This window comes from Aegilops tauschii, chromosome 1, assembly GCF_002575655.3.
Source record: "Aegilops tauschii subsp. strangulata cultivar AL8/78 chromosome 1, Aet v6.0, whole genome shotgun sequence".
NCBI classification, from domain to species: Eukaryota; Viridiplantae; Streptophyta; class Magnoliopsida; order Poales; family Poaceae; genus Aegilops; species Aegilops tauschii.
This window is the reverse complement of record NC_053035.3, coordinates 7,337,941-7,409,764: the sequence shown is the minus strand read 5'-3', so window position 1 is coordinate 7,409,764 and position 71,824 is coordinate 7,337,941. Positions and strand designations below refer to the sequence as shown.

General features: G+C 45.4%; 3 protein-coding genes across 3 annotated transcripts; all 3 read left to right on the top strand.

Annotated features, from left to right (window-relative positions):
• The first annotated feature begins 30,360 nt into the window (after positions 1-30,360).
• Positions 30,361-31,088, top strand: LOC109757811 (defensin Tk-AMP-D2). The gene is made up of 2 exons (XM_020316646.4): positions 30,361-30,605; positions 30,703-31,088. The coding sequence occupies exons 1-2, from the start codon at positions 30,530-30,532 to the stop codon at positions 30,879-30,881; spliced, it is 255 nt and encodes an 84-aa protein (XP_020172235.1). The 5' UTR covers positions 30,361-30,529; the 3' UTR covers positions 30,882-31,088.
• A 10,418-nt stretch (positions 31,089-41,506) lies between these two features.
• On the top strand, positions 41,507-42,371 carry LOC109757806 (defensin Tm-AMP-D1.2). Its single transcript, XM_020316639.4, has 2 exons — positions 41,507-41,787; positions 41,892-42,371. The coding sequence occupies exons 1-2, from the start codon at positions 41,718-41,720 to the stop codon at positions 42,068-42,070; spliced, it is 249 nt and encodes an 82-aa protein (XP_020172228.1). The 5' UTR covers positions 41,507-41,717; the 3' UTR covers positions 42,071-42,371.
• A 546-nt stretch (positions 42,372-42,917) lies between these two features.
• LOC123497113 (uncharacterized) lies at positions 42,918-61,693 on the top strand. The gene is made up of 4 exons (XM_045233119.2): positions 42,918-43,376; positions 59,742-59,893; positions 60,794-60,907; positions 61,471-61,693. Exons 1-3 carry the CDS (start codon positions 43,100-43,102, stop codon positions 60,860-60,862), a joined length of 498 nt encoding a protein of 165 aa, XP_045089054.1. The 5' UTR covers positions 42,918-43,099; the 3' UTR covers positions 60,863-60,907; positions 61,471-61,693.
• Positions 61,694-71,824: the final 10,131 nt, after the last annotated feature.

The window sequence follows — 71,824 nt, the reverse complement described above, 5'->3', positions numbered from 1 at the left end:
TGAGGAGAAGATGGGCGAGCAGCCAACCATCTCGTCTTGTCTCAAGCGTGTCGTGGCCCGAGTAGAACCACAGAGCTCCATGCTAACGTTGTTGTCAAGCTTCTCGACTATATATATAATCTGGACCATACACAATGAAAGAATAAGCCGAGCACAACAGCTACAGCTAGAGAGGAAGCAGCACATAGAGATGTACAACAAGAATGAATTGTTTTCCAACATTAGGCATTCAATCATCATGATCCTGCTGTAAAGATAACATCCAGTGCAAAGTTAATATAATAGGTGCATAATAACAGGAGACGAAAGAGTTGGTACTTGACAAGAGATATATTTTTGTTACAGCACAAACAAAAGAAAAAAGATGGCATATGCTTCCTATGTTCCAGCTGTATTTGTCTCATTGAAGTAAAACCACCTCCAAACTACATGGCTCGGAGCACCCCCGAAGCAAACTACGTGGCTCTCGGAGAAGGGAGGAAGGAAGGGTCGTCTTACCACTGCAGCAGGGGCCTAAGCTCGCCTTAGATGGCCATGGCAGGGACCCCAGGAACTTGACCTCCTCCTCCTCGTCAAGCTTGCCGGGCTAGCTATTTGGAGGCGCTGGCGCGCTACTGCTCCAGGTCGGACCTGAGGAGAAGATGGGCGAGAGAATAACGTCTTGGCCGAACCTGAGCGCGTGGTGGCCCGAGCAGAAGCGGACGCCCCCTCCTTCTCCTCATGGTAGGCCGCGAGGAGAAGGAAGTATGCTTTAGACGCATCTAAGATCACCGGTTAGCTACAAAGGAACGAACTTCCAATTAACCACCAGTCAGACTGCTGCTACGTGCTACACCTACCAAGTCTTATGCTGAAATCATGGCATAAAGGTGACGATCTTAGTAAAATACGTAGCCTGGATCAGAATGCACAGAGAGGATTCACAAATGCCAAACCTTATCGAATTCCTTCATGGCGAGTGGGAACTCCTCCTTCTCGAGCAGCGTGCATCCTAGCAAATAGTGTCCCTGCATCACACAAGTAAGAACAGAGAATGGAACATAAAAAAAACTAAACATTAAAGGAACAACCTCCTATTGCAAATCGTTGAAATTCAACTCAGCCACTGCAGTCCGGACATGCTAACCACTCCCTATTATTCCAAAACAAACAAGCGCAAGAGGCGTTCCATCGCTCAATGAACTCTTGTTGTATAAGAGAAAATATACAACGAACCTGTCCAATTCGTACACAAATGAAATCGTTGGTGCTAACAAATAGGAGTTGGGACAGAAAAATGTCGTTTTATTTGCTCTCATGTGACAAGCATGCCCGGAGTCTTGCGAGTTATACCCGTGTTGAGATATGCTATGGTTTATTATGTCTTTATTTCATGTTTATTTCAGACTTGTTTTGTGGCCTCAAATCTATTGTATCCTTGATTCTGTATTTATTGAATAAATGTCTGCATTCTGCGTTTAGTTCTATAACATAGAAGTTTGGCGTGCTCCTTTTCATATCCAGCCAACTGGTCCACTATTTCTCCGGTTTAATAAAAAGGAAAATATTGTTCTTTTGTAGCTCAGTGGCACTTATTGCCTTATAGGAGGCTGATTCATAAATTGCCTAATTAACAAGCAACACTTAAAGGTAGATGGTTATCCTTTGCCACTCTTTAGTAATATATCTGATTTTCCCATATCATGTTCATGACAAAGATGTGTATGTGTGTGGACGTGTGTGCGCGCGTGTGTGTGTGTGCGCGCGCGCGTGTGCGTGTGCCATTGAATTAGGATTTAAAGTTTGGGTCTGCTCTGATTTAGTTACATGCATGTCTTCCACTACCTGATCTTTCCCTATCCTACAAACCATATAAATGTGTGCTCAACCTCTATCTGAAAAATCAAACATTTACTTCCTCCTCCTATTCTAATGCTGATAATTTGCGTTTGTGATTGCAGATCGACTTGCAATGTTGAGCAGATCACCATGTTAAAAGATGAGCATTGAGAGAAGTGTGTGCTCGCCAAGGACCCAATGGGTTTCTGAAGAGCTGGCTGCACATGAGGTCTGCTCCTGGTTTTACCTTGGTCTTGTAGTTAGCAAATAATTTTTTTTTGGAATGTTCGACTTTAATTACATTTAGTTTGTCTTTCATCCATCCATATCTTTGAGATTTGAGACCAGGGTGCACGCCACAAATATGTCAACCATGATGTCCGGAGCCCCTTAATTTCCTCTTCCTTTTGGGTGTGAGCATCGTCGATTGCTAATAGCAAAGAAATTTGAAAAAAATGAAGAATATAAAAGTAACTTCATTTTTTAACATGGCTTGATTTAAACTTTTGTATACATGTTCAGTGATGAGATAGTCTCCTATGTCTGCTAGGTCCAGTACTAGATTTTTTTGACTCAGAATCAACAACCCCAATTTAAATGAAATATAGATACGCACAATATTTTTAAGCTACTACGGGAATTTAGAGGTGGTCATAGATATCTTGGTCAAACCAAATAGATAAAGAACACACATGAATCGAGGCTTGTGCTCTGTACCAGCAGAGTCTGTGTGTATAGTGGCTAGCTGGGACACCTAATTCCGCCTTGTCCTCTTCTCCTTTTCCTTCTGAGGCATCCTCCACCTAATCCCCTCCCCTCTTAGGCGACGGCCCGGAGGTGAAATGCAGCGACAGCGTGAACTTGGCCGGCGACCGCAAGGACCCATCCACGGGGTCCCTTTCTCTCTCAAAACGGCCTAATTGCTGATATCTTGCCTCCCCTATCCTTCTCCCTCTCTTAATTTTCAAGTGATTTCGGTATGGTATTACTGTTAGGTAACCCTACGAACTTTGTTGGAACCTAAAAAATAGGTACTCCTGATAGATTAGAGTGGTTCTGCCTAAAACAACTTCCAATGAATTGTTGAATTAGCCAATGTCATAATTAGTAAATTTGTGCTTTTATATTCTGTAATGAGATCACATTATGCCCATGTTTAGATGACACTGACCCAAGTTTACTTTTGATTCCCTTAATTTCTCTACCTAATTCTTGTGGCATGCTTTCATCAGTTTCAATACGATGAAGATGACAAATCCAACATGGTATCCTTTACGGATGAACAGGAGTCAAGAGGCATGTGTGTAAGTTTTGCATATACTGTTCGAAGATCTTCCGTGTCATTCCAATATGTACCATGCCATGCTATAGAACAATCAAACATATATTCTTTAATGGTTTATTCCTTCGGTGATTAATTTCAGGCCAAACAAAGAAGGCCCAATGATTTTTTGGACAGGATAAGTGCACTTCAGGCCACCCAGGGTCGAGCATTCAGCAGCGACGCTAGAGGTAATATAATGGGAACCATGAGCAACAGTTGGAAACATTGGACTGCTGCATGGAGGAGATGGCACCGTGCACACACTGATGATGGAACCAGAGATGGCACCACGAACACATTGTATGTACATATGCATGGAGACAAAAGCGTTGGTACTTGACAAGAGATGTACATATTTGTTACAGCGGAAACAATAAAGATTCAACCTTGTGTGTCCGAGTGAACTGAAACCACCTCCAAACTATATCATGGATTAGAGAACCCCCCACCCCCCCCCCCCCCCCCCCCCAAAACAAAACTAGCTATTAGGGTAAAGATTAGAGAACTACCATGGAGGGGGTCTAGGAACTTACTCTCCTCCTCGTCGAGCTAATTGGGGATGAGATATTTGGATGTGATGCTGCTCCAGATCCGGCGTGAGGAGAAGATGGGCGAGGTGCCAACCATCTCGTCTTGTCTCAACCGTTTCGTGGCCCGAGTAGAACCACAGAGCTACATGCTAACGTCGTTGTCAAGCTTCTTGACTATATATATAATCTGGACCATACACAATGAAAGAATAAGCCGAGCACAACAGCTACAGCTAGAGAGGAAGCAGCACATAGAGATGTACAACAAGAATGAATTGTTTTCCAACATTAGGCATTCAATCATCATGATCCTGCTGTAAAGATAACATCCAGTGCAAAGTTAATATAATAGGTGTGTATGTGTGTGGACGTGCGTGCGCGCGCGTGTGTGCGCGCGCGCGCGCGTGTTCGTGTGCCATTGAATTAGGATTTAAAGTTTGGGTCTCCTCTGATTTAGTTACATGCATGTCTTCCACTACCTGATCTTTCCCTATCCTACAAACCATATAAATGTGTGCTCAACCTCTATCTGAAAAATCAAACATTTACTTCCTCCTCCTATTCTAATGCTGATAATTTGCGTTTGTGATTGCAGATCGACTTGCAATGTTGAGCAGATCACCATGTTAAAAGATGAGCATTTAGAGAAGTGTGTGCTCGCCAAGGACCCAATGGGTTTCTGAAGAGTTGGCTGCACATCGTTGGTGTCCGATGCACTAACAGGTATACATGAGGTCTGCTCCTGGTTTTACCTTGGTCTTGTAGTTAGCAAATAATTTTTTTTTTGGAATGTTTGACTTTAATTACATTTAGTTTGTCTTTCATCCATCCATATCTTTGAGATTTGAGACCAGGGTGCACGCCACAAATATGTCAACCATGATGTCCGGAGCCCCTTAATTTCCTCTTCCTTTTGGGTGTGAGCATCGTTGATTGCTAATAGCAAAGAAATTTGAAAAAAAGGAAGAATATAAAAGTAACTTCATTTTTTAACATGGCTTGATTTAAACTTTTGTATACATGTTCAGTGATGAGATAGTCTCCTATGTCTGCCAGGTCCAGTACTAGAATTTTTGACTCAGAATCAACAACCCCAATTTAAATGAAATATAGATACGCACAATATTTTTAAGCTACTACGGGAATTTAGAGGTGGTCATAGATATCTTGGTCAAACCAAATAGATAAAGAACACACATGAATCCAGGCTTGTGCTCTGTACCAGCAGAGTCTGTGTGTATAGTGGCTAGCTGGGACACCTAATTCCGCCTTGTCCTCTTCTCCTTTTCCTTCTGAGGCATCCTCCACCTAATCCCCTCCCCTCTTAGGCGACGGCCCAGATGTGAACTGCAGCGACAGCGTGAACTTGGCCGGCGACCGCAAGGACCCATCCACGGGGTCCCTTTCTCTCTCAAAACGGCCTAATTGCTGATATCTTGCCTCCCCTATCCTTCTCCCTCTCTTAATTTTCAAGTGATTTCGGTATGGTATTACTGTTAGGTAACCCTACGAACTTTGTTGGAACCTAAAAAATAGGTACTCCTGATGGATTAGAGTGGTTCTGCCTAAAACAACTTCCAATGAATTGTTGAATTAGCCAATGTCATAATTAGTAAATCTGTGCTTTTATATTCTGTAATGAGATCACATTATGCCCATGTTTAGATGACACTGACCCAAGTTTACTTTGTGATTCCCTTAATTTCTCTACCTAATTCTTGTGGCATGCTTTCATCAGTTTCAATACGATGAAGATGACAAATCCAACATGGTATCCTTTACGGATGAACAGGAGTCAAGAGGCATGTGTGTAAGTTTTGCATATACTGTTCGAAGATCTTCCGTGTCATTCCAATATGTACCATACCATGCTACAGAACAATCAAACATATATTCTTTATTGGTTTATTCCTTCGGTGATTAATTTCAGGCCACACAAAGAAGGCCCAATGATTTTTTGGACAGGATAAGTGCACTTCAGGCCACCCAGGGTCGAGCATTCAGCAGCGACGCTAGAGGTAATATAATGGGAACCATGAGCAACAGTTGGAAACATTGGACTGCTGCATGGAGGAGATGGCACCGTGCACACACTGATGATGGAACCAGAGATGGCACCACGAACACATTGTATGTACATATGCATGGAGACAAAAGCGTTGGTACTTGACAAGAGAACCCCCCACCCCACCCCCCAAACAAAACTAGCTATTAGGGTAAAGATTAGAGAACTACCATGGAGGGGGTCTAGGAACTTACTCTCCTCCTCGTCGAGCTAGTTGGGGCCGAGATATTTGGATGTGATGCTGCTCCAGATCCGGCGTGAGGAGAAGATGGGCGAGCAGCCAACCATCTCGTCTTGTCTCAAGCGTTTCGTGGCCTGAGTAGAACCACAGAGCTCCATGCTAACGTTGTTGTCAAGCTTCTCGACTATATATATAATCTGGACCATACACAATGAAAGAATAAGCCGAGCACAACAGCTACAGCTAGAGAGGAAGCAGCACATAGAGATGTACAACAAGAATGAATTGTTTTCCAATATTAGGCATTCAATCATCATGATCCTGCTGCAAAGATAACATCCAGTGCAAAGTTAATATAATAGGTGCATAATAACAGGAGACGAAAGAGTTGGTACTTGACAAGAGATATATTTTTGTTACAGCACAAACAAAAGAAAAAAGATGGCATATGCTTCCTATGTTCCAGCTGTAATTGTCTCATTGAAGTAAAACCACCTCCAAACTACATGGCTCGGAGCACCCCCGAAGCAAGCTACGTGGCTCTCAGAGAAGGGAGGAAGGAAGGGTCGTCTTACCACTGCAGCAGGGGCCTAAGCTCGCCTTAGATGGCCATGGCAGGGACCCCAGGAACTTGACCTCCTCCTCCTCGTCAAGCTAGCTGGGCTGGCTATTTGGAGGCGCTGGCGCGCTACTGCTCCAGGTCGGACGTGAGGAGAAGATGGGTGAGAGAATAACGTCTTGGCCGAACCTGAGCGCGTGGTGGCCCGAGCAGAAGCGGACGCCCCCTCCTTCTCCTCATGGTAGGCCGTGAGGAGAAGGAAGTATGCTTTAGACGCATCTAAGATCACCGGTTAGCTACAAAGGAACCAACTTCTAGTTAACCACCAGTCAGACTGCTGCTACGTGCTACACCTACCAAGTCTTATGCTGAAATCATGGGATAAAGGTGACGATCTTAGTAAAATACGTAGCCTGGTTCAGAATGCACAGAGAGGATTCACAAATGCCAAACATTCTCGAATTCCTTCATGGCGAATGGGAACTCCTCCTTCTCGAGCAGCGTGCATCCTAGCAAATACTGTCCCCGCATCACACAAGTAAGAAGAAAGGATGGAACATATAAACGAACTAAACAATAAAGGAATAACCTCCTATTGGAAATCGTTGAAATTCAACTCAGCCACTGTAGTCGGGACATGCTAACCACTCCCTATTATTCCAAAACAAACGAGCGCAAGAGGCGTTCCATCGCTCAATGAATTCTTGTTGTATAAGAGAAAATATACAACGAACCTGTCCAATTCGTGCACAAACGAAATCGTTGACCCTGCGGTGCTGTGCAGTCCCACTTTATCTCCTCCAATGAAACTGCATGAGGCGTTCCATCTTTTTCCTACGGACCTGCGTGAGGAAGGAAACAACATCAACGAAAGGGGAGAAGAGTAGATCAAAATGCCAATCAACCGAGCTTAATATGGACAGGCATAACACCAAAAGCGAAAGGTTTATCAGTCAATTAATAAGATTACTACTTAACACCATAAGCTTCATCTAACACATGTCAGGCAACCAGGCAACTTATAGTGATTAGGCATATAGTCTGTCAAGTGGTTTTAAATTAATGGAGACCTTAGAAAGCAAGGTTCTAACCCAGCTAACTAATAACTTAACCAACCAAGCCTCTCCTGTTGGCATATATCAATGTCTTCTAGAATTTGCAAACAAGCACAATGTAATATTCTTCAGCTGAGCAACTTAATAAAGCTCCCAAGTCAATTATAAGCATGTTGTGTGAAGTGGAGAAAACTAGATACCAGAAAATTATAACCAAACAAAAGGCGTTCATCTCCAGCTTTCAGAAGCTAAGCTAGTCGAAGGTGTGTGTACACAAACAAAACAAAACAAAACACATCATGTCTACCTGTATACTAGAGTTTAAGGCTATCTATAGTCTTGTTGCGTCAATGCTACTTTTTTTAAACCAACGTTCAAGCCCAGCTAACTACTTAACAAATGAAGCCTCTCTCCGGTTGCCATATATCAATGTCTTCTGGAATTTGTAAATAAACACATCGTCTGTAATGTTCTTCAGTTGAGAAATGTATTAAAGCATCCAAGTGAATTATAAACATGTTGTGTGAACCAGAGATAGCTAGACCAGAAAATTATAGCCAAACAAAAGGAGGGCATATCCTGAAACGATTTCGCCTGTATAATTGTATTTTTTTAGCACTACTATACGTATAACCGTATTTGATTGCTCGCCGGTCGCGCACAACCTCATTTTGCCGAGTGTGTGTGCCAGGAGGGCATATCCCCGACGGTTTCTGGGTCGTGTGGGATGGACCCCCCCTATCGCAGTCACTCACTAGGCAACGGTTCAGAACGCCGTCGCGGAAAGGGGTCAAAAACCGTTTGTATAGCACCTCGCTGTACCAGTGATATCTACTTGATGAAACACAAGTCTGAAATTAAAAAGTTCAAATAATTTCAGAGTGAAGTGGAGAATCATCGTAACAAGAAAATAAAGTTACTACGATCTGATCACGGAGGCGAATATTTGAGTTACGAGTTTGGCCTTCATTTAAAATAATGTGAAATTGTTTCACAACTCACGCCACCTGGAACACCACACCGCAATGGTGTGTCCGAACGTCGTAACCGTACTTTATTAGATATGTTGCGATCTATGATGTCTCTTACCGATTTACCACTATTGTTTTAGGGTTATGCATTAGAGACAGCCGCATTCACGTTAAATAGGGCACCGTCTAAATCCGTTGAGATGACACCGTATGAACTATGGTTTGGCAAGAAACCTAAGTTGTTGTTTCTTAAAGTTTGGGGTTGCGACACTTATGTCAAAAGGCTTCAGCTGATAATCTCAAACTCAAATCGGAGAAGTGCGTCTTCATAGGATACCCTAAGGAAACAATTGGGTACACCTTCTACCACATATCCGAAGGCAAGACCTTTGTTGCTAAGAATGGATCCTTTCTAGAGAAGGAGTTTCTCTCAAAAGAAGTGAGTGGGAGCAAAGTAGAACTTGATTAGGTAATTGTACCTTCTCTCAAATTGGAAAGTAGCTCATCACAGAAAACCGTTCCCGTGATGCCTACACCAACTAGAGAGGAAGCTAATGATGATGATCATGAAACTTCATATCAAGTTACTACTGAACTTCGTAGGTCGACCAGAGCACGATCCACACTATAGTGGTAAGGTAATCCTGTTCTGAAAGTCATGTTACTAGACCAAGGTGAACCTACGAACTATGAAGAAGCTATGATGAGCCCAGATTCGGACACTAGTAGAAAACAGGGCTTTCGTCCACTCTCAATGTACACATTAGTCCCGGTTGCATTACGAGGAAACGAGGGGGAATAGAACTCGAAAGTTAAGCGTGCTCAGGCTGGAGTAGTGAGAGGATGGGTGACCGGCCGGGAACTTAGACGATTTGGAATGATGAGGGGTGATTAGACATTAAAGATTAAAGTGAGCAGTGATGAGGGGTGATTAGAGATTAAATTGTCAAATAATTCAGAAATTTGAAAATTGGGAAAAAAATTGAAAAAATAATTCATTTTTTTTAAAAAAAATCCTTTAGTCTCAGTTCGTGTTACCAACCGGGACTAAAGGTGGAGCTCCAGAGAGCGGCCACGTGGAGCCCCCTTAGTCCCGGTTTATAACACAATCGGGACTAAATGGGGGGGGGGGGCCTTTAGTCCCGACCCTTTTGTCCTGGTTCCAGAACCGGGACTAAAGGCCCTATTGAACCGGGTCAAAAGGCATGTTTTCTACTAGTGCGACAGATGGCTTGAGGCCATGAAATCTAAGATAGGATCCATGTAGGAGAACAAAGTATGGACTTTGGTGGACTTGCCCGGTGATCGGCAAGCCATAGAAAATAAATGGATCTTCAAGAAGAAGACTGACGCTGATGGTAATGCTTCTGTCTACAAAGCTCGACTTGTCGCAAAAGTTTTTCGACAAGTTCAAGGAGTCGACTACGATGAGACTTTCTCACCCGTAGCGATGCTTAAGTCTGTCTGAATCATGTTTGCAATTGCCGCATTTTATGATTATGAAATCTGGCAAATGGATGCCAAAACTGCATTCCTTAATGGATATCTTAAAGAAGAGTTGTATATGATGCAACTAGAAGGTTTTGTCTATCCTAAAGGTTCTAACAAAGTGTGGAAGCTCCAGCAATCCATCTATGGACTGGTGCAAGCATCTCGGAGCTAGAATATACGCTTTGATGAGGTGATCAAAGCATATGGTTTTATACAGACTTTCGGTGAAGCATGTATTTACAAGAAAGTGAATGGGAGCTCTGTAGCACTTCTGATATTATATGTGGATGACATATTTTTTATTGGAAATGATATAGAATTTATGGATAGCATAAAAGGATACTTGAATAAGAATTTTCAATGAAATACCTCGGAGAAGCTGCTTATATATTGGGCATCAAGATCTATAGAGATAGATCAAGACGTCTAATAAGGACTTTCACAAGGCACATTCCTTGACAAAGTTTTGAAGAACTTAAAAATGGATCAATCAAGGAAAGGGTTCTTGCCTATGTTGCAAGGTATGAAGTTGAGTAAGACTCAAAGCCCGACCACGGCAGAAGATAGCGAGAGAATAAAAGTCATTCCCTATGCCTCAACAATAGGTTCTATAAAGTATGCCATGCTGTGTACCAGACCTATTGTGTGCCTTGCCATGAGTTTGGCAAGGGGATACAATAGTGATCCAGGAGTGGATCACTGGACAGCGGTCAATACTATCCTTAGGTACCTAAGAGGACTAAGGAAATGTTTCTCGGTTATGGAGGTGATAAAGAGTATGTCATGAAGGGTCACGTCGATGCAAGCTTTGACACCGATCCGGATGACTCTGAATCTCAATCTGGATACATATTGAAAGTGGGAGCAATTAGCTAGAGTAGCTCCATGCAGAGCATTGTAGATATAGAAATTTACAAAATACATACTGTAAGTGCATCTAGTGCCCCTTAGTGATTTTGGTGTATTGAAGACTTATAGGTTAAGGGACTAATGTGTTCGTGAGTGTACATAGGTCTATAAGTCTATGAGGAGTTTGATATTCACAGAGAAAGTCGACCCCTAAAAATGAATATCTTCGACTGAAGAGTTTGGATTTCTGAAGACTTTGAAAGTGAAGAAATTGGTGTGACCATGAAGACTTGGTATTCATGCGAGGAACATGAAGCGTGAAGACTTTTGTTTTCGTAGTTTCATTTTCTCTTATTTGAGTCATAGGAAACACCGTACTGTTAAAGGGGGTCAAGGAAATACTAAGGAAAAATTTCCAAGTGATGCTCATCTCAAAATCCTACATCTACCAATCCCTTCGAGTGAAGCCATTGAAAATCTCATGCAGCTCAGTCAATTTCTTCAGTGACAGAGATGAAGTTCTTCTGGTCTCTGAGGAATTTGTTATGACTGAGGAGTTAGGAATTCGCCAGTGCGGATTGCCTACAAGTGAGGAACATGATAGCCCTAAGGAATTTGATAGTCAAATTTCCGACCGTTAATGTGCTATGCGCCAGCTGTCCCAAAATATCTTACCCACCTAACGGTCATATCATTGATGGGCATTTATGTCTTATCATGTCGGGATGCTCTCTAGGCTATAAATAGCCGCCCCTTACAACCACTAGCTGGTTGGCTGCTCCAAGAGAACTTGACACTTGTCATTGAGAGCATCCCATCCTCCGAGGACTTTGAGTGAAAATCATCAAGTGAGGAAAACCCAAACCCAAACACTTACAAACCCAAAGTGATTGAGCATCACTGAAGAGATTGATCCTGTGTGGATCCGACGCTTGTTATCTTTGAAGACTGTGCATCTTCCAGACGGTTAGGCGTCATGGTCTAGAGCATCCAAGAGGAAATTGTGGATCGCCGAGTGACCGAGTTTGTGAAGGTTCGGAAGTCACCTGAAGACTTACCACGAGTGATTGGTCGAGATCTGTGTGACCTTAGCTCAAGGGGAATACGGTGAGGACTGAGTGTCCTGGACTGTGTGTTCAGGACTGGGTGTCCGGGACTGTGTGTCCTCAGGTTTGAATACCTAGCCGCCCTAACCAGACATACAACTATCACAACAGTTGGAAGTGGTCTACCAAATCATTGTCTTCACCGAGCTACTGGTTCTATTTCCTCAACCCTTCCATTTCCTCATTTCTATGTTGTGTGCTTGTTCATATCTGTTTGAAGACTTTGACTGAAGACTTTCACAATTTCCTCATCTCAATTTCTTCAGTCTGTTTGTCTTCATCCTACTTATCTTGTGTTTACGCTTCCTGTACTCTGTTCTTGTATTTATTTCATCATGATGACTATGCTTATGCTCTGTTATGTTTGCATCTGAGTACTTATTCCGCTGCTAAGTAGTTCTTCACTTAGGAATTTCCTCACCTTGAAATTCCTCATTGAATAATTCATAAAAATCGCCTATTCACCTCCCCCCTCTAGTCGACTTAACGCAGTTTCAATTGATATCAGAGCAACATACTCCCTTGTTCTGTGTGATTTTGGTTTAACCGCCTGGAGTTTTAGTTATGTCGACTGCAGGTATGATCAAAGTTTCTACTGGGTGTCCTACCTTCGATGGGACGGACTACCCCTACTGGAAGATTAAGATGCATATGCATCTTCAGGCAATTGACAACGATCTCTGGTACATTGTGGAGAATGGCGTTCCCACTGTCTCACCTTCCGTGAATGCTGCTGATGTGAAGAGATTCAAGCAACTCGATTCTCAAGCGAAGAACATCATATGTGGCCATCTGAGCAAAGGGCAGTATGGCAGAGTGAGTGCTTTGGAGACAGCTAAGCTCATCTGGGATAGACTATCCAAGGTCAATGAAGGAGTGTCAACACAGCGTGGCTCTCGAGTTGATGTTCTTCGCAATCTCTTCAACCGCTTCAAAAGACTCGGCAATGAAAGTGTTCAGCAAACCTTCGATCGTCTCACTGACATATCAAATGAGCTTCAAGCACTTGGTGCCACTGACATCACCGACCACGAGGTGGTGAAGAAATTGCTGAGATCGCTCGATTACTCATTTGATACTCTGGCACTAATGATACAAGAACGTGGAGACTACAAGTCACTTGATCCCGCAGATATCCTCGAAAGGCTCAACACTCACGAGTTCCAGCTTGCTGAGAAGAGAGATCTGTATGGACCGAGCTATGGCAGATCACGTGCACTGAAGGCCAAGGCAGTATCTGAATCTGAAAGTGAGGATTCTGGTAGCAGCCTTGGTGATCCTGAAGAACTGAGTGAGGAGCTAGCAATGCTCGTGAGGAAATTTCAGAAGTTCCCAAGACGTGGTCGCTTTGGAAAATCCTCAAGAAATGATGATTTCGCATCCCGTGACTACAAGAAGAGGCTATGCCACAAATGCAAGAAACCTGGTCACTACATTCAAGACTATCCTCAGTGGGAAAAGGAATCAAAGAAGAAGAAACACAAGGATTACAGTTCTGATGACTCAAAGAAGAAGAAGAAATCTTCAAAGTCCTCATCATCAAAATCCTTGAAGTCTTCATCTCACAAGAAGAGCAGCTCCAAAAAGGCTGGGGCATTCATTGGCAAGGAAATGGACTCTGAGGCTGAATCTGAAGAAAATGAGCAAGACGAGGCATCTGAGGAATCAGACTCTAGCGTGTCGAGCCTTGCCCTCGCTACTGCTTTCGTCAGTAAATCCATCTTCAACACTGAGCAGAATGACTTCCCCAACACTTTTGATGATGGAAATGATGACTACGCTCCCACCTATCGCTTAGTGGTGAAAAGTGCAAAGGTATTCAAATATTCCTCCTCAGAATCCAGTGAAGATGAATCTGATGAAAATCTCAAGCCCAGCTACTCTAAACTTGCTAAGATTGCTGTGAAACAACAAAGGGCTATTGAGAAAGTTCAAAATATGCTAGACAAAAGCGATGATATGTTGTGTGAAGAAATGGATCGCACTCAAACCTTGATTGAAAATCTTCAGAGACTTCAGTCCAAGTTCGACAATCTTCAAAGTCATCATAACTCTCTCTTATCTAATCATGAGAAGCTTTCTTATGAATTTCTTCAAAGAAAGCAAGATCTTGAGAAGCTAAGGGTGAGTTATGAGGATCTTCAGAAGGAGCGTGATTCATTACTTGCTCAACAAATCAGCGCTGCTCAGGAAGAATTTATTCCTCCATGTTTGAAGTGCATTGAACGTGAATCTGCTAATTCTTCACCTGAATGTTCAAATGCTTCTATTTCTGCAAATTCTTCAACTATCTCTGCTATCACTAATTCCTCACCTAAGGACATTGTTAGTATCACTGAAGATGCAGGGCTGAAGGAATTGTATGTGACAGGCATGTACAAAAGCCTCAAAGGGCATCAAGCTGATGGAACTCTAGGACAGATGGTATTGCCTTTGAGAGGAAACTCAATGCTGATGGAACATACTGGAAGTCTGAGCAGTACCCCAAAACCTAAAGGGTTGCTGCAAAGGGACCTCCAGTAGATCCATCTACCTTATCAGGCTTTACTTGTGAATCTCCTCATTCTTCTGATGAGTCATTTGACTCCAACTATAAACTGTTCAAAAATCAGAATGGTGAAGTATTTGCTAGATATGTTGGCACTAACTGCAGGAACGGTTCCCCTAAGAGGAAGATCTGGGTTCCCAAAAGGTGCCTTGAAAGTCTTCAGGTGAATGTCCTCATGACACCACCTGTGAAGAAAAGGAACCCCAGATCAAATTCCTCATATGGATCAAAATCCTCATATGAACATCATCGTGCTAACACTTCTGTTTCACAGGGAAGATCTAAGGGTTATGAATATGCACATTATTCTTCAAATCATTATGTTCATAAGTCCTCGAAGAATTTCTCTGCTTATTCATATGCTTACACTAACCCTTCTTCTGTGAAACGAAGTGGATTGGCATCTATGCCACCTTTCTCTTATGGTGCTCGTAGACTGATGAACTCTTTACCACCCCTTCAGATGTGAGTGGTGAAGAAAAAGAACTAATCTCTTATGAAGGGACAGGTCTCCAGACGAACCTTATCGTCTGAAGAATTTGCTAGAGACCTGAAAATGCTTGAAAGGACGCAAGCTCATCATGAAGAAATGAATTTTCATTTCTTACATCCTCATACTGTTTTATGTGTTCTACTGCTTGATGAAATTGATCTGATGAATTTGGCATCATATTCTTCACTGATGAAGTATATGAGTTTGTAAGTTGCACTAATTCACTGATGAAATTGATCTAATTCAACCCAAAGCCACTGAGTGGGTCCTTGATAGTGGATGTACAAATCACATGACTGGTGACAGAAATCTATTGATGAGCACTGCTTTATGTCCATCACCTCTGAAGCATATTACCTACGCTGACAAAGGCAAAAGCAAGGTATTGGGTCTAGGTAGGGTTGCAATTTCAAAGGATCGACACATGGACAAAGTCATGCTTGTCGAGTCCCTAGGATTCAACCTCATGTCTGTCTCAATGCTTTGTGATCTTGATATGGTTGTTGTCTTCGGAAAATATCGTTGCCTTGTACTCATGGAATCTGACAATTCCAAAGTCTTTGAATGCTTTAGGAGAGGAGACTTGTATATTGTTGATTTCTCTGTAGTACCACAGCCTGCCACATGTCTACTTGCAAAAGCTTAAGAAGGCTGGCTATGGCATCGACGAAGAAGAAGCATGTCATTGGCATTGAGAATGTCAAATTCCTCAAGGATCACCTGTGCGGGGATTGTGAAGCTGAAAAGATGACCAAAGCCAAGCATCCCGCGAAGACTATCATGACTACCACTCGTCCATTTGAATTGCTTCACATGGATCTCTTTGGCCCTACTCACTATGCCACATTCACTAATGTTGCATCATTATATGGCTTTGTTATTGTTGATGACAATTCTCGTTATACATGGGTACATATCATCACATACAAAACTGAAGTGCAGGAAGTCTTCAAACGTTTTTCCTCGAGGGCTTCAACCAACTTCGGTGTGAAGATCAAGCACATTAGGAGTGATAATGGGACCGAGTTCAAGAACACTGGTCTTGATGATTATCTTGATGAACTTGGTATTACTCATGAGTTATGTGCCCCTTATACTCCTCAGCAGAATGGCGTCGTGGAGCGCAAGAACGGGACTCTTGTTGAGATGGCTCGCACTATGCTTGACGAATACAAGACGCCTCTTCGCTTCTGGCCTGAGGCAATTGATATTGCGTGCCACATCATCAACAGGGTATATCTTCACAAATTCTTCAAAAAGACTGCATATGAACTCCTCACTGACAATAAACCCAATGTGAGTTATTTCAAAGTCTTCGGTGCCAAATGCTGGATTAGAGATCCTCTCACAGTTCTAAATTTGCATCGAAAGCACATGAAGGTTTTATGCTTGGTTACGGAAAGGACTCGCACACCTACAGAGTCTTCAACACCGTTCATCACAAGGTTGTTGAAACTGTAGATGTGCTGTTCGATGAAACTAATGGCTCGCAAAGAGAGCACCTACCTCTTGTGATAGATGAAATATCTCCTAAGGAAGCCATCAAACTTAAGGCTGCTGAGGATGTCATTCCTACCGAAGAATCTGCTGAAGAAATCATACCTGATCGTGAAGAACATCATGCTGGTGCAACTGAAGAAAATGACTCTGAAGAAAATGCTGATCAAATTCCTCATCGCCAACCCGCTCATCCTCGTGTTGCAAAAGAAGTGCAGATTGAGAAAATCATTAGCGACATCAATGCACCAGGTCCTCTCACACGCTCAAAAGCTTCACATTTGTCTAACTTTTGTGGGCACTTTGCTTTTGTCTCTATCACAGAGCCCACTAAGGTAGATGAAGCATTTCTGGATCCTGAGTGGATTCAAGCTATGCAACAGGAACTACATCAGTTCGAGCTCAACAATGTCTGGGAACTTGTGAAGCGACCAGACCCTCGCAAGCACAATATCATCGGCAGAAAGTGGATCTACCGCAACAAGCAAGATGAAAATAGCCTTGTGGTGAGGAATAAGGAACGGCTTGTAGCTCAAGGCTACACACATGTTGAAGGAATTGATTTCGATGAAACTTTTGCACCTGTTGCTAGACTTGAGGCTATTCGCATATTACTTGCTTATGCTAACCATCATGATATCACCTTATATCCAATGAATGTGAAAAGTGCATTCCTCAATGGTAAGCTTGAGGAAGAAGTATATGTTGCTCAACCCCCAGGTTTCGAAGATCCAAAGCATCCTGACAAAGTCTTCAGACTAAACAAGGCCCTCTATGGCCTCAAGCAGGCCCCTCGAGCATGGTATGATATGATAACCCACAAGTATAGGGGATCGCAACAGTTTTCGAGGGTAGAGTATTCAACCCAAATTTATTGATTCGACACAAGGGGAGCCAAAGAATATTCTCAAGTATTAGCAGTTGAGTTGTCAGTTCAACCACACCTGGATAACTTAATATCTGCAGCAATGTATTTAGTAGCAAAGTAGTATGGAAGTAACAGTAACGGTGGCAAAAGTAATAGTAGCAGTTTTCTAGCAATTGTAACAGTGGCAACGGTAAAGTAACTAAGCGGAGAACAATATGTGAAAAGCTCGTAGGCATTGGATCGGTGATGGATAATTATGTCAGATGCGATTCCTCATGCAAAAGTTATAACATAGGGTGACACAGAACTAGCTCTAATTCATCAATGTAATGTAGGCATGTATTCCAAATATAGTCATACGTGCTTGTGGAAAAGAACTTGCATGACATCTTTTGTCCTACCCTCCCGTGGCAGCGGGGTCCTATTGGAAACTAAGGGATATTAAGGCCTCCTTTTAATAGAGTACCGGACCAAAGCATTAACACATAGTGAATACATGAACTCCTCAAACTACGGTCATCACCGGGAGTGGTCCCGATTATTGTTACTTCGGGGTTGCCGGATCATAACACATAGTAGGTGACTATTGACTTGCAAGATAGGATCAAGAACTCACATATATTCATGAAAATATACTAGGTTCAGATATGAAATCATGGCACTCAGGCCCTAGTGACAAGCATTAAGCATAGCAAAGTCATAGCAACATCAATCTCAGAACATAATGGATACTAGGGATCAAACCCTAACAAAACTAACTCGATTACATGATAAATCTCATCCAACCCATCACCGTCCAGCAAGCCTATGATGGAATTACTCACGCACGGCGGTGAGCATCATGAAATTGGTGATTGAGGATGGTTGATGATGACGACGGCAACGGATTCCCCTCTCCGGAGCCCCGAACGGAGTCCAGATCAGCCCTCCCGAGAGAGTTTAGGGCTTGGCGGCGGCTCTGTATCGTAAATCGCGATGAATCCTTCTCTCTGATTTTTTTCTCCCCGAACATGAATATATGGAGTTGGAGTTGAGGTCGGTGGAGCACCAGGGGGCCCACGAGGCAGGGGGCGCGCCCAGGGGGTAGGCGCACCCCCACCCTCGTGGATAGGGTGTGGGCCCCTTGGCCTTGATTCTTTCGCCAGTATTTTTTATTAATTCCAAAAATAATCTCCGTGAAGTTTCAGGTCATTTCGAGAACTTTTATTTCTGCACAAAAATAACACCATGGCAATTCTGCTGAAAACAGCGTCAGTCCGGGTTAGTTCCATTCAAATCATGCAAGTTAGAGTCCAAAACAAGGGCAAAAGTGTTTGGAAAAGTAGATACAACGAAGACGTATCATGATACTTTGAAGGAATTCCTCATGAAGAAAGGCTTCAAACCCGGTTCACTTGACCCAACTCTTTTCACTAAATCTTATGATGGTGAATTATTTGTGTGCCAAATATATGTTGATGACATTATCTTTAGCTGTACTGACCAACGTTACAGTGATGAATTTGCCTCTATGATGAGTGAAGAATATCAAATGCCTATGATGCGAGAATTGAAATTCTTCTTAGGTCTTCCAATTCGTCAACAGCGCAATGGCATATTCATATCTCAGGAGAAATACCTCAAGAATGTACTGAGGAAATTCGGCATGCAAGATTGCAAAGGCGTCAAAATCCCTATGCCCACAAATGGCCATCTATGCACTGATGAAAATGGTATTGACTTCGATCAAAAGGTATACCACTCCATGATTGGTTCTTTATTGTATTTATGTGCATCTAGGCCAGATATTATGCTTAGTGTTTGCATGTGTGCCCACTTTGAAGCTACACCGAAGGAATCACACCATAAGGTTGTGAAGCATATTCTTCGATATCTAGCTCACACTCCAACACTTGGATTATGGTATCCCAAGGGCTCGGCTTTTGATCTCGTTGGATATTCAGACTCCGACTATGCTGGTGATCGTGTGGACCGCAAGTCAACATCTGGCACATGCCATTTCCTCGGACGATCTTTGGTGTGTTGGTCCTCGAAGAAACAGAACAGCATATCTCTGTCTACTACTGAAGCTGAGTACATTGCTGCTGGTTCGTGCTGTGCTGAGTTACTATGGATGAAGCAAACCCTCAAGGACTACGGCATCAACATGAAGAATGTGCCACTCTACTACGACAATGAGAGTGCCATCAAGATTGCTCATAACCCAGTTCAGCACTCGAAGACAAAGCATATTCAGATCCGTCATCATTGTCTTCGTGATCATGTATTGAAGGGCGACATCTCCATCGAGCATGTGAAGACTGAAGAACAGCTAACCGATATCTTCACAAAGCCCTTGGATGAGAAGAGATTTAGCAAGTTGCGGTGTGAGCTAAATATCTTAGAATCTTCGAATGTCCTTTGAAAAGGACACACATCCAAAAACTTATGCAAAATTTATGACTTAGTGTGCAACACACGAAGTAACATTTTTGTTCAATCAATGAAGACTAACCCTCTAAGTGTGAAGAAATTAACAAAGAATTTGATTCTCAGAGCCCTACGACAATTGTACGCGGCGTCTGAAATCATCATTCTTATACGGTGGGTTACGCCACCAATAAAAGTTGAAAATCTTAAATTTGAGTTTCTCTTCAGTCTTTTGAAATTTCTCAGTTGTTCAAATTCTTCAACTTTGCATTATCTTCACTATTTCCGTCGTTGTTCTTCATTGGCTATATATATATATATATATATATATATATATATATATATATATATATATATATATATATATATAGAGTTTATGTCCTCTACATCATTCACTTATTGCTATTTCTTTAAGTTGCTTTTTCTGCGAAGTGAATGTGATCGGACCCTTCCCCCTCTATGCTATACTCAACCCAGTATATTCACAAATTCTTCATGTGCGTTCTATTTGAAACCCGGTCAAAATCTTCACTGTGCCCTTGTCAGCTGAAGAATTTGCGAACGAAATGTTAAAATATTCTAATCTGAATTTTTGGCTTTTGCCGCTCAAACTGTTCCACATTCCATGATATGATCATCTTATTCACCCACGATCTTACACGATATCCACCTCTCTGTACGTGGGTGACACATGTCGCACGAATGAGAAGGGTCAGGGGCATGTTCGTCCACTTTCCTTGGAGGAGCGGTTTTTCACGTCGGCTATAAATACCCCTCCCCTCCTCACTTCGTTTTTACCCCGCTCGAGCTCTCAAGACCTAGCACCGCCACTACTTCCATCATCGCCGGTGAGGAAGAGCTTCGCTGCCTCGACCTCGTCGCCGCCGTACTCGCGCCGACCGCGGATTTTTTCACTCCGCCGTCGCCGTAGCTATCTTCCTCTACCAAGTTAGGGTGTGGAAGATCTGAACCGACGAGCTTCAAATCTACTATTCCCAGTTCATCGTGTTCTTTGTCTAGGGTAATTAAAAGTTACTTTTACCGCCCTTGTTGATTCTGATGATTTCTACAGATCTTCAAAAAGGTGTTTATTCTTCAATCTTCACACTCTAAACACCTAGCTCAAATCATCTGTTCTTGATCTGGTAAGTGGGCAGGTGATCGGCCTGGTAAGCGGGAGGGGGATCGACAGGATTGTATGGGTTGACCACTAGTTTTCCCTAAGCAACATTTTTCTTCAAGATTCCTCAATTGTGTGGATTTTCAATCTATACAACTCTGGAACCTAAGTCAAAGAACGCTTAGTGAAATTCCTCAAGGCTCATCTGGTCAAATTCCTCAAATTTGTTCTTTTTGCAAAAACTTCTGAGAACGCATATGACCTCTCCAAATTCTTCGCACCTATACTCTGTTCACAGGTACACATGTCTGCTGCTGAATCACTAGGTTCTCATCAACTTAACTCATTTGCAGCGTTCCTCGAAAAGTTGCATACCTCTTCAGAGAATTCAATCGTTCGGAATCCTCAGCTGAAGAAAATGGCTGGCGGCAAGAAACCTCAGAAGGGAGGGAAGAAATTGGATGTCAACACTGCATTTGAAATTCCTGACGACCTCTATGCAGGGTACTGCACGCCCCCTGAGGAATCGAGGAATGAGCGCAAAGTGCGCATTTAGAGGATCGAGAGGAGATGGATGAGAGAATGGAGGGAGCACAGATATGTAACTCCTAAATACATGAAGAAATTCACAGTACAACCTCCATGCTCAAGACCTCCACTGGCACCAGGCCAAGTTGCAGATCCCTCTATCATCAGAAGAGGTGGGGAATATCCCAAGGAGTGGGCCAAGCATCAAGCTGAACTAGCAAAAATGGCAAAAGAGGCAGTGAAGAAATTCAATGAAGATTCTGCTGCTGCCACTACTGAGGCCTCTGCTAGCAAGCCCAAGAAGGCTATGCCCAAGAAGCCCGCATACAAGCCCAAGGCTTCTGCACCAATGTCCTCACAGCCAAGCTCATACGCAATGCCCTCACGGCCAATTCCTCAAGCTGCACCAGCTCCTCCAAAGTCCTCAGCTCCTCCGCATTCTTCAACTGGCCCCACTCTGCTGAAGACTAAGGCCACTGCTGGACGAGGTTCTTGACCAAGTCCTCACAAGAAGCAGGTTGCCTTTCAAGTGCCGTCTGATGAAGACGAAGCTGATGATGAGGAACTTGCATAAATCATCAGAGATAGACAGCAACGGGCTGCTAGAGCCAAAGGCACAAATGTGGTTCTGCTTTTGGATCCAAAGTTGATCCTCGACTTTATTGATCTCTGGCACAAGGACCCCAGCACGCCTATGCCCGACTTCAAGCTAACTCCTGGCCAAAGTCACATGCTGACCGCCTTCGTAGGCGAAGAAAAATGGAAATTTGAGAAGGCCAGGCAGCTGAAGAAAGCTCAGTACAAGAAAGAGCGACTTCTGAAGAAGAACATTGTCACAATGACCACTGATCAACTCATTGTTGCTCAGACTGAGATAAAAAACCTAAGTGATGAATTTGACACCTACCGTGCAGACTGGCTAGGAGCAAAAGTTAGATTTTTCAGATTGGCGAAAGGATTTTCTTCAAATGTTGCTCCATCCCACATTGAAATTCCTCAGGCTGAAGCATCTACTCAGCCGACTGAAGAACATGCCAGCACTGCTGATGAAACTAAAAGTACCAGGGCTGATGACTCCATTCCAGCCGCTGATGAAAATACCAGGGCAGCCACTAGTGTTGCACCTGAAGAACAAGTCAGGCCAGCTGAAGCTTCAACCGCTGTGCCTGAAGAAACTGACCATGCATCAGTTGTACCTGAAGAAAATGAACCAATTTCCTCTACTCCTCCTGCACCTACACCATGTCCAACTCTTCCTTTTGCATCAGAAGCTAAGAAGACCAAGGCTGCGGAGCGTGCAGCAGTGAAGAAAAGGAAAGCATCAACTTCATCAGAATCTTCAACTCTGAAGAAGATGAAGAAATTGACAAGCTCGTTTGAGAATCCTATTGATGTTGTTCCAGTCTCAAGCATGCATCAAAGGAACTCGTTCCTTTTGGTGAATAATATGAGATCCCAAGCGGGACCGATGAAGATATTTCGTCTGCTGCTTCTTCAGAGCAGTTGGATGAAGAAATTGAAGTGGATACAATCCCTTCAACCCCAGTTGTCTCATCGCCCATGCCTCAGTTCACAGCTGAAGAGGCCGGCGTTGAAGAATTGAATGAAGAAGATGAGGATGTGGACATTGGGAGCACAACACCTGTGATGAATGATGACTTTTGGGAAAGTTAGCATCCCAATTCTCCTTTATTCACACCTCTGCAACAAATTCCTTAGTCCCCAGTGCATACTGAAGTTCAAATGGGCTCTGCTGAACATCAAGCCACTCCGTCCATTCATGAAGAAATTCCAGCCACTAGTGCTGATGAACAAGCTGCTGAAGAATTGAAGACCCAGGCTGCAACTGAAGAAGGAACTGAAATTCCTCAGCCTGTGGATCCTGAGATTGCGATTCCTGAGGTTGTGATGCAATTAACTGACACTCCTCAGCCAAGCCAAAGGATCCTTTCTCAAAGAAACAAAAATTTAAGGCTGATGACTTCTTTCACGAGCATGATTCTTCATGGATTACAACCCATATGACTCTGCTCGTTTTAGAAGGAAGCATTTCTGGACTGCCAGCCAAGCAAACTTCTATTCCTCACTGCTATTCAACAAAGAAAAGATTTTTTATCATGAGCATATTCCTCATGTGGACATGGAATCTCTGCCTTGCTTGACACCAGTCATCAGTGTTCTTCATGACGCTAAGTTACTTGGCTTCTGCTGAGACATATGCGATTGGATGAAGAGCTAATTCTTCAGTTCTACGCGACGCTGCACATCATAGGAAAAGCTGAAGATGCGAATTCTTGGGTGTTGGACTGGATGACCGAAAACACTCACTTCAAGGCACCGGCCTCTGAATTACTTCATGCCCTGCCTGTAGGTACTCCCCTTGACGGTGCGCGTCTCATCTACAATGAAGCCTTTGAAGCCTGGTCAAGCTCCAAGAACAAAATTCCTCGTGAAGGAATTGCTCTATGTGCCAAGGACCGTGTACCGCATTCTGGCCAAAACCCTCAGTCCTATCAAAGGACACTATTCTGATGATGATGAAGTCGTTGGCATCATGAAGAATCTGCTTTTCAACATTCTCCATGGAATTCCAATTAACTACCATGATTTCTTCATTAGTACTTTGGCAAATGCTGCACTCTCTCCGTTTGAATTGAAGCCTTATGCTCCCTAGATCTTGAGATTCCTCAGATCAAGGTCTTCAATCAACTACAAGGGTGATTTTCAAAATCATCTCAGCTACTTGCCTCCTATTGAAGTCCTCAAGCGGAAATTTTCCTCATCTGATGAAAAAGGCAAGGCAGCTGTTATTGATGAAGGCATTCGTCCATTGGATGGGCAGTTTTGCAAAGCAACTTCATACTCCACCAATGATGACTCTCCCACTCATGACTCTGACACACAAGCTCCTAAGCAAAATCCTCAAGCCACATCTCCAAGAGTGATGACTGATCGTGAGCTTCTCCTCAGTCTTCACCAGAAGGTCGATCGCAACCATAAATGGGTTAAAAGGCAGTTTGGTTCAATTCTTCACAACATGACTGCTACACATAATGTAGTGAAGAAGAATCATTATTACCTTCATGAAGTTTTGATCGCACCTGGGCTATATTATCTCATCTTTATGGTGAAGAAGATCTGAAGCAAATGGGTTTGAAGCAGGACTTTGACTGGTCTCATCCACCGGCAAAGAAATTCAAGAAAGTCAAAGTTCCTCCCTTGGTGGCCAGCTCCTATTCTTCATCGCGCGACACTGACGAGCATGAAGATTTGGACGACACTGTGGCAGGCCCTACTTCAACAACCGACCCCAACAACGCTGGCGCTCCTCCATCAACTTCGTGATTTTCTTCAGGGGCGGTAGTCCTCACTTTTCATCCCTTTTGGTCATTCGATGACAAAGGGGGAGAAATTTGAGTTAGTCTTCAAGCGGGTCTCTATATTTGGGTGTTTTTTTTGCTAAGTTACAACTCTCATTCTTCTGAAGACTTTGTTGGATCGAGTTGTAAACTTAAACCCGATGGTGGTCTGATACTTCCGTTATGTTCTTCTGCATGCTATTTCCTCATATATGTTAATGCACTCATGCTGAATTACATCAGTCACCATATTTCATCATGCATTTCAAACTCTTCATATCATATGTTAAATGCATGTATGAATTACAAGATATAGGGGCAGTTCTCCATGATTCTACTCTTCAAATGTGCATTGCTTCAAAAGCAAATTCCTCACTATGCACATCTTCAGGGGGAGTTCTTCTATATATTGCAATCAAATTCCTCAATATCAGTATTTACACTTCATATGTTTATCCTCGTTGAAAACTTAACCTATATAGTCATCAATCACCAAAAAGGGGGAGATTGTAAGTGCATCTAGTGCCCCTTAGCGATTTTGGTGTATTGAAGACTTATAGGTTAAGGGACTAATGTGTTTTTGAGTGTACACAGGTCTATAAGTTTATGAGGAGTTTGATATTTACAGAGAAAGTCGACCCCTAAAAATGAATATCTTCTACTGAAGACTTTGGATTTGTGAAGATTTTCTGAAGACTTTGAAAGTGAAGAAATTGGTGTGACCATGAAGACTTGGTATTCATGCGAGGAACATGAAGCGTGAAGACTTTTGTTTTCATAGTTCCATTTTCTCTTTCTTGAGTCATAGGAAACACCGTACTGTTAAAGGGGGTCGAGGAAATACTAAGGAAAAATTTCCAAGTGATGCTCATCTCAACAGTCTACACCTACCAATCCCTTCGAGTAAAGCCATTGGAAATCTCATGCAGCTCAGTCAATTTCTTCACCCTGAACTTCCTCATTGAAGAATTCATAAAAATCGCCTATTCACCCCCCCCTCTAGTCGACTTAACGCACTTTCACATACAGATCTGTATATGAGAAATCCGTTGACTAAGCCTCTCTCACAAGCAAAACATGATCACAACTTAGTACTCTTTGGGTATTAATCACATGGCGATCTGAACTAGATTGTTGACTCTAGTAAACTCTTTGGGTGTTAGTCACATGGCGATGTGAACTGTGGGTGTTAATCACATGTCGATGTGAACTAGATTATTGACTCTAGTGCAAGTGGGAGCCTGAAGTAAATATGCCCTAGAGGCAATAATAAAGTTATCATTTTATATTTTCTTATTCATGATAAAGGTTTATTATTCATGCCAGAATTGTATTGATCGGAAACTTAAATACATGTGTGAATACATAAACAAATACTGTGTCCCTAATAAGCCTCTACTAGACTAGCTCGTTGATCAAAGATGGTTAAGGTTTCCTAACCATGGACATGTGTTGTCATTTGATAACGAGGTCACATCATTAGGAGAATGATGTGATGGACAAGACCCATCCGTTAGCTTAGCATAATGATGATTCAGTTTATTGCTATTACTTTCTTCATGTCAAATACATAATCCTTCGACTATGAGATTATGCAACTCCAGATACCGGAGGAATACCTTATGTGCTATCAAACGTCACAACGTAACTGGGTGATCATAAAGATGCTCTACAGGTATCTCCGAAGGTGTTTGTTGAGTTGGCATAGATTGATATTAGGATTCGTCACTCCGAGTATCGGAGAGATATCTCTGGGCCCTCTCGGTAATACACATCATAAGCTTGCAAGCAAATGACTAAGGAGTTAGTTAAGAGGTGATGTATTATGGACCGAGTAAAGAGACTTGCCGGTAACGAGATTGAAGTAGGTATGAAGATACCGACGATGGACAAAGCGAATTGCGTATGTTGTCATTACGGTTCGACCGGTAAGATCTTCGTAGAATATGTAGGAGCCAATATGGGCATCCAGGTTCCGCTATTGGTTATTGACCGGAGAGGTGTCTCGGTCATGTCTACATAGTTCTCGAACATGTAGGGTACGCACGCCTAACGTTCATTGACGATATAGTGTTATTTGAATTATATGATTTGGTGACCGAATGTTGTTTGGAGTCCCGGATGAGATCACAGACATGACGAGGAGTCTCAAAATGGTCGGGAGGTAAAGATCGATATATAGGACGATGGTATTTGGACACCGCAAGTGTTTCGGGACGTACCGGGAAGGAATCTGGTCACTGGAAGGGGTTCCGGCACCCCCCCCCCCCCCCCCGGCAAGTTATGGGCTTAATGGGACAAAGGGAGGGACAGACCAGCCCACTTGGGGGCTGGTGCGCCCCTCCACTTGGTTGGCCAGCCCTAGGGAAGGAAAAAGGGGAGGGCTAGCCCTTCCTGCCTCCCCCTCTCATGGGAGAAAGGAAGAGGGGGGCCCTCCCCTGCCTTTCCCCGCGCTCCAAATAAGGAAAGGGGGGCCACCTTAGGAGAGACCCCAAGTAGGATTCCCCCTACTTGGACGCCCCCTTGGCTTCTCATCCCTCCCTCCCACCTATATATATGTGGGAGAGGGGAGCCTAGCACAAGACAGACAATTGCCTAGCCGTGTGCTATGCGCCCCTCCACCGTTTACACCCCCGGTCATATTTTCGTAGTGCATAGGCGAAGCCCTGCGGAGATCACTTCACCATCACCATCACCACGCCGTCGTGCTGTCGGAACTCATCCACTACCTCGCCGTCTTGCTGGATCAAGAAGGCGCGGACATCACCGAGCTGAATGTGTGTTGAACACGGAGATGCCATACGTTCGGTGCTCGATCGGTTGGATCGCGAAGAAAGCCCGACTACATCAACCGCGTTGTGAAACGCTTCCGCTTACGGTCTACGAGGGTACGTAGACATACTCTCTCCTCTCGTTGCTATGCATCTCCTTGATAGATCTTGCGTGGGCGTAGGAATTTTTTGTTGTTTTCATGCAACGTTCCCCAACATGGTGGAGGTGCGCTGGAGTCCCGCGTGAGTCCTTTGGACGGAATCGCGGCACGGTTGGCTGCCAGGAGCGGCAAGTCCAACCCTTGCCTGCGGTGCCTGTGGATCTTGTTGGTGCTGGTTTGGAGTTGTCTTCTTCGACTGTGTAGGAGTTGGATGGTGGTCTGCGTTCCGTGTAGGTGTAGGAGTTGGAGGGGTCGGTGTTCCGCGGCGGTTTGATCATGACAGCAAGGTGTTGCGACTACAGCGGTGCGCCCCTGCATCGACTATGTGGCCAAATCTGGTGGTAGGGGTGGGAGATATGCGGCGGTTTGGATGAAAATCCTACTCGTCTTCGGTCGGAGCTGGCGAAGATGGCGCCCGTGGGTGTCGTTTCCTGCCTTGGAGGCGTCGTCAAGATGTGTCGGCATCTCCCTTTCTTGACCGGGTTGGGGTCTCCGAGCGAAAGTCTTGGTCCATTGGAGGACCAGCGATGGCGGCGTTTGGCGTCGTTACTCTGTTGAGAGAATCTAGGGTGGAGACTTGGCTTAATGGTCCTGTGAGGTGGTTCTCCGGTGCTTGCCGCTGGTTCGAGTTGATCTTCGTGGGCGCTAAGTACACAACTATAGGTGCTCCACGAGGATGGATTTTCCCGGTCCGACCGAGTCCTGTTATCCACTCGCCGTCTCCTCTTAGGCATTCAAGGGTGGACAGTGCGTTGGCAAAGTATGGGTGGCTGAAGTTGTTGCTCCTTGTAGTGTTTGGCGTTTGCGTGACGCGGCTAGATGATTGGTTTAGGATAGGCCCTTTGCGTTGTGTTTGTACTTATTTTGGTGGCTAATCTTTTCATTAGCTCGGGTGTGGATCGAGTTCTTGCTACACTTGTTGTTCGCAACAAGTTGTAGTGTCTTGTAATTCAACTTCTGCCTTCTATAAAAATATGGTACGCCTAGGTGTACTCTCGGAAAAAGAACGTGTGAATATTAGTATTTATGATATTTAAATCTTGAAAACAAGTTCAATTTTGAACGCCTTTGAAAAAAAATCAAATTCAAATTATGAAACCATAATGAAACATATGAAACTATTAAATATGTGTTTTACCGTATTTTTACATGTTTCGTTTTTTATTACATGGTTTCGCTACTTTTCCATTTCGGATTTCAGTACTATTTCATTTAGGTTTAATTTCTATTTTCGCAGTTTACAAATAAATTTAATATCAGTTCGTTGAAATATTTTCATAGTTTGGTTGGACACTAAAAGTGTTCTCTCACATATTTTCTATATAGTATCAGTTTCATATCATCGCAATTTTACACATTTTCAGTAGTTATTCATACATTTCCCTTTGCATGTTTCCGTTATTGTTTCATTCCACAATTCGTCTATATTTCATCTCGGATTTGATGTAAGTTTTATTATGGTTTATTACATTATATTTTGCATGTTTTTATTATTGGTTCACTTCAGTTTCATTGTCGTAACATATCACATTTCACATAAGTTTCGTTATGATACCAGATTTTAATTTGAACATGTTCAAGTTTGATCTTGTTTTATAGATTTAAATGTCATGAACACGAACCTGTAAACCGATTCTAAATCGGATCATTGGTTCAAAAGTTGAAAGTGTTACAAATTTAGAATCAGACTAAAAATATGCGTGGATGGGCCTTGAGATGAAAGAGTAAAATAGTCTGAGTGCAATAAATGTCCTGTTCTTATACAGTGGGTGATCCCATGAAAACAGTATAAAAAGTTGATTAAGTAGAGTACTCGCATGCATTGTGTATACTTGCACACATGGCAAGCACGCATGACAACATGTGTATTATCTATCTATCTATCTATCTATCTATTTTTGAGCCCAAAGTATAAAGCCTTAAACGCCCATTCTCCATCACGACCATAGAATTGTGCCCCTATCTATTATCTATCTATCTATCTATTTTTGAGCCCAATGATTTGGCGATGCTTCAATTTCTAAAAAAAAGTCAATTATAGACGGTTCAAAAAAGTTCTATAAAAATAAAAAATGTTCATAAGACATTTGTATACAATCCTTTTAAATTTCTGATCCAAACTCGAAATATACATTGAGAATCAAAAAAGAAAATTCCTGATATGAACAATGACATTTTTCCTTTTGTCTTCTTGTCCCATTATTCATATAAATTTGTCTTTTTTGTTTCTCAATGTGTAGTTTGAGTTTGGATCTAAATTTCTTAGAGGCCATGGACACATGTCTTGTGAACATGCATTAAATTCTCAAAAAAAAAAATTGAAACATACAAATTTTGCCTTGTGCACATTGAAGCATTGGGAGCACCGCCTCGATATGCCTCTCTCGTCGCAACAAGTGAAGTGACTAAGCTAGGCGGCGGGCAAGTGAAGTAAAGTTGGCACAAATCACGAGTCCTGCACGCCGCGCCGCACGCAGAAGCGTCGTCTCCTGCCGACACCTCCACTCACTCACGTAGCACATGTCGCCATGCATGCATGCATGGAGGGGATCCTTGGACACCTGCCATGGCAACGTGGAAGTATATATTGGCCGCCGCTCCTCTACTACCACCACGTAGCGCGCCAGCACCCAAAGCTTAAAGCAGCTCTCAACACCCATCGACCACCACCGACACTGATCTCTCTCTCTCTCTCTCCCTGCCTATATAAACTCCTTCTCTTTTGCTTCGTTAATTAACACACCCAGGCCACGCTGCAGCAGCAGCAGCAGCAGAGAGCTCGGATTTAACACTCGGGTGAAGCAAGAGAGCAAGTGCAGAAGAGAGATGGCATCCCCTCGTCGCATGGGCATGGCCGCCGTACCGGCCGTCCTCCTCATCCTGCTCCTCCTCGTCGCCACAGGTGCGTCCGCCGAGCTTCCTTCCTCCCAGCGAGCATATGTGAACAGTAATTAATCACCGGCGCTCGCTTAATTACTTACCGTGGTGTTGCATTGCAGAGATGGGGACGACGAAGACCGCGGAGGCCCGGACGTGCGAGTCGCAGAGCCACAAGTTCAAGGGCCCCTGCTTCAGCGACAGCAACTGCGCAACCGTGTGCCGCACCGAGAACTTTCCCCGCGGCCAGTGCAACACGCACCACGTCGAGCGCAAGTGCTACTGCGAGCGGGACTGCTGAGCTTTCTTCTTTGTGCCTTCCGTGTTGATCTGCGGATGACCAGAAATAAAGTTGCTTCGTGTCTGAGGTGAAGATCGGTCCTGGGCCTACTGCAGCGATACGTCGCCGTGTTTGCGGCTTCAATTAGTTTGCGCGGTTAATGTATACGAGTACTACTGTACTAGTAATAACGATACCACTGACCACTGATGTATGTGGCTTCTCTCCTCTTTGTTGTCTTGTGCTGAAAATCGGCGAGTTAGGAATGCGGGAGGCAGCCATCCAACCATAGCCGTATATATTTTGACAACAATTCGAACTAATCAGACGGAATTCATTTAAACAAGTCTGGGTTCATATCAACATGGCCGGATTTTATTTAAACGTGAAAAATTCACTTTGAACAAAGCTTTATTCTAAACCATAACTAAATGATCATTGGCGCCCAGTCCCGTATCCGGCCATTAGCTCCGAGAATTGAAGTTTTGTTTTCTCCGGCTCCCCAAAATAGCTTTTTCTTTTGACTCAATCCTCTTCTTCTCCTTAGCATTCGCCTTCAATCATATTTGAGCTTTACGCTCTTCTCCTTCTTGGGGTGGCCTACTTCTACACCCGATATATCGTATAACCCCTTGAGTGTTTTAATGGAACAAGGTATAGCCTCGGTAACCTCCACATTAGCTCCGAGAACTGAAGTTTTGTTTTCTCCGGCTCCGCCTCGAGGCTCGGGAACTGAAGTTGTCTGCCTCCATGTCGCAGTCAAGCGACTAATTGGCTGATGATATGGAAGGAGAGAAGGAGTAGTCTTTCTGAGACCAGAGCGGCGGTGATCTACTGTGCACTACTCTTTCTCGTTATCAACTATGCCCGCGGACGTGTTGGCTTCGTGATTGTGGTGATGAAGTATGGTCTCGGCGGAGCCGGCGATGTCTGCCTTGTCACGGTCCTGCCGAACATTGCCTCGCCAGCCTCGTCGCGTAGGCAGTGCTACTTGCGAAATGTGTTAGAATTTCCTGAAGAGGAAAGGTGAAGTATTACAGTAACAGAAAATTTTTCTCAGCAAATAACCGAGGTTTGTCCAACCTCTGTGCTCCTCGTAGGCAGTGCTACTTGCGAAATGTGTTAGAATTTCCTGAAAAGGAAAGGTGAAGTATTACAATAACAGAAAATATTTCCCAGCAAAGAACCGAGGTTTACCCAACCAACAAAAGATTCTGTGCTCCTCGTAGGCAGTGCTACTTGCGAAATGTGTTAGAATTTTCTGAAGAGGAAAGGTGAAGTATTACAGTAACAGAAAATATTTCCCAGCAAAGAACCGATGTTTATCCAACCAACAGAAGATTCACAGAAACGACTTTTAGACTTTTAGCAGTATCTACACACAGAATAGTAAATACTTATACCCAACACGGACAAGAGGGTTGTCAATCCCCTTATACTCATTAATTACAAGGATCAAATCTGATAATAGAAGATATACAAATTAAGAAGTAAAGTAAAACTAAATAAATTGCAATAAGGTATTTCAGGATTTAATAATATGATTTAAATGGACCTGGGGTCATAGCTTTCATTAGAGGCATCTCTCTCATAAGCATAACGATGAGGTGGGTGAACAAATTACTGTTGGACAATTCATAAAATAACGCATAGTTATGATATTATTCATGGCATGATCAGTACATAAGCATTACGTCTGTGACGAGTAGACCGAAATGATTCTGCATCTACTACTATTAATCCACTTCGAGAGCGCTTCTATGCTTGTCTCTATAGGTATTAAGTTCATGACAAACAGAGTAATGCATTAGGTATGATGACATAATTTAGACAAAATAAGATCAATTAATATGATCGAACCCCGTCATTTTATCTTAGTAGCAACAATACAAATACGTACGTCGCTACCCTTTATGTCACGAGGTGAGGACACCGTAAAATTGAACCTACTACTATGCACCATTTCCACTGAAGACCTAATCATCAACTTGGCCAAACATAACTCATAGATCGGAAAACATTACAAACCTATAACAATCACACATAATAAAGTTCAGAATATAACTCAGTTACTTTCAATGAATAATCTGATCATAAACCCACAATTCACCGGATCCCAACAAACACACAACATAAAAGGATTACATCATATCGATCTCCAAAAAGAACATTGTATTGAAGATCATAACGAGACAGAGTCATCTAGCTACTACTATGGACCCATAGGTCCTGTGAGGAACTACTCACACATCATTGGAGTTGCAGCACGGTTGATTTAGAGGCCCACCTGGATTGATCGATCCTATTGACCAGTGCTGTCTGACCGAAAGGGAGAGATTGGGGAGAATACCTTGGAAATATTCTGCCATAGTTAGGGCAGTTAAACCAACTCTCATACGAGCTCCCGGTGGTTCATTCATGCTTCGATGGAGTATCACCGGAGGCCTCCAGATGGGATCGCGAAAGAACAGAGCCTTGCGGTAGCGAAATAATTGTTTTCGGGTCTCACTCTAGTGGTTTCTGAATTTTAGGGAAATTATGGGCTTGGAATTAGGTCAAACGGAGTTGCAAGGGGGGCACAAGCTCAAACGCACCCCCCCCCCCCCGGGGCTTCACTGTGTGAGTTTGTGCTCTTCTTGTGCGGCGTTTAGTCTCCCTCCGAAGCTTTAAGGGTCCCTTTTGGTCCAGAAAAAATCAACGTAAAGTTTCATCGTGTTTGGACTTCGTTTGAGATGGTCTTTCTGCAAAACAATAAAGTAGGAAAAAAAATAGAAACTGGCACACTGGGTTAATAGGTTAGTTTCCAAAAATAATATAGAATTGCATATAAACACTAGTGGAAAAAGGGTTACCCACAAGTTTAATCGGTGGCGCGCCATTTTCAATACACGCCGTCACCATTTTTTTCAAATAGTGGTGCCGTCGACATATTTGGTACGTCACCACTATGTCATTACTGATGGCGTGTCACGCAAAATCCATGCCACTGCTATTTGGGATCCATCAATTTAGTGGTGACGTGTAACTTTTTTCCATACCACCAGTAATAGGTATATTGCTGGCCTGTTTCACGCCATCAGCAATTAGACAAGCCTATATGAAAAAGCAAAAAAAAAGAGACAAGAATTACTAATGGCATCTGGGTTAAAAGGCACGCCACAACATCGCTGCTTTATTGGTCTGGGCCACTTAATTTTTCAAAGGAAAAAGTCCAAAATAAACCTTGAAGTTGTAGACAAAAGCTAAATCAAACCTTGAACTTTGAATCCTGGAAATTGGCACTCTGAACTTGTAATCCCGGTCTATTTTGGATCTTAGACCTGTTTGGCACGCTGGGAAGACTACAATGCCGGCCGGGATTCTAGCTACTCTCACGGACTAGAATTTGGGCCGGCCCACTATAACACAATAAGAATTCGTGAGGTTTAAAAAATGTTCGCATATTTCTAAAATTGTTCAAAAGTTTCTGTTTTATATTTTTCGCACAAATTCAATTCGTTTTGTGTTTTTCAAAACTGTTTGGAATTTCGTATTTCACACAAAATCAACTCTATTAGCATTTTAAAAAACTGTTCACGATTCAAAAAAATCACATTTATCAAAAAATGTTCAGTTCCAACAGTTTTTCACATGCTATGAAAAATATTTCGTATTTTCAAAATTACGTATTTATTTATGAAATCGTTGAACATTTTATAGTGCAAGAACTTTTTGAAAATTTCGAATACTTTTAAAAAAAGCAACAACTTTGAAAAAGCAAACACCTTTATAAACATTTCCTGAAACCTGAACAAAATTTTAAAGTGCAAGAACTTTTTGAAACAATTTTTTTTCTGCAACCTGAACAAAATTTTAGTGCGGACACGTTTTGATACATAAACATTTTCTGAAACCTGAAAATATTTTGTAACATCTAAAAAATATCACAAGTTTTAAAAAATCTACGGGCCAATCCAAATGTTTATGCAATGTATAATAATATTTTTGTGATTCAAAAAAATGTAACATTTCAAGAATGATCATGAGTTCCAAAAAATGTGTTTGTGTCATTTTTAAAAGAATGTGTTTACAAGTGTAAAAAAATGTTTGCATGATGTAAAAAAATGTATCATAACCTTAACAGAATATATGTGGCATGTCCTTGAAAAAAGTGTATGCAAATTTAAAAATGTTGAACCACGTAAAAGAGTGTTGTGTAGTTTTATAAAATGTTTATTGTCATTAAGAAAATGTAAAACATGTAGTTGAAAAAATATTACCATGTATTCAAAAAGTTTTGAAAACATGTAATTTATAAATGTACATAATGTATTTGAAAATATCAAAAGTTTATCCAAAAATATTTAATGTGTGCGCTAAAAATGTACATTGGGTACTGAGAAAAAAAAGACATGTGTAAAAATGAAAAAAGAAAAGAAAACGAAAAAGGAAGAAACTAAGAAAAAGACCAGATTAGTGCGCGCACGAGCAACTGCGCTACTGGGCCGGCCCAATTCAGCAAATCCCGGCTGTGTTCTGTCAAGGTTTAAAATAGACCGGGATTAGAGAGTTTGGTGTGCTGATTTCAGGGATTGAGAGTTCAGGATTTAATTTAGCTTTCGCCTATAAATTGAAGGTTTGTTTTGGACTTTTTCCTTTGTCAAATCTCGTGCCGCCGTCCAAAAGGCCAAAATGTTTCGCGCCGCAGCCCAACAGCTTAAAACACACCTTATCCTCTATGTTCCTTGCCAGTCGTCCTCTTCCTCTGCCCCGCCGCTCGTCTCTCTCTTCACCAACTCCGCAAGTCGTCGACGCCTCCTCCTCCAACAGCGGCCAGTGTGAGCTCCCGCCACACCCACCTCCAGCGAGTATTGCGTTTCCCCATGGTGGATTTGGCGAGATCCCACCGCACCCACCTACACCGCCCCATCGAGCGGAGATGCGGCAACCCTCATAGTGCTGATGACAGTGCCGCCATCGTCTGTACGTGCGTTCATTCCGTGCGCGCAAGAGCTAGCTAGCCTGCCGTCGAGGTCCTCCTCCTCCACCGATGTCGCCGCCCACAGCCCCTCCCTTCGGTCGCTGATTTGGATCCGGCCAACCCTCCATCCTCGTCCAACTCCGCCATTGGTGCGGTGCTGCTCCCTCGCCGTGCTAGGACGGCGGCAAGATGACGCGCTCTTCCAAAACTGGTGCGGTGATATGCTGCTCCATTGGCTACATCACTGCTAGGTCAGCTGCTCCTCCTCCTCCTCTCCGTGAAGCCCTTGGTTGCTTTAGGTGGCATGATGGTAGTGTTGTTCATGGTTTATTGGTACTGCTGATGATTGTTGTGTACATGAATTTATACTCATGTGCTGTGTATTTCCTAGACTAGGAATTTCCCTAATGTTTAGGGTTTGAGTGGTTGTGCTGGTCTGTTCATTATTGTTCCTAGTTCACATATGTGCATGGTGCTATTGCTATGGTTCATGGGATGCTGCTAGAGTCATAGCAATGGTTTATTGGTGTACTGACTACAATTTCATCCTATTGAATTTGGGTCTGCATACCTACAGTTTGTCTGTCAGCCCGCCGGCCGGCCGCGTGTTCACAGTAAAACCACTGTTACAAACCTACCTGCAGCTAGTCGACGGATTAGTATTAATTGTTTTCCTAGTACTTAAAGCATGGTTAATAGTATAGCCAACTGCTGGCTCGGTAATTCACATGAGCGGACGAGCTCGCTCGCTCCCGAAATCGAGAAGCGCACGTTTGCATGGGGATGCGGGATGTGTCAGGTATTATGGGGTGTATAGCACAGACGCAAATTAAGTATTCCCTACCATATAGGTAAAGAGCGGACCCACATGCGGAGCTTTCCGCCAGGTACGTGAGAGCTGCGGTGTCCTGTACCAGCCTGCTTGTTCGGTCAAAATGGTATCCGTGACTGACGCCCGGCGGGTTGTTCGTCGATAGCCCCACATTTTTTGGATTTGCAGAAAAATCATGCAACTTTCAAGGAAGCGACTATGGTAGAGATTCCCCTGAAAAAAGAAGAAGAATAGAGATTTTTTCAGCTGCGCGACGAGCATGGCCGATTTGCTGAAGACCATATACCCTCGAGGATTCCGATAACTGGAGCTCCCAGCGCTGGCTTATATGCCATACTACATCCGGAAACTGGAGCACTTTATGTTAACAAATGTACTTGTGTGCCGATGAATAATTAGGCCTCCACCGCAAAAAAAGAAGAAGAGAATAATTAGGCCTCCAAGCGATGTCCATCAAAATGAACACACTAAATGTCCGTCCGCAGACACCGTTCAAATGTGTCAATGGATAGCGCTAGTAGACCCAGACGTTGAACCATATACATCAACTGTTTGCTGGACATTTAATTTGGTGCCCAAGCTCATCTGCACCCGGTGAACAATAAAATAAAAAATAGCAAAAATAATTCAATAAAACTGAACAAAATTTGAATCCAGGATGATTCAGTGCGCCGGGTGCATGAAAAATTTCGTGGCTAAATGACATTTGAGGAGCTCATGAAAAAAAATGAGATCCGAAAAGTGTTGTTTTCAAAAGTTTCTCATAGGCCCGAAATTTGTCTTCTTTACTGAGAGCTACTAAAATGTCTAAACTCTACAAAATTTGGCACGGACTTCATGTACATGAGCATATCGCATCACCAAAAAAAGGATTTGAAAAACTATTCCAATTATTCTACTGTTCACCCATGTGTGCATATACACCCGAGAGACAATATACCGCTTCCAAATGTCCGCCTCTTTTTAAAAAATAAGAAGAATACAACTATTCAAATGTCCAGCATGCAGTCATTGAGCAATAGCAATTTAATCATACATTTAAATCACAAATAAAAACATTGGATGTTCTACAAGTTTTTTAAATTCATCGATCTCAAATTCAAACATACTCCTTGGTCCTCGTAAGTGACCTTTATCTCAAACTTTACCTCCTTGAGTATGACCTTCTTCATCACCACATGCTCTCTTAGATGGGCTGGCCTTTGAGTTTTATCCAACAGTGAATAAATGTGAAGGGTTAGCTCTCTATCTGATAGTACATCGCGACCAGTAGCCACCTTCTTCCACTTGTGAAATCGCGTTGGAAAACTTCATGAGGAATTTCAAAGTAGTGTACCACCGATGCAGCAACGACTTCTCATTGCGATCATGGATCACATCTAAATTATAGGACGTGTAATGCTTGTACTCATGAAACCAATAATGCACATGTTGCCAAAATATCGTGCCCTATTTTTCATGGTTACAAACCCCGTACTTGTGGCTGACCATGCGTCGCATAAGAATGCATTCTCCCTCACCGTTGCATGGATATCAGTCTTCGCCAACATATTTTCAAGAAAAAGATATCCGCGCAGAATAACTAGAAACATTACTGGCCTGTTTTGATTGTGACTATTTTTTCCACATATTGCCATATTATTTTTCGCACACTTGCCTTACTTAAGTTGCTCAAATTCATAGCCACATTTTGGCTTGCCTTAGGGAATGTTGCCACACCTTTTATGTCTACGACATGGAGGGCTTACTACCCATAAAAGAATTGTCTTAGGTGTGGCTAGAACCAAACACCCACCTAATTTGGTCAAACTTGTCTAAGGTGAGGTGTGCAAAGTGTGGCAAGGAACCAAACAACCCTTACACCTTTTTACGTTGTTGTTTTCACCTGCTGTTCAATAAGGAGTTAGTTAGGTAGAAATTCCCTTTGGCACATGGGAGTATATGATCCTGCCATCAAAAAATATATTTCAAAATGTCAAAAAAATCCGAACACAAATTTGACACGCACATCTCAACATTGTATGTGCGAACGCCAAGTTTCATGAAAAACCGACATTTTATACGCCTTGTGTAAAAAAGACAAAAAAAGTCTCATGAAAATCCTTTTTTTAACACTAAATTTTGTCTTTTATGCATGTGACACAAAAATTGTTGGTTTTCTACGAAACGAGTTTGTATGCACTTAGAATGTCAAGATGTACGCGAGAATCATTTTGTCAGAATTTTGTTACATTTCAAAATATGTTTAAACACAATTTAAAATCCAGGAGCATATGCTCCCATGTGCCAAAACGCCACTCTCGTTAGGTAGAATTTTAATACATAAACTTGCATAGGATGTACACATATATACATAAACTTGAAATTGACATAAATCGATCCTACAACTTGTGTTTCAGATACTTTTGAGTACATTTATGTCATTGTCGTTAACTCTCCATCAATACTTTTTTGCATATGAGCCGTTATGGTTCACACCCTATCACTTGGACAAAAGTTGTTATGTGAAAACATCTGCATATGAGCATCTTCTAAAAAATGGGCTCACGGAATTTTCCATAACCTATCGACCAGGAAAAATGGTGATGAGAGAAGCACTCACACAGTAAACCCGTGCAACACACATTTTAGATTGAAGACAATTTTCTGGATTAAATATATATAGCATTACATAACATTAACCAGAAATAGCATGTGGTGCAGTGGCTACTGCCGGACACGTGCGACACTCTTGAGTTCGAATCCAAAATAAAATATCACTTCAATTTTTTCAATCTAATGAAAAATACCAAAATCAAGAAGACAAAAACACTTGTTCAAACCTTGATGCAGCGTTTTGGTTCCAAATCAATTATTCTTCTAAAGAGTATAAGTAACGTCTTTCTCCACTATTGACAGAAACTACCAGGTGGTGCAGCGGCTATCACTCTATTTTTTGTATAATGGTTTTCCTTTCTTTCCTTGCTACTGACAGGTAGGTATTGAGCGTGTGCCAGCTGAATTAACATAGAGTTAACGAACACACTGGAAATGTAATCAAACGTACCCGAAATACAAATTGTAAGGCTGGCTCGTATCATTTTTTCAAAATTTATATATGAATCTGCGCCGAATGTAATTAACGACCAGGAGGCAAGCTATAAAAATGTAATTGATTCTTCAGTAAGCATCAGAGGGAGGGTATACAGAAAAAAGTCCAGTCAACCTGAGGTATGGTATTAAATGGCCCCACCCCTTTGTTGGACACCTCGTTCTGTAGGACCTGTACCACCAGTCCACCCGTACATCATGGTGGAATTCCTTCATGGCAATGCATCATTCCGTCAAGTCGAGTATACGGTGCCACTACGGTGTATCTGCCATTTATCGCGCTAATACGAATCTGCATTTCCATCAGTCATAACTGCCACCAGCCACGTGACCTTGCTCCATTCGCTCTCATACCAGGAGCGCGCGTGCCCGAGCACGCTATCGCCGCTCTCACTGTTGGCTGTATTATATTGCTCTTATAGTCATCACTTATTTACCTAATAATAATAAAGGAGCTATTGCTTCTGCCCGTCCGTCCAAAAACATACCCTCAAAATTGCTATAAATTACCCACTATGCTACCCGTAAGTGAAGAAAACGTTTCGGTTTTTCTTTCCCAAGTCGCCATCGTGCTTCGTAATTTTATAGTTTTTTTAGACGTTGTAATTTTATAGATGTGATACAAATGTAAACAACAGATGCATGAGCACCTCAGTGGCATGGGCCGGCCCATGTAAGAGCTTGACTCCCCTGTTGTTTTCCATTTCGTTTTTCTTTGCCTTTTCTTCCTTCTTTAAACTAATTCGGGATTTCTGAATTTTTAGTGCGAGTTTTCAAAAATATGTTTGAGAAATCATAAAATGTATGCGAATTCATAAAGTGTTAAGGAAATCATAAAATTTTCTCGCATTAAAAAATGTTTTGGTTTCCAAAACTGTTCACAAATTAATAAAAAAAATCACGATTTGGAAAAAATGGTCGGGAAATAAAATCATGTTCATGATTTTGAAAAAAATGTTCTTATATTCAAAACTTATTCGGGAATCTGAAAAAAAATATCCATGAAGGAAAAATTTCAAAGAAATAAAAACACAAAATTTAAAATTTGTTTCTCAATTTTTTTAAAAATTTCATCTATTCAGAAATTTTTGTTGAGTAAAAAATGATCATGAATTTAAAAGCTGTTCATGCATTTCAAAAAATGTTCATGATTTTCTTGAGAAAATCCAAAAATTCAAAAGAAATGTTTGTCGATTTGAAAAAATGTTCAGCGATTCAAAAGTCTTTATGTCTAGGATTTGATTAGTTTTTCGGAAGTCTTTATATGTCTAGGCGTTGGGAGTAGTTCATGGTCGATGAGATTTGTTTCAAAGATTTAAACATTCCCTTACGCAACATAATGACAAGTATGGCGTACAGTGGCAAGCTCAGCCTTGAGATTTACCACGTCGAGTGCATTGTGATCGCGTGGACATCGCGACCATCATCAGCGAAGCGAAGGTGGGAAGAAAAATAAATGATAACATGATGAGCCAACGTGTTAAAATAAAGGGCGCTCATATGTTAAGTCACTACTGATTCGGAGCGCTTCTGAATAGATAGGGCGCGAGCGCGAGTGCGATCTGCATGCACGGGGCCCTGTCCGTTCATGTGCCTCTCGATCACATTCACATTCACATTCACAGCAAGTTAAGTGAGTAGGCTAGGGGGAGGCAGGCAGGTAAAGTAAAGTTGGCGCAGGCAAAAGCATCGCCTCGCTGCTCGTGCCTTGAGCATCTACGCTGCCGACACCTCCACTCACTCCCATGTCGGCATGCATATGCTTCGAGTAACTTCTTGGACACCTGCCATGGCAACGTGGAACCACCTACTCTACATACCCGTCCACCACCACACCACTGAGAATCTCACTGATCTATATAAACCTCTCCCTCGTCTTGTGTTCACTCCACCTTCGCTTTGCTTAGCTAATTAAACACAGCTAGCAGCACGGCCTAGCATCTCCGGTGAGGCAGGCAAGCAAGAGCAGAGAGTGATGGCGTCCCCCCGTCCCATGGCCGCCGCGCCCGCCGTCCTCCTCCTCGTCCTGCTCCTCGTCGCCACAGGTACGTTACGTCCGCCGAGCTCCTTTCCTGCAAGCGAGCATAGATCTGTACTACTCTACTCACCGGCACTTACTTATTGTGGGCTGTGGTTGCCTTGCAAGCAGAGATGGGGACGATGAAGACGGCGGAGGCCCGGACGTGCCAGTCGCAGAGCCACAAGTTCAAGGGCGCCTGCTTCAGCGACACCAACTGCGCCAGCGTGTGCCGCACCGAGAAGTTCCCCCGCGGCCAGTGCAACACGCACTACGTCGAGCGCAAGTGCTACTGCGAGCGGGACTGCTGAGCTTCCGCCTCCGTCGGCGCCTGTTCGTTCGTGTCTTCCGTGCCGGTCGATCTTAGGATTGACCAGAAATAAAAGGAGCTCCATCGATGTTGCCTCTTCATCTGCATGCATGCACGCATGCATCCATGCATGTGGTTTGGGTGAAGATCGGTCGTGGCTCCGGCGTGTTTGCGGCTTCAATTAGTTTGTGCGGTTAATGATGCATGTTGCTTCTCTCTGTGTCTCTGTGTTGTGTTGGATTCAGTCACTTAGTTGGCTCGTCTCTTTTTTCTTTTCAAAAGGATCAGATCTATTACGTTCACCCGATTCCGTACAAAGCATCTCTAAAATAATCTTTATCTTTACCTTTACCTAATAATAAGGAACTCAATAAGTCCCAAACGTTCGGAATTTAAGCATGCTAATCCGAATTCTTTTCATGGCAACTTTAGTTAAGGCGATGTTGACAAACATGGCAATTTTCTAACAAAAGATCAAACCGGAATGAAGTTGCCATGTGTTAACAACTAAAGTTGCCACCTCGCAGCAACAAAAATTGCCATCAAAAAACGTTCGGATGACATGCTTAAATTCCGAATGTTCGGGATTTATCTATTTCGAATAATAAACAACTAAAGTTGCCACCTCGCAGCAACAAAAGTTGCCACCAAAAACATTCGGAATGACATGCTTAAATTCCGAATGTTCGGGATTTATCTATTCTGAATAATAAAGCATCTACTGCTGATGCCCGCACACCCGTCGCGGCCGTTTTGCAAAAACGTCCTCCTATTGTTTGGAAATTGTACCGCAGTCCAAGTTAGAAAACATCTGGGCCCAAGCCAGTCGAGCGCCGCCCGTACGCCGCGTCCGCAGCCACGCGCCCGAGGCCGAGCTCCCGAGCGCGCCGCCGCCTCGACCTCGCGACCCGCCGGCGACCGGATCCTCGCCGGAGATGAGTGCCGCTGTGCCCTGCTCCACCCTCTATTCCTCTGTCTCCTTTCACCTCGCTCATCCCCCGATTTCTCTGTCCCCAGGACGAACAGGAGCATGCCATGGCCTCGGATCCGCGCCGCCGTCGCCGGAGAACGTCGTCCGCCACCGGTTCTTCGATCACAACTACCGGATCAAGTTGCCCCGCCTCCGATCTACCCGTTCCCGGCCACCCCAACCTCGCCTCGTCGTCGGGCGCGCAGAGAGACGGCCATGGCCGCAAGATTCCCGAGCGCCGCCGGCCAAGGTGGCCGACCGTGGCCGCCCGATGCCCGAGCGCCGCCGGCCAAGGACACGCCGGCGGCGCGTCAACTGTGTGCCGCCCTCCAAACAGGTGCCTCTCTTCTCCCTTACCTCTCTCCTCTCCCTGCTTCGCTTCCTCCATTGACGCCTCACACTGTTGCTTCCCTGTCGGATGCAGCACATGTTAGGACTGCACTAATGTCTCAGGTATAGGTATGTATGTGGTTCAGAGTACAGGATTCTCTTCTTACAAGCACATCAGTGCTGGATACAGGAAGGAAAAGGGAAAGGAACTAGGGTTCTAAGTAGGTAGCCGCCGCCGCCGTGCCGTTCCAGCCTGATCGATCTTCGATCCTTGTCCAGAGAGCGATCCCCTGCTTTATGCTTCCTGGGTCGTGTTCACCCACTCCTCGCCAGCCACTCGTTTGTTGGGCTTGCTGGCTCTCCTAGCTGGGCCTTGGGCCGTTCCTTCGTCGGCCTCGACTGGCGGTTGGGACGATGGCGTAGTACTGGCAAGCCTGCTAACACCCTCCCCTGCTTGAGTTGCGGCTTGTCCCCAAGCCGCGGCGCACGGAAAACGTGACTGGAGCTCGTCACGATCCTCCCACGTCGGCTCCAGAGTGTCACCAGACCAACGGACGAGCACTTGTTCAACCACTCTATTGGCCTTGGTCTTTTGGCGACTGTCAAGCACTTCCAAAGGAACCGTAAACTGATTAGTATTGTGAGGAAGAACAGAGGAAACAGACACACCTGGTTTCACAGCCTTGCGAAGCTGCGAGACGTGAAAGACGGGATGGATCTTCGAAGTCTCTGGTAAACCCACACGGTATGCCACTTGTCCAATGCGAGCTTGCACCAGAAATGGCCCAAAGTAGCGAAACGAGAGCTTATGACACGCTCGGCGAGCAACAGAACTCTGAACATAAGGTTGGAGTTTAATGTAGACAGAATCCCCAATTTCAAAGCTTCGTTCAGATCGGTTCTTGTCAGCTTGGTGTTTCATTCTCGTCTGAGCTCGGAGGAGGTGTTGTCGAATTAGAGCTTGCATTTCTTCCCGTTCTGATAACCAAGTGTTCAGATCAGAAACTGGAGTGGCTGAGGCTGCTTCGATACCCCAATGTCGAGGTTCGTGGCCGTAAAGGACAAAGAAGGGGGATTTCCCAAGAGCACTGTGCCAGCTGGTGTTAAACCAGAATTCAGCAAGAGGAAGCCATGAACTCCATTTCTTTGGACAAGAATGCACAAAACATCTGAGGAAAGTCTCGAGGCATTGGTTTGTACGCTCAGTTTACCCATCCGTGGCCGGGTGATATGGTGTGCTCATCCGAAGGGTTGTTTGGGTTTGTCGAAAGAGCTCTTGCCAGAATCTGCTTGTAAAGATTGGATCTCGGTCGGATAGAATAGAATCTGGTAGTCCATGCAGTCTGTAAACTTTATCCACATAAGTAGTTGCCACTTGGGAAGCAGAGAATGGATGCGACAATGGTAGGAAATGGCTGTATTTGGAGAACTTATCCACGACGACCAAAATGCAATTGAATCGTCCTGACCGTGGCAATCCTTCGATGAAATCCATAGAAACCATCTGCCATGCACGAACAGGAACCGGAAGGGGTTCAAGGAGGCCGGGGTACTTGCATCTCTCGGGCTTGGCCTGTTGGCAAACTGCACAGGATTGGACAAATTCAGTCACTGCATGTTTCATACGCGGCCACGCACATACCGTCTTCAGCCGCTGGTATGTGGCTGGTGCGCCAGAGTGCCCCCCGACGGCAGATTGATGCCCTGCTATTAATAGTTGTTGTTGCAATTGGGAATTCCTCCCAATCCAAATACGCCCTTGGTAGCGTAAAATGCCCTCTGAAAGTGTAAATTTTTTATGGGATTGGGGATTAGCCTGTAAGTCCTCCACTATCTTCTGTGTTGCCGTATCCTGTGCATACCCTTCTCGCACGTCTTTGATCCATTCCGGTTTGCACAGGGAAATAGCATACAATTCATCGGTGTCAGAGAAAGGACGGCGTGAAAGTGCATCAGCTGCTCCATTATCCGCACCTTTTCGATAGCATATTTTGTAGCGCAGCCCGAGAAGCTTGGTGAACGCCTTGTGTTGCCATGGGGTGTGGAGACGTTGGTCTTCGAGGTGAACCAGACTACGCTGGTCCGTTTTGATGATGAACTTAGCTGATTGAAGGTACGATCGCCAATGCTCCACAGCCAACAGAATAGCGAGAAGTTCTTTTTCATAAGTAGACAATCCTCTGTTTTTTGGGCCAAGAGGTTTACTCAAGAATGCCAAGGGGTGGCCTTCTTGTTGTAAGACTGCTCCAACTCCCAAATCACTGGCGTCGGTCTCAACGACAAATTCCTTCGTGAAGTTGGGCAAGGCAAGGACTGGAGCTGTCACTAGGGCATTTTTCAGTGTTTCAAATGATGTGGTACATTCACTGGTCCACACGAATGGGACATGCTTCTTCAGCAAATGAGTCAAGGGTTTAGCAATTACCCCATAGTGGCGAACAAACTTACGGTAATATCCGGAAAGACCCAAAAACTGTCGTAATTGCTTGACATTGAGAGGCACTGGCCATTGTTGGACTTTCTGGATCTTCTCGGGCTCGGTAGAAACACCTTGCTGGCTCACAACAAAACCCAAGTAAGAGAGTTCTCTCTGAGCAAATGAGCACTTGGAAAATTTGACTTGCCATTGATCTTGACGCAATAGTTGCAACACTTCACGGAGGTGCTTGATGTGATCTTCAAAAGAGATGGAGAATACCAAAATGTCATCAAAGAATACCAATGCGCAGCGGCGCGACACAGGCTTCAAAGTGTGATTCATGCCCCCTTGAAACGTGGCCGGGCCTCCAGAAACTCCAAAAGGAAGGACCTTGTACTCATAGTGGCCGGAGTGTGTCTGAAAGGCTGTCTTGTATTCCTCTCCCGCTGCTAACCTGATCTGGTGATAGCCGGCACGGAGGTCCAGCTTGGAGAACCAGCTCGCTCCGGACAATTCATCCAAAAGTTCATCGATGACCGGAAGGGGGAATTTTGGTGTGACAGTCAATGCATTCAGTTTGCGATAATCAATACACAAACGCCATTGTCCGTCCTTCTTCCTGACTAGGATGGCTGGTGAGGCAAACGGGCTGTTGGAGTGTTGGATGATGCCAGACGCGAGCAACTCTTCAACTTGTCGTTCGATCTCCGTTTCTGTTTCTGGTGAGTGCCGATAAGGGCGAATGCTGATAGGTTGAGCTCCTGGCAAGAGGGGAATACGATGATCACATGCTCTGTTGGGAGGAAGGCCTTGCGGTGCTGCAAACACATCTGAGAACTCATCCAAGAGGTGTTGGATTTCAACTGGTGGATCCGGTGATTCTGCACCTTTCTGTACTGGCTTGGCATCCTTTGAGCATACATAAACCAGGTGATCCACTTCTCCCTGTACACACATGAAGTGCAGCTCTTCTGATGAAATTTGCGGGCAATTCGATGCGGAGAACTTATGGCCTTGCAATTGGATGGGACCAGTTTCTGACTGGAGTGTGACAGTCTTGTTGATCCAATCAATGGCTGGATTGAATGCTTCCAACCAATCCATCCCGACAATGACATCAAACCCTCCAAGTGGTAATACCTTTAGTGACGCCAACAACTGATGATTCTGGACTGTCCATTGGCAGTTGAGCAACTCCTGATCACATTGCAGTTCCGCTCCATTGGCCACTTTAACACGAGCTGGTTTGGCCATAGGTTGCAGTCCTTGGAGTCCCCCCACACAACGAGAATTGATAAAGGACGCTGAGCTCCCAGAATCCACTAATACTTCCACACTTTGTCCCTGGATTGTGGCACTAAATTGCAACAACTTGGAAGAATCATTCCCATTGAACGCTTGTAAAGAGACTGCATACACTGTTTCTTCAGTGGTGTCAGAAGTGTTGCTCGGCTCTGCTTCCTCTGACGGTGTGACTCCCAAGAAATCCATGAGTTCCTCTAGTACATGCATCTGAATGGTTGCAGGGCAAGTGTGGTCGCGTCCCCAACGCTCGCCACACTTGAAACAGAGCCCACGAGCTCGTCTGTACGCCCGTAAGGTGTTGAGGGGATTAGCTTCCGCTGGTTGCGGACGTGGTTGCTCGACGGGGGCTGCACGAGCTGCCTCCACACCACAACGATCAACCGCGGCTGGTGTTGTAGGTGGTCGTGGTTGATGAAGAGGAACTGCCTGTAAAGGAAGGCGTGGCGCTGGTCGATAAGCTTGCTCCGGAAAACGTATGTTCTCCGGTCGCACTCCATCTTGCACCTCCTCCTGGACCAGGGCGAGAGCACAGGCTGTGTCCAAATCAGCAGGGCGTTGGACCATGATCGCCGCTCGCAAATCCGCCCGAAGTCCACCGATGAAGCGTGTCAAAAAATAGAAAGGATGAATTTCATCAGAATATGATAACAATTGGTTCATCAAATGCTCAAATCTCTCAATGTAATCCTGGACTGTGCTAGATTGCTTAATGGCAAAGAATTGTCTGATCAGTAGCTGGTGTCGATCCCGACCGAAACGGGTGGAGAGCAAATTGCATAACCCCTCCCAATTCAAGGCCATAACCTTTTTCCTAACAGACTGTAACCACACTGCTGTAGTAGGGGAAAAATTCAGAGTAGCCATCTGGACCCAAACGGACTCCTGAATACCATAGATAGCAAAGTACTGCTCACAGAGATCCTTCCAAAGGAGTGGATTTTCGCCATCAAACAACGGAAATGGCATGGTTGGTGGACTAGGAGCGTGCAAGGAAAAAAATGGTGACGGAGTAGTTGGTGATATAGCAGTGGCTACAGCAGACGATGGAAGTTGTGGGTGGACCGTACCGTTGGCCGGAGGGGCCGGCGGACTGATGAACAGCCCGTCAACCGCCGTCCGTGGAGGTGAGGCAGTGCCGTGGCCATCAGCCCGAGGAGAAACGCGCGCCGGAGAATCGTCCGAAGACGAAGTGCTCTTCCGCGCCACCAGATCAGGGTGATCTGGCGCCAACGCCTCCCCCGCGTCATCGATCTTGCCGCTCGCTTGCTTCTGCTTGAGTAAGTCGACTGCCTCTTGCAGATCAGCCATCTTCGAGTCGATCTCAGGCTTCCAGGATGCGAATTCCGCAGCGACCGAAGACTTGATGTCTTCCCTCCATTCCGCTCGAAGCTCCTTCAAGAGGTCCTTGAGGTCGGCCTTGGTGACGGGATCCATGGCCTCCCGTTGCAGTCGGTCTGCCCTCTGCTGTCGTGTCTCGATGATGGAAGCCGCCAGGGCGGAAGCAAAATTGGGTCCTGGCTCTGAGTACCAAGTGTTAGGACTGCACTACTGTCTCAGGTATGTATGTGGTTCAGAGTACAGGATTCTCTTCTTACAAGCACATCAGTGCTGGATACAGGAAGGAAAAGGGAAAGGAACTAGGGTTCTAAGTAGGTAGCCGCCTCCGCCGTGCCGTTCCAGCCTGATCGATCTTCGATCCTTGTCCAGAGAGTGATCCCCTGCTTTATGCTTCCTGGGTCGTGTTCACCCACTCCTCGCCAGCCACTCGTTTGTTGGGCTTGCGGGCTCTCCTAGCTGGGCCTTGGGCCGTTCCTTCGTCGGCCTCGACTGGCGGTTGGGACGATGGCGTAGTACTGGCAAGCCTGCTAACACCCTCCCCTGCTTGAGTTGCGGCTTGTCCCCAAGCCGTGGCGCATGGAAAACGTGACTGGAGCTCGTCACGATCCTCCCACGTCGGCTCCAGAGTGTCACCAGACCAACGGACGAGCACTTGTTCAACCACTCTATTGGCCTTGGTCTTTTGGCGACTGTCAAGCACTTCCAAAGGAACCGCAAACTGATTAGTATTGTGAGGAAGAACAGAGGAAACAGACACACCTGGTTTCACAGCCTTGCGAAGCTGCGAGACGTGAAAGACGGGATGGATCTTCGAAGTCTCTGGTAAACCCACACGGTAAGCCACTTGTCCAATGCAAGCTTGCACCAGAAATGGCCCAAAGTAGCGAAACGAGAGCTTATGACACGCTCGGCGAGCAACAGAACTCTGAACATAAGGTTGGAGTTTAATGTAGACAGAATCCCCAATTTCAAAGCTTCGTTCAGATCGGTTCTTGTCAGCTTGGTGTTTCATTCTCGTCTGAGCTCGGAGGAGGTGTTGTCGAATTAGAGCTTGCATTTCTTCCCGTTCTGATAACCAAGTGTTCAGATCAGAAACTGGAGTGGCTGAGGCTGCTTCGATACCCCAATGTCGAGGTTCGTGGCCGTAAAGGACAAAGAAGGGGGATTTCCCAAGAGCACTGTGCCAGCTGGTGTTAAACCAGAATTCAGCAAGAGGAAGCCATGAACTCCATTTCTTTGGACAAGAATGCACAAAACATCTGAGGAAAGTCTCGAGGCATTGGTTTGTACGCTCAGTTTGCCCATCCGTGGCCGGGTGATATGGTGTGCTCATCCGAAGGGTTGTTTGGGTTTGTCGAAAGAGCTCTTGCCAGAATCTGCTTGTAAAGATTGGATCTCGGTCGGATAGAATAGAATCTGGTAGTCCATGCAGTCTGTAAACTTTATCCACATAAGTAGTTGCCACTTGGGAAGCAGAGAATGGATGCGACAATGGTAGGAAATGGCTGTATTTGGAGAACTTATCCACGACGACCAAAATGCAATTGAATCGTCCTGACCGTGGCAATCCTTCGATGAAATCCATAGAAACCATCTGCCATGCACGAACAGGAACCGGAAGGGGTTCAAGGAGGCCGGGGTACTTGCATCTCTCGGGCTTGGCCTGTTGGCAAACTGCACAGGATTGGACAAATTCAGTCACTGCATGTTTCATACGCGGCCACGCACATACCGTCTTCAGCCGCTGGTATGTGGCTGGTGCGCCAGAGTGCCCCCCGACGGCAGATTGATGCCCTGCTATTAATAGTTGTTGTTGCAATTGGGAATTCCTCCCAATCCAAATACGCCCTTGGTAGCGTAAAATGCCCTCTGAAAGTGTAAATTTTTTATGGGATTGGGGATTAGCCTGTAAGTCCTCCACTATCTTCTGTGTTGCCGTATCCTGTGCATACCCTTCTCGCACGTCTTTGATCCATTCCGGTTTGCACAGGGAAATAGCATACAATTCATCGGTGTCAGAGAAAGGACGGCGTGAAAGTGCATCAGCTGCTCCATTATCCGCACCTTTTCGATAGCATATTTTGTAGCGCAGCCCGAGAAGCTTGGTGAACGCCTTGTGTTGCCATGGGGTGTGGAGACGTTGGTCTTCGAGGTGAACCAGACTACGCTGGTCCGTTTTGATGATGAACTTAGCTGATTGAAGGTACGATCGCCAATGCTCCACAGCCAACAGAATAGCGAGAAGTTCTTTTTCATAAGTAGACAATCCTCTGTTTTTTGGGCCAAGAGGTTTACTCAAGAATGCCAAGGGGTGGCCTTCTTGTTGTAAGACTGCTCCAACTCCCAAATCACTGGCGTCGGTCTCAACGACAAATTCCTTCGTGAAGTTGGGCAAGGCAAGGACTGGAGCTGTCACTAGGGCATTTTTCAGTGTTTCAAATGATGTGGTACATTCACTGGTCCACACGAATGGGACATGCTTCTTCAGCAAATGAGTCAAGGGTTTAGCAATTACCCCATAGTGGCGAACAAACTTACGGTAATATCCGGAAAGACCCAAAAACTGTCGTAATTGCTTGACATTGAGAGGCACTGGCCATTGTTGGACTTTCTGGATCTTCTCGGGCTCGGTAGAAACACCTTGCTGGCTCACAACAAAACCCAAGTAAGAGAGTTCTCTCTGAGCAAATGAGCACTTGGAAAATTTGACTTGCCATTGATCTTGACGCAATAGTTGCAACACTTCACGGAGGTGCTTGATGTGATCTTCAAAAGAGATGGAGAATACCAAAATGTCATCAAAGAATACCAATGCGCAGCGGCGCGACACAGGCTTCAAAGTGTGATTCATGCCCCCTTGAAACGTGGCCGGGCCTCCAGAAACTCCAAAAGGAAGGACCTTGTACTCATAGTGGCCGGAGTGTGTCTGAAAGGCTGTCTTGTATTCCTCTCCCGCTGCTAACCTGATCTGGTGATAGCCGGCACGGAGGTCCAGCTTGGAGAACCAGCTCGCTCCGGACAATTCATCCAAAAGTTCATCGATGACCGGAAGGGGGAATTTTGGTGTGACAGTCAATGCATTCAGTTTGCGATAATCAATACACAAACGCCATTGTCCGTCCTTCTTCCTGACTAGGATGGCTGGTGAGGCAAACGGGCTGTTGGAGTGTTGGATGATGCCAGACGCGAGCAACTCTTCAACTTGTCGTTCGATCTCCGTTTTTGTTTCTGGTGAGTGCCGATAAGGGCGAATGCTGATAGGTTGAGCTCCTGGCAAGAGGGGAATACGATGATCACATGCTCTGTTGGGAGGAAGGCCTTGCGGTGCTGCAAACACATCTGATAACTCATCCAAGAGGTGTTGGATTTCAACTGGTGGATCCGGTGATTCTGCACCTTTCTGTACTGGCTTGGCATCCTTTGAGCATACATAAACCAGGTGATCCACTTCTCCCTGTACACACATGAAGTGCAGCTCTTCTGATGAAATTTGCGGGCAATTCGATGCGGAGAACTTATGGCCTTGCAATTGGATGGGACCAGTTTCTGACTGGAGTGTGACAGTCTTGTTGATCCAATCAATGGCTGGATTGAATGCTTCCAACCAATCCATCCCGACAATGACATCAAACCCTCCAAGTGGTAATACCTTTAGTGACGCCAACAACTGATGATTCTGGACTGTCCATTGGCAGTTGAGCAACTCCTGATCACATTGCAGTTCCGCTCCATTGGCCACTTTAACACGAGCTGGTTTGGCCATAGGTTGCAGTCCTTGGAGTCCCCCCACACAACGAGAATTGATAAAGGACGCTGAGCTCCCAGAATCCACTAATACTTCCACACTTTGTCCCTGGATTGTGGCACTAAATTGCAACAACTTGGAAGAATCATTCCCATTGAACGCTTGTAAAGAGACTGCATACACTGTTTCTTCAGTGGTGTCAGAAGTGTTGCTCGGCTCTGCTTCCTCTGACGGTGTGACTCCCAAGAAATCCATGAGTTCCTCTAGTACATGCATCTGAATGGTTGCAGGGCAAGTGTGGTCGCGTCCCCAACGCTCGCCACACTTGAAACAGAGCCCACGAGCTCGTCTGTACGCCCGTAAGGTGTTGAGGGGATTAGCTTCCGCTGGTTGCGGACGTGGTTGCTCGACGGGGGCTGCACGAGCTGCCTCCACACCACAACGATCAACCGCGGCTGGTGTTGTAGGTGGTCGTGGTTGATGAAGAGGAACTGCCTGTAAAGGAAGGCGTGGCGCTGGTCGATAAGCTTGCTCCGGAAAACGTATGTTCTCCGGTCGCACTCCATCTTGCACCTCCTCCTGGACCAGGGCGAGAGCACAGGCTGTGTCCAAATCAGCAGGGCGTTGGACCATGATCGCCGCTCGCAAATCCGCCCGAAGTCCACCGATGAAGCGTGTCAAAAAATAGAAAGGATGAATTTCATCAGAATATGATAACAATTGGTTCATCAAATGCTCAAATCTCTCAATGTAATCCTGGACTGTGCTAGATTGCTTAATGGCAAAGAATTGTCTGATCAGTAGCTGGTGTCGATCCCGACCGAAACGGGTGGAGAGCAAATTGCATAACCCCTCCCAATTCAAGGCCATAACCTTTTTCCTAACAGACTGTAACCACACTGCTGTAGTAGGGGAAAAATTCAGAGTAGCCATCTGGACCCAAACGGACTCCTGAATACCATAGATAGCAAAGTACTGCTCACAGAGATCCTTCCAAAGGAGTGGATTTTCGCCATCAAACAACGGAAATGGCATGGTTGGTGGACTAGGAGCGTGCAAGGAAAAAAATGGTGACGGAGTAGTTGGTGATATAGCAGTGGCTATAGCAGACGATGGAAGTTGTGGGTGGACCGTACCGTTGGCCGGAGGGGCCGGCGGACTGATGAACAGCCCGTCAACCGCCGTCCGTGGAGGTGAGGCAGTGCCGTGGCCATCAGCCCGAGGAGAAACGCGCGCCGGAGAATCGTCCGAAGACGAAGTGCTCTTCCGCGCCACCAGATCAGGGTGATCTGGCGCCAACGCCTCCCCCGCGTCATCGATCTTGCCGCTCGCTTGCTTCTGCTTGAGTAAGTCGACTGCCTCTTGCAGATCAGCCATCTTCGAGTCGATCTCAGGCTTCCAGGATGCGAATTCCGCAGCGACCGAAGACTTGATGTCTTCCCTCCATTCCGCTCGAAGCTCCTTCAAGAGGTCCTTGAGGTCGGCCTTGGTGACGGGATCCATGGCCTCCCGTTGCAGTCGGTCTGCCCTCTGCTGTCGTGTCTCGATGATGGAAGCCGCCAGGGCGGAAGCAAAATTGGGTCCTGGCTCTGAGTACCAAGTGTTAGGACTGCACTACTGTCTCAGGTATGTATGTGGTTCAGAGTACAGAATTCTCTTCTTACAAGCACATCAGTGCTGGATACAGGAAGGAAAAGGGAAAGGAACTAGGGTTCTAAGTAGGTAGCCGCCTCCGCCGTGCCGTTCCAGCCTGATCGATCTTCGATCCTTGTCCAGAGAGTGATCCCCTGCTTTATGCTTCCTGGGTCGTGTTCACCCACTCCTCGCCAGCCACTCGTTTGTTGGGCTTGCGGGCTCTCCTAGCTGGGCCTTGGGCCGTTCCTTCGTCGGCCTCGACTGGCGGTTGGGACGATGGCGTAGTACTGGCAAGCCTGCTAACACCCTCCCCTGCTTGAGTTGCGGCTTGTCCCCAAGCCGTGGCGCACGGAAAACGTGACTGGAGCTCGTCACGATCCTCCCACGTCGGCTCCAGAGTGTCACCAGACCAACGGACGAGCACTTGTTCAACCACTCTATTGGCCTTGGTCTTTTGGCGACTGTCAAGCACTTCCAAAGGAACCGCAAACTGATTAGTATTGTGAGGAAGAACAGAGGAAACAGACACACCTGGTTTCACAGCCTTGCGAAGCTGCGAGACGTGAAAGACGGGATGGATCTTCGAAGTCTCTGGTAAACCCACACGGTAAGCCACTTGTCCAATGCAAGCTTGCACCAGAAATGGCCCAAAGTAGCGAAACGAGAGCTTATGACACGCTCGGCGAGCAACAGAACTCTGAACATAAGGTTGGAGTTTAATGTAGACAGAATCCCCAATTTCAAAGCTTCGTTCAGATCGGTTCTTGTCAGCTTGGTGTTTCATTCTCGTCTGAGCTCGGAGGAGGTGTTGTCGAATTAGAGCTTGCATTTCTTCCCGTTCTGATAACCAAGTGTTCAGATCAGAAACTGGAGTGGCTGAGGCTGCTTCGATACCCCAATGTCGAGGTTCGTGGCCGTAAAGGACAAAGAAGGGGGATTTCCCAAGAGCACTGTGCCAGCTGGTGTTAAACCAGAATTCAGCAAGAGGAAGCCATGAACTCCATTTCTTTGGACAAGAATGCACAAAACATCTGAGGAAAGTCTCGAGGCATTGGTTTGTACGCTCAGTTTGCCCATCCGTGGCCGGGTGATATGGTGTGCTCATCCGAAGGGTTGTTTGGGTTTGTCGAAAGAGCTCTTGCCAGAATCTGCTTGTAAAGATTGGATCTCGGTCGGATAGAATAGAATCTGGTAGTCCATGCAGTCTGTAAACTTTATCCACATAAGTAGTTGCCACTTGGGAAGCAGAGAATGGATGCGACAATGGTAGGAAATGGCTGTATTTGGAGAACTTATCCACGACGACCAAAATGCAATTGAATCGTCCTGACCGTGGCAATCCTTCGATGAAATCCATAGAAACCATCTGCCATGCACGAACAGGAACCGGAAGGGGTTCAAGGAGGCCGGGGTACTTGCATCTCTCGGGCTTGGCCTGTTGGCAAACTGCACAGGATTGGACAAATTCAGTCACTGCATGTTTCATACGCGGCCACGCACATACCGTCTTCAGCCGCTGGTATGTGGCTGGTGCGCCAGAGTGCCCCCCGACGGCAGATTGATGCCCTGCTATTAATAGTTGTTGTTGCAATTGGGAATTCCTCCCAATCCAAATACGCCCTTGGTAGCGTAAAATGCCCTCTGAAAGTGTAAATTTTTTATGGGATTGGGGATTAGCCTGTAAGTCCTCCACTATCTTCTGTGTTGCCGTATCCTGTGCATACCCTTCTCGCACGTCTTTGATCCATTCCGGTTTGCACAGGGAAATAGCATACAATTCATCGGTGTCAGAGAAAGGACGGCGTGAAAGTGCATCAGCTGCTCCATTATCCGCACCTTTTCGATAGCATATTTTGTAGCGCAGCCCGAGAAGCTTGGTGAACGCCTTGTGTTGCCATGGGGTGTGGAGACGTTGGTCTTCGAGGTGAACCAGACTACGCTGGTCCGTTTTGATGATGAACTTAGCTGATTGAAGGTACGATCGCCAATGCTCCACAGCCAACAGAATAGCGAGAAGTTCTTTTTCATAAGTAGACAATCCTCTGTTTTTTGGGCCAAGAGGTTTACTCAAGAATGCCAAGGGGTGGCCTTCTTGTTGTAAGACTGCTCCAACTCCCAAATCACTGGCGTCGGTCTCAACGACAAATTCCTTCGTGAAGTTGGGCAAGGCAAGGACTGGAGCTGTCACTAGGGCATTTTTCAGTGTTTCAAATGATGTGGTACATTCACTGGTCCACACGAATGGGACATGCTTCTTCAGCAAATGAGTCAAGGGTTTAGCAATTACCCCATAGTGGCGAACAAACTTACGGTAATATCCGGAAAGACCCAAAAACTGTCATAATTGCTTGACATTGAGAGGCACTGGCCATTGTTGGACTTTCTGGATCTTCTCGGGCTCGGTAGAAACACCTTGCTGGCTCACAACAAAACCCAAGTAAGAGAGTTCTCTCTGAGCAAATGAGCACTTGGAAAATTTGACTTGCCATTGATCTTGACGCAATAGTTGCAACACTTCACGGAGGTGCTTGATGTGATCTTCAAAAGAGATGGAGAATACCAAAATGTCATCAAAGAATACCAATGCGCAGCGGCGCGACACAGGCTTCAAAGTGTGATTCATGCCCCCTTGAAACGTGGCCGGGCCTCCAGAAACTCCAAAAGGAAGGACCTTGTACTCATAGTGGCCGGAGTGTGTCTGAAAGGCTGTCTTGTATTCCTCTCCCGCTGCTAACCTGATCTGGTGATAGCCGGCACGGAGGTCCAGCTTGGAGAACCAGCTCGCTCCGGACAATTCATCCAAAAGTTCATCGATGACCGGAAGGGGGAATTTTGGTGTGACAGTCAATGCATTCAGTTTGCGATAATCAATACACAAACGCCATTGTCCGTCCTTCTTCCTGACTAGGATGGCTGGTGAGGCAAACGGGCTGTTGGAGTGTTGGATGATGCCAGACGCGAGCAACTCTTCAACTTGTCGTTCGATCTCCGTTTCTGTTTCTGGTGAGTGCCGATAAGGGCGAATGCTGATAGGTTGAGCTCCTGGCAAGAGGGGAATACGATGATCACATGCTCTGTTGGGAGGAAGGCCTTGCGGTGCTGCAAACACATCTGAGAACTCATCCAAGAGGTGTTGGATTTCAACTGGTGGATCCGGTGATTCTGCACCTTTCTGTACTGGCTTGGCATCCTTTGAGCATACATAAACCAGGTGATCCACTTCTCCCTGTACACACATGAAGTGCAGCTCTTCTGATGAAATTTGCGGGCAATTCGATGCGGAGAACTTATGGCCTTGCAATTGGATGGGACCAGTTTCTGACTGGAGTGTGACAGTCTTGTTGATCCAATCAATGGCTGGATTGAATGCTTCCAACCAATCCATCCCGACAATGACATCAAACCCTCCAAGTGGTAATACCTTTAGTGACGCCAACAACTGATGATTCTGGACTGTCCATTGGCAGTTGAGCAACTCCTGATCACATTGCAGTTCCGCTCCATTGGCCACTTTAACACGAGCTGGTTTGGCCATAGGTTGCAGTCCTTGGAGTCCCCCCACACAACGAGAATTGATAAAGGACGCTGAGCTCCCAGAATCCACTAATACTTCCACACTTTGTCCCTGGATTGTGGCACTAAATTGCAACAACTTGGAAGAATCATTCCCATTGAACGCTTGTAAAGAGACTGCATACACTGTTTCTTCAGTGGTGTCAGAAGTGTTGCTCGGCTCTGCTTCCTCTGACGGTGTGACTCCCAAGAAATCCATGAGTTCCTCTAGTACATGCATCTGAATGGTTGCAGGGCAAGTGTGGTCGCGTCCCCAACGCTCGCCACACTTGAAACAGAGCCCACGAGCTCGTCTGTACGCCCGTAAGGTGTTGAGGGGATTAGCTTCCGCTGGTTGCGGACGTGGTTGCTCGACGGGGGCTGCACGAGCTGCCTCCACACCACAACGATCAACCGCGGCTGGTGTTGTAGGTGGTCGTGGTTGATGAAGAGGAACTGCCTGTAAAGGAAGGCGTGGCGCTGGTCGATAAGCTTGCTCCGGAAAACGTATGTTCTCCGGTCGCACTCCATCTTGCACCTCCTCCTGGACCAGGGCGAGAGCACAGGCTGTGTCCAAATCAGCAGGGCGTTGGACCATGATCGCCGCTCGCAAATCCGCCCGAAGTCCACCGATGAAGCGTGTCAAAAAATAGAAAGGATGAATTTCATCAGAATATGATAACAATTGGTTCATCAAATGCTCAAATCTCTCAATGTAATCCTGGACTGTGCTAGATTGCTTAATGGCAAAGAATTGTCTGATCAGTAGCTGGTGTCGATCCCGACCGAAACGGGTGGAGAGCAAATTGCATAACCCCTCCCAATTCAAGGCCATAACCTTTTTCCTAACAGACTGTAACCACACTGCTGTAGTAGGGGAAAAATTCAGAGTAGCCATCTGGACCCAAACGGACTCCTGAATACCATAGATAGCAAAGTACTGCTCACAGAGATCCTTCCAAAGGAGTGGATTTTCGCCATCAAACAACGGAAATGGCATGGTTGGTGGACTAGGAGCGTGCAAGGAAAAAAATGGTGACGGAGTAGTTGGTGATATAGCAGTGGCTACAGCAGACGATGGAAGTTGTGGGTGGACCGTACCGTTGGCCGGAGGGGCCGGCGGACTGATGAACAGCCCGTCAACCGCCGTCCGTGGAGGTGAGGCAGTGCCGTGGCCATCAGCCCGAGGAGAAACGCGCGCCGGAGAATCGTCCGAAGACGAAGTGCTCTTCCGCGCCACCAGATCAGGGTGATCTGGCGCCAACGCCTCCCCCGCGTCATCGATCTTGCCGCTCGCTTGCTTCTGCTTGAGTAAGTCGACTGCCTCTTGCAGATCAGCCATCTTCGAGTCGATCTCAGGCTTCCAGGATGCGAATTCCGCAGCGACCGAAGACTTGATGTCTTCCCTCCATTCCGCTCGAAGCTCCTTCAAGAGGTCCTTGAGGTCGGCCTTGGTGACGGGATCCATGGCCTCCCGTTGCAGTCGGTCTGCCCTCTGCTGTCGTGTCTCGATGATGGAAGCCGCCAGGGCGGAAGCAAAATTGGGTCCTGGCTCTGAGTACCAAGTGTTAGGACTGCACTACTGTCTCAGGTATGTATGTGGTTCAGAGTACAGGATTCTCTTCTTACAAGCACATCAGTGCTGGATACAGGAAGGAAAAGGGAAAGGAACTAGGGTTCTAAGTAGGTAGCCGCCGCCGCCGTGCCGTTCCAGCCTGATCGATCTTCGATCCTTGTCCAGAGAGCGATCCCCTGCTTTATGCTTCCTGGGTCGTGTTCACCCACTCCTCGCCAGCCACTCGTTTGTTGGGCTTGCGGGCTCTCCTAGCTGGGCCTTGGGCCGTTCCTTCGTCGGCCTCGACTGACGGTTGGGACGATGGCGTAGTACTGGCAAGCCTGCTAACAGCACAGGTCATGGGTGTACATCTATACATCCAAAAAATTCTGCAAAAAATCCATTTATATAGGTATATGACAAAAAATACTGCGTACATGCTTGAGTTTAGAGAGTACGCAGCGTGAGATTACTCAACTCAGCTTCAGTCCAGATAAACTAGGCTGCAGACCAGTACTGCATGCACCCGTGGCCAACTCAGCTTTGTGCGGCTACGCCGATGGAGAACTCATCAAGCCAAGAGTACACCAATCCCCTTCAAAGTTCCAATCTGAAATTGCATTCGTTGACCTGTAGCTTCTGTTTTGATTTAGAGAGATGTAGCTTTGTACATAGCACTATCCTGATGTGATTGATTCCATTAGTGAAAAATAACAAATGAAATTTTTAAGGCTGAAACGGGGAAAAAGGTCGATATTAGGGCGAAAAAGAAAATTTGAACACCCAAAGTTGAATTCTTGGATCCGCCATCCCTGACACCCAGGTCGCCGCTGCACCCCCACCTCGCCCGGCCTCTCCTACGGCCCTGGCCTCCCGCTCTTCACTCATCTGCCCGGCGGCGGGAAGTTACAGGCGTTGGAGTCCCTTCTGGTCACTGGTGATTTAGACTTTGTCATCGGGACATGTGAAGCAAAGGTATGTCTTGTGTATGCTTGATTCTGTAGATTAATATCTCTTTCGATTGGCAAGAATGGATCAGACCTATTTTGTTTGAAGTTAAGATGCAGCAGATTATAGATTTCAGTCTGCTGTGAAATTGTGGTAATAGATCGTGTTTGATCACTTTTGAGAAGCATTTAAATTTTGTATTTTTCATTACTTACATTATAGCAAACCCATCGTTTGCTTGTGTTGTATGCATGCCTGCTGATTTCAGTGCTCGAGAGTCTAGAATTCAGAGTATAAAAGAGTACCGAAACCTATCAGTTAACAGTGTTTTGGCTGATGGTGTGCATGAGTTTGAGCTATTTATTATTGTGTAGTTTTAACTTTAGAACCATGGAAGATGTCCCTTTTTTGTAAATAACTTCATGTGGAAAAGTAGTCTTTTCGAGGGAAACAAGGTCAAGATTTTGCATTAGTGGTTGGCAGTGATAATATAATAAGTTCGCATTTTATACCAGCTAGCAAGACTTCACAGAAATTTGTTAGGGGAATTGCAACACTGTTATCAAATACTCCCTCCGTCCCAAAATATAAGAACGTTCTTATATTTTGGGACGGAGGGAGTATTATTTTTCTTATTCCTTTTTGGTTTTAGACAATAACAATTGGACTGCCCATTAATTCTGCACACAGTTTGCAGGAAATGATGTTATTGCTAAGCATCCCTACTGTATATGCCTTCATTCCAGCCAGATCTAAAAGTGCCTCTAGGAATTACTTCCTTCACAGTTCACAGGCCTTTAATTGTCCACAATTATATCTTTTTAGATAATGGAAGGGATTCTTTTAAGGCCTAATCGTGAGGAGGTTGTTTTATCTCACTGCCAAGTGCCATATTGTGCAACCTCATTAGTTATGTAAATGATGCAGGTCTACATTTTTAGAGCAATCCCAGACTATGAAAGCGACCAAACTTCCGATGACTCTGAGGATGAATAGAAGTGAAGATGTGTGCTTGCAATACAATGTTCGATCGGAGCGCAGGTACATTGTTCTTACCATTATTTGCCTAGGTTGAATACTTGAATCCAATATTTCTTTATCTTTTGCCGAAGCACCGATTTGATAATTGGCCAAGCTCAGTTTGCGGATAAAAAAAAATACAAACCCACTTGCTTATGAGTTATGACCAAACATAACTGTTTTTCCAGCACTGGAGTTAGATGTTTTCACAAAACGCACTGCTGTTTCTCCCATTTCCGTATTGGTTTGAGATTTCGAGCATGGCAACCTTATTTTGTTACTTCTGCTAGCTATGAAAATACATGGGGAGCTGCAGTTTATTCATGAAGTCTAGGACTTCTGTGTTGCCAAATGCCCAAACTAATCGACCAACATCAGATATGTACTCGTAGAAACTGTCAGGATAGTTTTCCTTGTTGTCTTAAATCCTCTCCTCTTCGCAAGGGCTCTGTTTGTCTTTACGTCAGTCAGCCCCCTTAGACTTGATCAGCAGTTCTGAAGTATACTATATAAAATGCTCTTGTATACAGTTCGGATCTATCCATATAAATGCTGACAGTCAAATATGTTTGTTTCTTTTGCAGTTTGTTAGAGAAGCAATTTCTTCGATGATGCTGGAGACTCGGCTAATGCAGTTTCGTGCTGGTTGCATGTAGAATCGCCGCACTCTCGGTCTCAGTGTAGCAGGATTTTTAACCTAGATAGGAGTAGTAGGTAGCAGATCGTGGTGCAGACCTTGTATGGGTTGAACAATGAACTAATGCATCTAGGCTGATGATGATGGTCTCGAGTGCATTTTTCATGACCGTTCCTGTTTGTTTGAGGTGCCTTTGTCTCTGTCACAGATGGGATGGGTTTTCTCTTCAATGGTGGGTGCTGAACAGGTAAGATCATCATATTTTAAAGTTTCAAAATCTGAAACAAAATATACACATATATATGGATGTATATTACATGTCTGTAAGTTTTCATGATGAGATAAGTTACGATGTGAGCTACGAAAAATAAAATCATGAACTTCCATAGTGAATAGTGTGCCGGCTAGATATACATGATTTTTCATCATGAAACTGCACATACATGTAGTGTACATCCCTACGTACATGTGTTCGTTTTCACAATTTGAAACTTCAAAGTTTTTCAAAATTCTTTATAAATTTCCGAAAATCGGGCTCCTTGGAGCCTTAGATCCAGAAGCAATTTCCTTTTTCACAGAAAGGGAAAATGTGAGTTTAAGGGTATGAGTTCGTTGGTGGATTAGGATTGAGAAGTTGTTTATTTGTCAGAAACCCATGTTTAGTGTTTCATCGCAGTTAGTAGTGGAAATTTTAGAGAGAGTTAATTTCTCACGTACAGAGCACCTTCTTTTCCAGACTCCCCATACCCTATGAAATATCCTGAAATGACATGGTTAACTCGTGGCTGCGCTGGTAGGCTCTTTTTTAACTTTGGACTAAAACCACTACAAGTATTTTGGAATGGAGGGAGTACATCTGCTAAAAACAAGAACATACCATTTTAGAAAGTTTTCTTTTTTGGGGACTTTTGGAATTTGTGGTGCGGATTTTTAGAAATTTGTGTGTCGGCTTTCGGAATTTGAAACTTTTGAAATTTCAGTTTTAGAATCTCGAATTCAAGTTTCAACCTTTTGAAATTTGAGCTTTTAGATCTTTTGACTTTGAGAATTCCAAGCTTTCAACTTTTTAGGAAATCAAAATTTCAAAATCACAAAAAAAGGAAAAAGTTAAGACTAACAGGAAAAATAATGCCAACCGCTGCCTCGAACTTCAGAGAAGTTGGGCATGAATGACTGTTTTGGATATTCCTGTGACAAGTACATGATTGGGGTTTATGATCTGAAAAGTGACACCTTTATTCTAGATGACTGTCAGCTATGGTCGAGGATCGATTATGGTAATTTCGACTCGTAGAAGGGCAGGAGAATCATACCGGGTTGGACTAACAAGACTGACAGTTCTTCAGACGATGTAGCAAAAGCTTGGGCTGGAATCCATGTAAAAAAATCTGCCTCTCATTGGCTATAACTGCTTCATATTGAAATATTGATTTAGCAATCAGTGTAGCAACTTTAACATTTTTTGCTATTAATTTTAGGCAATTCCCGGGACAATTTGGTTAGACAGCCATGGCAAGCAGTTGCTTCACTAGCCAGTTCAAGAGGTCGAGTCCCTTCGAGGAAATGAAATCAACCGTCATGGACTAGAGCTGAAGAAAGGAGGTTTATTTGAGATTAAGGGAGCTGACAGTTTTCAGGTACTTTCCTTTACACAAACAGGCTTGCCTTGGTCATCCAAACAAAAAATTTACCTCAAAAAGTTTCAGGTCAGTAAATGATGCAGGGTCTTCTGAAGTTTATATAGAATTTTACATATTTGGTAACAAAAGGAATGGCATGTTAGGTGTTCTATATATTTTTCAGAGCAACTGTGGCTAATCTGAAGAAGGTTAATGCTTATGGTTTTTGCCTTAATGTTTTATTTATCTCTAAAAATGTCTGAAGAGTAAAAATAAATATTTTCTTTTCTTTTGCACAGTTCTTCATTAAGACTAGGACTATACACACCAGCCTATGGAGGCTTCTTTGAATCTGATCTTCAAAAGGAAAAGAAGATATCTCTGAGAACTCTGGTGAGTTTGGGAAGCTATTTCATTTCTCATGTTGTTCACTTCGCGCACTTTGTGTCAGAACTGAACATGAATGATGTGTCATGCAGATTGATCCATCAGCGGTGGAGAGCTTCGGCGGTGGCAGCAGGGTCTGCATCATGGCCATAGTTTATCCCGTAGAGGTTGTCGACAACGGGGCCCACATGTATGCCTTCAACAACGGCAATACCACGATCAGAGCACATAAATAGGGAAAATATAGCTGCTGATTTCCTTAACCTCTAGGATTGATCATATCTTATAGTTTATTGTCAGTGTTAGTAGGGAACTGCCCGAGTATTGCATATTTAGTTTGTGCAAGTCTGCTAAGGGGCCTCGAGTTATGCGGTGCTAAGTCTCTTTTCTCCCCGTTGCAACGCACAGGCCTTTTTCCTAGTGTTATACATCAAGGTCCTGGACCATCAAATCGAACGACCATTGCTGCCGCTAGAATGAGACACCGACGCGTAGCTGTTGTCGCTTCATAACCGGCCTGACCTTGTCGGGAAGTCTTCAGTGACAAATCTATTCTGCTTGTCTATTAAGTGGAGCAAAAAAATATTCTTTGATAAGTATTCTTTTTTATTTTCTTTTATAAGTTCGAAGTTTAGGACTAAACCTGATCTAATTGTAGTATTTGTTTCATCTTTACATTCCCAATTTTGAAAATGGAAAGGGAAAGAAGAGATGTTTCTTAAGAAAAGCTGGTGTCGGGGGCTAGAGAATGCAATTTATTCGGGCCGGCTATTCTTCTCTTGTTATTTACTATTGCAATTACCGAAAAAGGGTTTCCTTCGCTTTGTATACAAAGCAATCAACCGAGACAATCAACGATAGGTGCTGGGGTAGAAGCAGCACAGTCACGCCCAAAAAAATGAAAGAGAAAATATAAGAGAAACAAATGCCGACAGCGGCGGATCGACAAAAAACGAAGAAGCCTCGTGGCCGCTGCATCCACCGGAGATCGCCCACGAAGCTCCGAGCCTCCAAAGCGCCGGTACCAATCAACTCCTCCAAGAAGGGTCGCGACGATGACGACGCTGCTGCCAAGGGTTTCCCCCGGTACCGTGTGAGGAGAGAGGAAGGGTAGCCTCGACGCCCTCCAGGAAGGTCCGGCGGCATCATCATGCGCCACCGCGTCGGTGTCGGCCAAGCCAACAGGGATTTCTCCTGATCCCAACCTTCACCTCAGGCACTCCGGAGCTCACCATCAAACCGACCACCACCCTGCGCCAACCCGGACATGAAGCTTCCTACGCTGTCTCACCACGGCACCGCGAAGCATGGCCTGCACAATGAAGAAGAGGAGCCGGGACTAGGGCAGCGGCACCATCGGCACGCGGGAGGGCCCCACCTCCACCGTCGATGACGGTAGCTGACCGGACACAATAGCAGGAACATACCAGGCCCGTGGCCGCACAGGCCCGACCGGGATCTCCGAGGCCCGTAAAGTTCCCGCCTTCGCGCTGCAGCCGGCACACCGTCGGCGTCGCCGTCCCCGTCCAAGCCGCTCCCCTGCCTCCCGGCACAGAGAGCCGCCAAGTGGAAGCACCACCACCACGTGCACCGCCGGCCACCACCACCAGGTCGCCGGACCGCCACCGTCCAAAGCACCACCGCTGCACGCCCGCGACGGAGAGGAACCATCGCAGCCGCCGAGAGCCCGAAGCCGGACCCCAGCCGCCGCCCACACCGCCCACGGCCAGCGCCGCCTGGCCAGATCCGCCGCCGAATCACGCCCACGCACGCCCCACCAAGTAGTCGCCGCGCCACCACGAAGCACCAGCGGGGCCGACACGCCGGCACCACCAGGAGCTCCCGGATTCGCGCCGCCGAGCCCCGCCACAGCCTGACGCCTCCTGCAGCCCGCCGTCCCGCGCCGGCCGGGAGCTCCGCGAGGAGGAGAGGGAGCGACCCCGCCGCCGCCCACGCCGATCGGGCTTTGCCCGGCGGCACCCCTAGGCGGCGGCGAGGGAGAAGGAGGCCGAAGGAGGGGAGGCTGGGGGCGGAGCTAGGTTTCCCCGGCCCGCTCGTGGAGCGGCGGCGGGGGTGGGGGAAGGGCAAGAACTTTGGATGTCTGTAGGTTACTATTGCAATTTATTCGGGCCGGTTATTCTTCTCTTGTTATTTACTATTGTAATGCCCGTGAGGATATAATAATCTATATTATATTAGATTGTGATTTATCTGCCTATATTAATACAGTTTTGTAAATAGAATCTTGGGATATAAGTAACCTATTACGCCCATATTAAGACAATTATGCCTGTGATTTATGTTATATTTTGACGAGAAGTTTGGTAAGTAAACAAAACTTAAATTGGTTTGTTAAATAAATTAAGTTGATTAATTAGGTTAGTTTAAGCATCGCCATCGTGAAGCAAATTCTGTTGCCCACGAGTTAGCAAGATTAGCTAGGTTCTCTCCCCTAGCACCTGGTTTGATGAGGCCCCTAATGCCTTACTTTCCCTTATTGTAATAGACTCTTTGTTGGTTTCTTCTGAATAAATAAGGGGTTGGAGAGTTCAAAAAGTTGATTAATTAGCTTACTAAAATGTTAGACGAAGGGGGTGAGAAAAAAATGAAACATGAGGCTCCTAATGAAGCAGTTGGTAGTTTTCGTAGGATTTTTCGTCCCATCTTCGTTTGGTTTTTTTTCGTCGTTTTTTTGGTCTGGTTTTTCTTTCGTATCTCACCCGCACTTAAAACAAACAGCCAACGAGGCTCCCTCAATCTCGATCTGTTTCATCTCAGCCCCGAGCCCCAAGAGGAGCCGCCGCAGCCGAGAGGAGACGCCCCAGCCCCCGAGAGGAGCCACCGCCACCGCCGCCGCCGAGAGGAGCCGCCCCAGCCCCGAGAGGAGCCGCCGCCTCCAGGTCGCCGCCGTCACACACCGCCTCCTCCAGGTCGCCGCCGTCACACACTGCCACAGATCCGTTGATCTCTCTCCTCCTCGCCACTCCTCACTGCCAGCCCCGCACAGATCTGCCTCCACGGCGGGGATTCACTCTATGGCGTTCAAGAGAGGTGGCTGCAGCTGCCATGCTGTCGATCCGGTCCCCGGCGAGGAAGGCACGCCATACGGTGTAACCCCGGTAGGCCGCCACACGATCTCCGCGACGTCGCCTTAACCCCGCTACCCCGCATCCCCATTGGCGCCGCCACGTGTGACATCGGCGAGCCATCCCGCGCGCCGCGACCCCCCTGCGAGCGATGCCGTTCCGGCGACCCCGGCAACTAATTGGGCGTCCACTCTTCCACCTATCGCTCCAGCTGCTGTTTAGGGGGTGGTCATTCCCGTGGGCATCTGGTGGCTGGCAGAGGTCTCCTGGACCAGATCTGCCGACAACTCGATGCACGAAGGAGTTCTCCGTGAGTTCAATCTAGCTATGTAGCCATTGTGGAGAAGTACCCAGGAAGGAGGTGGAATCAGCTGTTGACTATGCCTCTGCCTACGCATCCATCCGTTTAAGGGTGACCACAATTGGTAAGATGTAGGACAACTAGGCCACAAATTGATCTGATATCAAATGGTGTAGATTAGTAGATACAACATATAGATACGGTCCACTGGGATGGTCATAGTTTAATTAACCATCTTTCTTTAATGTTATATACTGCAGAAAGCTTATTTTTTTAGAAAAATTCATAGAAGAAAGCTTATTTTTCATTACTATGACCATTTCTTAAAACAATATACTGCTGGATGTTTCATTTTAAGCAGTATAAACTGTTTTTCTTTTAAAATATGGGTTTAATTGCTGCAAAACAATCAAGATTGTGGACTATATACAGAGGTTCTGTCTTCTTCTTCTGTAAGTAAAAATGAAAACTGGTGGCCGCTGGCTTTCGAGCCGGCTCGGTCTGAGCCGAGCCGTACCCAAAACGAGCCGAGCCGCTTGAAGTAGGCTCGTTGGCTGAGCAAGCCGAGCCGCTTGGTCGCGGTGCACAATGTAAGATGACTTACACACCTAGACTGAGGGAGTACCTGAGAAATGTTAGTTGACCGCTTCGGTTTGTTCATGATCTATTCTAAAGACAGATTATTAGCGGTGCAACATCTTTGTTGGTTCAATCAAATAGTCCGAGTCAAGCCGGTTTGTGGCCAGGCGTGTGATGGTGAGGCGTCTGGAGTTGTGGGCGATCAGTTAAGCCAGCCGCAACGTACGCGCTGCAACACATCGTGTGCGCCGCCAGGGATGGGGCTTGCCTGCTCCCCGGGTATGCTCCCATCGGTGCTACGCACGCACGCCTAGAGGCTCGCTCGCCCTGGCCGCGGGACTACGCCCAGCAACTTCCTTCAAAATCGGCGGCATCGACGAGCTGCATGCATGCATGACTTGTTAGTGGCCGGGTCGTGTGTGCGCGCCCGTGTATAAATACCCCCATGTGATGTGTGGTATGCGCCCACTGTAGTTCAAGTTGCATAAAATAGAAGAGGTCGTGCGTGTGGCACCGTTCATCGGCGTGGCGCCTTTTTGCGGCGAGGAGTTGGTGCATGCGCGGAGATCATATGCCATGATGCACGGCGTTCCACCGGAAACACCGGGTGGTCGTTGAGTATCCCTGGTACATTTACTATATCCCTATAAAAGCACCACAGAGGGCAGATCTATGTATGGCTCTGGGGTTACTATATTCATATACAGTCAGATGTACTCAGTGATACTACTCAGGTGTGCCAACAATATTATAGCTCTGGGGACAATATTCCTACACACTCTAGAGGCCATTTAATTTAATATTATCTTCGTACTATGTTAGTTGGGAGAACATGAGCGTTCTCAGAGCTCAGCGACATCTGGCCGTCCATCTCGTTTTCTGATGCGATTCCGTCCGTCGGATCGAGCCTCCGGACGATCTGGGCCGCCGGATCGAGAGGAGACACTGCTACAATGAATAGTAGTCAAAAACGCGTGCCACCGCGTGCAATTCCGGTGCCCCGCTGGGGGCATTTCTGTCATTTTGCATGACTGGGAAAATATCCCATAGCGGCAGGTGTGAGCGCCTGGTCGTCGCTCTCCCCGCAGACCCGCACTCGCGCCGCACCCCTCTCCTCTCCATGCCGCCTCGCCTCTCTCCCTCCCTCCAAACCCTAGCCCCGCCCGCGCCTCCCTGCCCCGCCGCCATCCAGTTCCAGCCCCTGCCCCGTCGAGCGGCCCATGGCGGTGCCGGATCCGGTGTCGGGGTCGAGGCGCGCTGCCCGTGCGTGGGGAGAGGCACCCGGACCTCGCGTGGCCCGGAGTTGTACGACGGCGTAGGGCGTGGGTCGTCTCCCTTATCCTGCGTCGTCGCCTGCCTCTTCTACTCCCCTCCTCCTTTCGTTTCGTTGCTCAATCCTCTCTGTAGTCCTGCTCCCTGGTCCATGAGTCGTCGCTGGGTTGGTCGCCGAGGGGCTCCGATGGCGGCGCGCTGGGGTGACGTCGGCTAAGGTGGTTCTCCTCTCGGTTCTTTCCTCTTTTCTGTGTTCGAATTGTCATGTCTGACCAGTTTTGGATCTTGGGTGTCTATTACTTGCAGGTCCGTTGTTCTCCTCCTCACTTGGCCTAGATTTGCTGTGCCGCTGGTCGATCTGTGCTGGTCTTTGCGTTTTCATCAGGAAACTACAGGTCGACCTCTCGTTTTCCTTATCTCTGTTTTTATGTTTCTTGTTTGTCTGTGTGTATTGCTCGGTATGGTGTGTCCGTCGATCATATGGGTGTGGACGGTGGCAAATCAGTGAATTTGTTTGGTTTCTTCTTGTATTGGTTGGGTCCTCTGGTTGGATTTTGGTAGTTCACATTTGTCTCTTTATGTTGATGGAGACGAATGGTGGTGTCCTCCGGTTAGATTTTAGTAGTTCTCGATTGTGCCTCCTTTGTTTGCTTATGCGTGACAGGTGTTTTTTTTCTTAGTTGTCTGGATCTTGCTAGGGCCGGGATTCTCTCTCTATGATTGTAGTGAGATTTTCAGAAGAGGTCGATGTACCAGGGTATGCGCCTTTTGGACTGGTTTGGTGACATTATTCTTTGTCAGGTGACGTGTGAAAAAATAAAGGGTTTGGTCTGTTAATTGACCTCTGTCGATTGATTTGGTCTGCCTAAGTTATTATGGTTGGGTATCCCTCTGCTTGTTATAATGGTCTCAGTGCTGGATGTTTGCCTTGTCTTAAGGGGTGGATGTTTGGTTAGGAAGAGAGTGTTGGATTTGAGCTCCGCCGGGCTGTTAAGATGTTGTCCATGATGGTTGGCAACTTGGCATGGTTGGTTACAAAGAGAATTTGAGATTGTGTGCTTGATGTGTTTACAGTTCTGCTAATGAGGGTGCCTTCTGGTAGGGGGTGTCTGCTGTTAGCTTCTTGCTGTGAGATTCGGTTATCTGGTGTCCATGCTTTAGGCTTTCATTATGTGTCTTTGCATGTTGACCAACTGCTCCTGAATGCGTTTCACGCTTGCTATGCTCATCTGGTCTGCTTGTTTTTGCTTGCCACCTTCAGCTATTATGTTATGTTAGTTCTCTACTTTAGTGATTATCTGCACTTCTCAATTACAGACTTCATTTCTTCTACATATGGTTTCTCTGTTTATTAATTTGCCTTGCTTTCTTTCATGGTCCTTACTTTCTGTTTGGCAGCTTGTTTCAGTTACAACTGAGTTCTTGGGTTCCACTTTGTTGTTGGAAACTACTTACTGGCGGAGCTGCTGCTCGGTTCATAGGGTAAGTCGTGCCTTGCTATGTTTCCTATTGCTTGCTATTTAGTTGTGTTTATTACTATTTATTTCATAAGCTTCTGTGTTCTTCCCTTTGTATGGTCTGGGTTGGTATTTTTCCGGTTGCTCCTTAATAATTAATTATTACAGGCATGTTTATTATCAGTTCTTCCTGTGTGCCTCTGCTTGAGGCTGTTGCGAGCTATTGTCGATTGCCGTTTCATTCTTATGTTCGAGAGGTGGCATCCGATGGTTGTCTGCTTGGAGGGGTGGAGATTGATGTTCTTACCAGGGATGACGTGGTGCGGTGTCAAACCAATTTTTACAAGGGATATATGGGTTTGTTGTTGCAGATTACAATTACGATAGCATGTTAGCGTATAAAGGTGTTGCACAGTCGGTTCTGGTGCTTGCAGGTGCGCTTGCCCAGCCTGCCTGGCCTCTGGTACATGCAGGCGGGCAGGTTGATGTCGCTGGTATAAATACAAGTGTTCAATTACAATTATTGTATTCACAGCTGGTCAATTCGGTGTCTGGGTTCTAAAGCCCGTCTAGGAGTGTCTTAGATAGATTATGTCTGGTCATTATATTGTTCCCTTGGGTATGCTTGTAATAAACAGCTCTTTGTATGCATGAATCATTATTATTTCATTTAATTGGCTCTACTGTCTCTTGTGCTCCTGTTTGATACTTTTTTGCATTTACCTGTGCTGTCTTTACTTCGCTTTCGTCTTAATATGCAGTATTTGCATATATGTGTGCTCATTGTTGATGATGGCTCGCCGTCGGAGTGTTTTGCATGCTCCTGTTGTTGGTGTTTGTGGTATTCGTAAGAGAAAGGGTATGTTGTCTATATGGTCATTTCCTTAGGTTTTGTTTGGCTTGCATCTGTTCATTTGTGTCGGTTCTGTCGTTTTCTAGGGGATGCCTGGTTCCCAGTGCTCACTCCTGCCATGTCGGCTAGAAATCGGAAGAGGCGTAAATTACTTAGGGGCCTTCGTTGCCATGGTGTTACATGTACTGGTCTTCTTGGTCGGGGTTCCTGTCTTTCCATCCTTAGTATCTTTGTTTTGGCTGTTGTTTCTCATAACAACATGCATGTAGATCTTCGGTTTGAAGGGGACTTGCCAACTGATTGGACTGGTTTTCCTGTCGAGGTAGTTGACAATTGCAAAGGTACTAACTATTATGTTGATGTTAGTTTTGTTTTTTCCTTTTCCTGTCATGACGGCCTCCTTGAGTATTGTGTTTTCTGTAGTTTCCTATAAGGATAGATCTTACTATGGTCCTCCTAAGTACCAGTGCCCTCACTGCAAGGCTTCTTTTTGGTTTGAGGAGAGGGCCAATCCATATTCTTCATGGGTGCTACGTAAAATTGTTTATAACCTTTGTTGCAAAGGTGGAAAAGTCGTTGTTAAACCTTTCAGAAATCCTCCTGCTTTATTGAGTCGTTTATTATCCTGTCATGGTGATCGTGTTTCCAAGCAATTCCTGACAAAGATACGGCATCACAGTTGGACGTTTGCATTTACGTCTATTGTGGCGACGTCATTCGTTCGCTGGAAGGCACGCGGGGGTTAAT

Excerpts from the sequence above, each read along its gene's own strand:
- LOC109757811 (XM_020316646.4), top strand. The coding sequence starts at position 30,530 with ATGGCATCCCCTCGTCGCATGGGCATGGCCGCCGTACCGGCCGTCCTC. Across the intron at positions 30,606-30,702 it reads GCTCCTCCTCGTCGCCACAG|AGATGGGGACGACGAAGACC; the intron begins GTGCGTCCGCCG and ends GTTGCATTGCAG.
- LOC109757806 (XM_020316639.4), top strand. The coding sequence starts at position 41,718 with ATGGCGTCCCCCCGTCCCATGGCCGCCGCGCCCGCCGTCCTCCTCCTC. Across the intron at positions 41,788-41,891 it reads CCTGCTCCTCGTCGCCACAG|AGATGGGGACGATGAAGACG; the intron begins GTACGTTACGTC and ends CCTTGCAAGCAG.
- LOC123497113 (XM_045233119.2), top strand. The coding sequence starts at position 43,100 with ATGCCATGGCCTCGGATCCGCGCCGCCGTCGCCGGAGAACGTCGTCCG. Across the intron at positions 43,377-59,741 it reads GTGTGCCGCCCTCCAAACAG|GTCGCCGCTGCACCCCCACC; the intron begins GTGCCTCTCTTC and ends CCTGACACCCAG. Across the intron at positions 59,894-60,793 it reads TCGGGACATGTGAAGCAAAG|GTCTACATTTTTAGAGCAAT; the intron begins GTATGTCTTGTG and ends TAAATGATGCAG.